This window comes from Lycium barbarum, chromosome 10 (assembly GCF_019175385.1).
Source record: "Lycium barbarum isolate Lr01 chromosome 10, ASM1917538v2, whole genome shotgun sequence".
Taxonomy (NCBI): Eukaryota; Viridiplantae; Streptophyta; class Magnoliopsida; order Solanales; family Solanaceae; genus Lycium; species Lycium barbarum.
The window spans coordinates 1,544,558-1,616,484 of record NC_083346.1 but is presented as its reverse complement, the minus strand read 5'-3'; the positions used below and the strand labels follow the sequence as shown (position 1 = coordinate 1,616,484).

Sequence of the window (71,927 nt, the reverse complement as noted above, 5' to 3'; positions counted from 1 at the left end):
TTCCCCTTATTCTGAAACGGGAATGGGCCGGACCCAGTCCATTTGTGGACTGGGTCAAATTTTGGACCGGGTATTAAAAGAATGGGCTAATGAATTAAAACCTGGACTGGTCTAAAAATTGGAATCAAAATATGGGCTAGTTAAAAACATTTATGAGTTGATTGGACTTTGATTCGGGGTCCGATAAATCAGAAATACGGACTGAGTGCACGAAATAACTTGTGTTAAAATATTGCTCAATATGAGATTATGCTCATTAATGCTCAGATAAAAAATGGCGTTGTAATAGCCGTGCAATAATATTTCGAAAATCCACAGGAAAATAAATACTATTATTTAATTATGCAAAGATAAATGCGATGTGTGTGCGTAAGCTGGTAAAATGTCAAAATGATAAAAAAAAATTGTGAATTATAGTACTAATAATAATAATAATAATAAATAATAATAATAATAATAATAATAATAATGATAGTAATCGTAATGGAATAATGAAGTGCCGGTATTGATAAGAGGCTAATAATTTAGTAAAACATAAATATATATATTTTTTAATTTTCTAAAAATATTAGAAGCGTAAATAGGTATTTTGGAGGAGAGGCGGGACAAAATTGGGTGTCAACAATGACGATGTTGACAATTTGGATCTGGTTCTTGATTGTCACTCACTTCACTTCATCCATCTGCGTGACTAATAATTTTAAGAGTAATGATTGAATTATAGGTAGTCATAATACTTCTTTCACCTAATTTTATTGTTTACCCGAAGGATTATTTAAAATTAATTTTAGACTTAAATCAGACATATATAATCTAAGTATTTCTTAAAAGTGAAAATGAGATGCTGAGAAGTTAACCAAAATTACTTTCATATTTAAATGACAGAATGGTATACTCTAAAACTACACTCTTTATGATTGCCTTTAAAAGACTTATCCAATGGAAAATGTACGTTGAAATTCACATATTACTTTCTCCCTGTGGTTGTAAAATTTATTTTATAACTTTATCATGGTTGTTCATTTTTCGCTACTAACTAAAACGATAGTAGTTCTAAGAACATTAATAAAATACAAATGCAGAAAATTAATAGTATGATGTCAAAATTACAACAAAAAAAAACATACAATTTGGCCCACTAATGTAACCAAATAAATTGTTTTCCAAAGGACCAAAAATTTACTACCAAACAAATAAAAACAAGATGTGTGTTTTTCCTAGATACATTTGTCACTTCTTAACCACGATTAATTGTATTCTCACTTCCTAACTTAAACTGCTTGGTCCTGTGCAACATTTTAATATTCGGGAAAGGGCCAAAAATATCCTGTACTATGAGAAAATGTTTAAATATACCCCTCGATATATTTTCGGTCCAAATATATCCTTGTTGTTATATTATTGGTTTAAATATATCCCTTCTCCGCTAAGGTCATCTAAGGTGGACATCCAATCCTATATGGCACTGACATTTGATGAGGTGGAGACCACGTGGCATGTCACCTCAGTGCTCCCAACCCATTTTACCCCTCCCCTCGATTTGTTCTTCTACCACTAATTTTTTTTCCCTCCATCATCATTACCACCATTACCGCCACCATGACCGCCTCTATTTATTTATCTAACTTAAAAGATGAAACTTTTAAGCCTAATAATATTTACTTGCTATTGCGTATAGCTTAGCTAAACATTGTGAACTATTTTTTAGAAATTTATCCGATTTAGGTTAAACACATACGTTTCTGAAATTTTATCAAGATATAGGAAAGGGTATATGGGGGGACAGCAGCTGGCCAATGAAGGCCCGCTGATTGTATTGGAGCAGGGGAAGTATGGACCAAAAGAAAAAGGAAAAAGGAAATGAAAACTGAAGTTCTGAGCATTCATGTTTTTTCTTTATCTGCTTACATTGAAGGAGGATGGATGCAGCCTTACTTATTGGATCCAATTAAATTTAATAAATTTTTTATACAATTAAATTCTAAACTCAAATTCTTAAAAGTTTGGATTAATTCAATGGTAATTAAAATTGAACTTGTTAAATATCTTGCAATTATGATTGCGGGTACGGGTTAAAGCCTGTTCATAGTGGGTATATTTTGGGTAGCACGAAATCCCCCTCAGTCTCAGTTGTACAAAGTCATCTTTTTTAGATATAGAGATAATCATAGTGGCGGTAATGATGGAGGCAAATTTAGTGGTGGAAGAACAAATGGAGGGGAGGGATAAAATAGGTTAGGGTGTTGAGGTGGCATGCCACATGACATCCACCTCATCAAATGTCAATGTCAAGTAGGATCACATGTCCATGTTGGACAACCTTAACGGAGGAGGAGTAGATTTGAACCAATAATATAACTGCAGGACTATACTTGGACCGAATGTATAACAAGGGGTATGTTTAAGTCTTTTCTCATAGTACTGGGGTATATTTGGCCCTTTTCCATTTAATTTTTCAAATTTCAAGAGGATAGCTTGACTTCACATGCGATGACAATATTAATAGTGAAGAGACAACTAATCCATAAGCATTCAACATATTACGATTATAAGAGAGTGTGAATGCAAGTCTTTTAAATTGATCATTTCAAGTTTTTGCACATTACGTCTTTTTCTAAATTTAATTTTGTTCTTGTAAGTCTTTTTTTTTTATTGAGTCCTTTTTAAAATTAATGTCAACTAATGTTAACATGTGATGACGATGTGTTAATAGTGAAAATTGACAGCTAATCATCATGTTATAAGAGATAAGATTAGGAAGATATGCAAGTCGTTTGAATTGATTATCTTAATTCAAGTCTCTTCACATTGGGTCTTCTTTATTTATTTTCATTCTATTAAGTCTTTTGAATTGGTTATCTAGATTGTCTTTTTAATTTGAGCATTCTTTTATTTATTTTCTTTATATAGGTTTTATTGATTAAAAAAATCATAAAATGATAACAACAAACTTGAAAGAAGAAGGCAATAAACTAGATTAAAAGTATCTTATTGTTACATGTCACACCCCATTTTAACCCGTGAGAGTTAAATTTAGAAGTACAACATATTGGAGATTCCTATTTTTTGTTTATGTTAAGGAGTCGCCACCTAATTATTTACGGTGAATTAGGACACCTAAAGTTAATTAAAATAATTATCTAAAGTTGATATTATTGTAAAGTCTACGAAACCGAAAAGATCTGAATAAGGTTCAACTAACCTAGAGGGAAGGTATTAGGCATCCTCTAAATTCCATTAATAATGGTTAACCGACCGGAATTACAATTAATTAGGCTAAGTGTAAATATAATATTTATAGAAAAAGGAAAGTAATTTTGTAAGTATGGCTAAAGTTATAGATAGACATGTAAAAATACTATTTAAAATAGAACTTATGAAAAATAATAATTTGTATAAAGGAGTACTTTTAATGCTATTTTGAAATACGACTTATAAATGTTGTCAAGATTTTAAACGAAAGTATAATAGTATTGTTTAAAATAATACTTGTAGACGAGATTCAACAAAACGTGAACTTTAAATAAAAAGTTATATTGTATGAGTATTGCAATGTAGAAAAATCTGTACTTAATTTTTTGTAAATAGGACGCAAAAGGAAGTAAGTTTTCTTTCTCTTTTATTAGCTTTATTTAATTAAAATATGCATTAATTCTTGAAAATGTATTCATGAAATATACTTGAATTTACATTTACATCTATCGGAAAATATATTGCATTACAACGTGAGTCTATAAAATTGTTTGTAATGTGAACTATAGAACAAGAACGAATATAGAACATACATTTTAATTTCTTTTGAAATATTATAAAGACATAATTTTGAAGATCTGCAAGAAAGCAAGTGAATCTTATGGGATTGATTGGTTTTCCTTAAATTAATTACCCATTATTAAACTAAGCCCCACCAGTTTGCTAAGTTCATTTAAGTTAGAAAAAATAAAATAAGGTAAGATGTTAGTCATACAAAGAAAAATAAAAATACACAAAAATAAAAGGATAAGGAAGAGAGTAAAAGAGTAAGTGGGTTTGGCCCATTCATTAGAGCCCAACTGCTGCGAACTGTTCATGTTATCGGGCTTAAGCCCAGTGAATTTCTTTATATTGCTGCTGCAGGCTGTACGCTACTGTGGGGGGGGGGGGGGGGGGGGGCTGACTCGATAGAGAAATTACGTTGGGCTTTTAGCCCAACACCGAATGTGGGAGATGACGAGTCCTCGGACTCGCATACGATGGTCATGCATAAAAAGAAAAAAAAAAAGAAAAAGATTAGTATCTACTCAACGAATAAGATTAAGCATGTGAAATATAAATTCAAAACGAATCAGTAGATTATGTATATATTGTATAAGTTCGAATATGTCTCATGTATACACATTCATAAAGAGGTATAGAGGGGAAATATGATTCTTGGTAACACAAAAAAAATGTTTATAGTGCTGGCACAGAGCAACATTATGACATCCATTCAAAGTAAATATTAATATCATCCTATAAGTATGATCTCCAAATAAAAGAAGGTATATTTCGTAATTCTTCTTAACAATTGAAAACTATTACAATGATTCCTAACTTATAAAACATGATTCTCATACTGCTATTTGAAATCAACATGGGGTACAAAGAAAGAATTATTTGTGATTCATGAAAAATTACACCCAAGTTGAGCAGGATATAATCATAAAGTAACCTTAAACCATTAAAACAAAAGCATTTCAAAGCTAAAGGGTACAAGCACACATCCTTAAACTGGCAGAAAACTCATACACTGTAATAATTACTTTGAAATAAAGCCATCTCAGCTGACACTCAAAAGTTTTCATAAGTAAAAGAAGAAAACGTAGGATAGGGGACCATGTTCATCTTGTCAAATTTCAACGTACATATTTAGGCTAAAGTATAACTTAGTTGAATCAGGCAGGTTCTTTTCAGGCATTGAAAACAAGTATTATTTTGTTCCTCTTAAGCACATATTCAAACACATGCTAACAGTCTAGAATCTTATATATTGATCACACATTTGTCATTTCACACTTGGAGAGGACGTAGCAGGATCCAAGTTGCTTTGAACATGTTTCATGTAGGTGATAACTCATGGTCTGTTCTGGGATACTCCTATAGGGAAGTGATACTTATAATCCTTTGTAGTCATAGCACAACGTAGTAATAGGAAAGTATACAAAGACCAAACGTAATGAGAAGAAGCCAAAATGCACAGAATCATCTGTTGACTCATGTTAATTCAACTGTAATGCTTTAAGCCAACCGAATGATTCCAGAAATATCCATGTTTTCACGTATAAATCTTCTTTGTCAAATATATAATAACCACAGTTTCCTCAAACAGTGAGACAGATTTAATCCTAGAACTATACTATACAAATTTGAATTCAATGTGTACATACTAAATGAGATTATTCTAAAATATGCAAAAGGCATTCCACAACATTCAGCAAGCAATCAACCAGATATGCCTACTGGATTCACGTTTAGCATGGCATATACAAATGCCTGGTAACAGAAGAACACAACAAGGGGAAAAAAAAAGGGAGGAGGTGCAACATGATGAAAGTAAAACAGCTACAATCATGAGCATTAGGCAGAACCAATTGAATATAGTTAATCAAGTATCTGACAGGTTCTTTAATATTTTTTGTTCAAACACGGAAGCATTCACACTAAATGATTTACTCTCGTATAGTCACAAGAGGAACTGAGCTGGCATGACTGCCTAAGGGTAGCAAATACCAAACACTTTTTAGGCTAAGTAAGTCTAAAGAATATGCGTTTAGCAAATTCATGTAACACTTTCAAGAGACAAACAGTATATGCAGAAGTGGGTAAAAACAAGGGCAAATTCAGCAGAGAATGAACTTCTTGACATGCAACCAATATTTCAGCATTAATCAGTCACTAATGCACCTTAAGACGCACATAGAATTCACTTGAGAGATGTTATATGTATGCAGAATACTGGACTTGAACTTACAGTCCCCTTTAAACTTGTTAAAACATTCGTCAACTATTTTTTAACTAAATAAGACCATATGAGTTTATGCTGAAGTCAACAGTCACATGACACCCCCTAATAAGCCAAATAGAATTTTAGTGGTGTCATGCTAAGCTGAGAATGAACAAACTAGTGGTGCATACATGGATACATGATTTCCTTCAAGTGAAAGATGCACAATTATAGTTAAGCCAGATGTAAACCTCGTGCATTACTAATCATTCAAGCATGCAAAGCAACCTTAAACAACCATAGACATGTGTTTATACAGAACCCTCCTAAGTTAGTTTAGGCTTTAACCAACCATAGATAAAGCTAAAATTTGTAAGCAAATTTCCCAAACATGTAACTAATCATTTACAGAAAGAAACTTACGACAGATCACCCTAGTTCAGATTGAAGATAGCAATGTACACAGCTAGGCTTGATTGGCAGACCGAACAATCGCACTAAACAAAAATGGTTAATTAAAGCTAAACGTGATTGGTGCATTACTGAACTGTAGACTAACCAAATATATGAGCTAAACATGAGTAAAGATCTAGCATAATCAGACAACAAGACAATCAGCCAAAGGGGAATTAAAAAATCGAAATTAAACTAGACCAAATTGAGACATAAACATATAGATACTGTTTAAACTACTAAACTAAAACTAAACCAAACTAAGACATGAACCAATAAATATTATTAACCACTAAACCGAAATTAAACTAATTAAAACAGGGACATACATAATGCTATTCAGTTGTTAAACTGAAATTAAGCCAACTAAAACCACTAACATGTTGAACACACAAATACTTATTAAACTACTAAGGACTGGAATTAAACTAACTAAAGAAGAGTTGTTTACCCTTTTTGTGTGCAGTGAACTGAGGTCGTCGGGGTCTCGAATCCACTCTCGAATAACGACGAATGATTTCAGAATTCGAATTACAACAACCAAAAGGTTCTCTTTTTTTCAGAAGTGTTCAAAAAGCAGACCCAAATGATTCATCGAATCTTGTGTTTTGTAGTGGAATTTGTAGATTCCAGACCTTGTTCAGTCTGTTTGAGGGGGATTTTTCGGGTCTGTCCCATCTCTTTTCGATCTGTTTCGATCTTGTTTTCTTTGTTTTTAATTGATTTCGTTTTCGCTCCCCAAAAAAAATCTGCTCCAGTTCTAAAGCAAAAATGTTTCCCCCCTGTTATGAAGCACAAACTCTTCCTTTTGAAGAGGAAAACGAAGATGGAGAAGAGAGAGGAGATATGGAGAGAAGGGAGCGTGTGTCGGCTGTGGGGTAGCGGCGGCGAGTGGAGAGGAGCGGGGGGAACAAGTGAGTGGAGAAAGAGGATGAGTGGGGAGGAGCGTGGTGTGGGGTAAGGAGGAGTGGGGAACGTGGGGTAGCGGTGTGCGGCGGTGAAGGAGAAAAAGAGAGGAGTGAGCGGCGGAGGATAGAGAGAGAGAGAGAGAGAGGCGGAGAAAGAAAAGAAAGAAGAAGAGTGAGGAGGGATTAGGGTAAAGGGGTAAAAAAAATAAATGGGCCGGGTCGGTAATTTTTGGGCTGGACTGAACTGGGTCAGGTAGTTGGTGTAGGATTTGGGCTGATATAATGTGGGTTGGGTATTAAAATGTGGGATGATTATTTGGGTAGGGGAATAACATTGTATTTGTATTTTAAACCATTAATTGGCTGAAAATTGTTGACCGTTCTTCCGCTAAAATATTTTGGGATTCTAATTTAATAACTGGTATAATATATATTATGTAAAGACAATTAATATGTAGAAGAATAAAGATTTTGAAAAAATGTGGTCTTGTAATAAATTTAACGAGTCCAAACCCGAAAAACGAAACGATGACTAACCATTTAAAATCTGTGATAGAATAATACTTATAATGTTGAAAAATAAAAGTAGCGATATTAATAGTAGTGAAAATAAAGTATTTAGCTCGTCAGCAAATTTAGAAGCCCGAATAAATAAAATTAAATAAAGGAGGGACAAAATTGGGTGTCAACATTACATTCACTAAAAACATCTAAACTATTTGACTCCACAAAGGTAAAATACCTCTTACGAATCCAAAAACAATGTTCAAAGGCAATTAAAGGTTCACCCAACAAAAGTAGATCACAAGTCATTCTAGCCTTCAACGTAATCAAGCGTAGAATGAAGACATAAAACTATTTATACAACCAATAAAGATTGTGATGGAGTGGTAAGTACACCTCATTCTTAATCAGAGGTCTCAGGTTCGAACCCACTTAAATATGATGTCATCTTTGTGAGAAAGAGCTTTATTCCCCAATTACGGACTTCCCGGTGCGAATCCGTCCCCAAAGAGAGTATTGAACCAAGTGAAAACCAAAAAAATAACCATCCATACGAGGTTTTGTTGAGTTTAAAGTCCACAAATGCATTAAGTGAGGAAGTTTAAAGGTGAAGTATGAATTGGGAAATGGAGGGAAACAAAAGTGGAGAGAAATGAAAGTTTGAAAAACAACCTTTTAAGTGAGCACTTCTCCCACATTGATGGTTGAAAGTGTTATTTGTGTGCTTATATTAAGCAACACGTTCTCTAGCTCATAAAGGGTTGAGAAGAAGACCACCCCTTGCGCCGTTGTCGTCGCTCGGCTCGGCTTTGGATAAATGATTGATTGATAATCTTTTTGGACCAAATTTATTTTATTTCCATTTTCGTTACTTAATATTTCCAATCCTGATATTAATTAATTCACGCGAAATTTAACTTAATTAATTAAATTCGCGGAATTATTTTTCCCAACGGAACTAATTTTTCTCAACGGTCATCTCCTTCACCGAACATGCACTTTCACACCTGTTCAGATCAAAATAGCAGGCTATAAATTTTCTGGCTTCTCCTCATTTTTTACACACTGAAAAATGAAAAACTGAAAACATTTTTGCTTTCTGAAAAACGCAATTTTCTTTCCCCTCATACTGCATTCTTTTCAAAACCAAAAATCAGTAAGTGTCGTGTGATTACTACCATTCGTTGAGTTCGCTGAAATTCTGTAATTTCCATTGCCGGTATTGCAGAATAGAATTTCGTTCTATCCTGGGAAGAATTAATCCAAACCTTTGGCAACTGTGAGGGGATTAAATTCTTTAAGGAAACACAGTTTTTCTGTAGGCTCGAAATAAACATATTGTCCTTTAGTTTATGTAAACAGATTACAATTTGATTAACAGGAATCACAAGGTTTCATGCTCCTAAGCAAAATACTAAAATACCTTCAAAAATAGGGCCTTCTTAACATGGCTTTGGACTCTGCCCTCCATCGTGTTCTATTGACTCCTAAATGTCAGCTTAGCAAATGTCCATTTTTAGGTCTTCATTTACATTATTTTTTTTCTCTTTTTCTAAAAGTTTTGCATATTAAATATAGGCATTAAAAAATTACCATTTCGGACAACGTTAAACTTGAAATTAATGTTTGCTCATATATATTCCTCAATCTTATAGACAAAACATTATCTAACTCTTGATGTACCTTACAAAATTTTAGACCGTGGTCTAACTTTCTCCTAAGTTGTTTAATTTGCTTAAAAAACTTTTTAGACCGTGCTCTAAAAGGTCAATAAATACAAACAAAAAGGGGATCATTTATTAGTTAAACGGTAGGTATCCCATAAAGGGGCAACGGATGAAAATATCTGCCTAACTGGTTTGAACTTCGATCTCTTTTATTTGAAAATCCGTTGTAGAAAAATAATTTTTTTATGCCATTTAATATGAACCCCACAAATAAAATAAAATTAAAGAAGACACAGAGGCGGATTCAGGATTTAAATTTTATAAGTTTAATCTTTCAGGCTTTTTAGTTGGACCCATTGCATTTTAAAAGTTATGAAATTTAGGCATTAATGGTGGTGTTCATTAATAGACAGAATAATATTTTTCTTAAATGACTGTGTCTTTTATTCGGAGTTGATCATTATTTCAAATACATAAATACATACAACAAAATATGTCACTGTTTCAAATACACCAGTACATAAAACATTCATATACAAAATTGAATATATGTGTATTCGATAAACAGTTAATCACTTGTTCAAATACACAAAAATATGCAAACATATGCATCACTGGTTCAAATACACAAATTACATACATATTAGTTAGGTAAGCTTACAGAAATAACTACCTTATTATAGGTTCTTACCATTAGTAGCTACCCTTTTCAATATTACTATATGTAGTTATCATTTCATTAGTTTATGTATTTGGACGCGTGTATTTGAAGGACTTCAAATACATAACTAATCTGTAAACAATAACCAGATCCCTTAAATTTAGGCATTAATAGTGGTGTTCATTAATAGACAGAATAATATCTTTTTTTAATATCTCTCTCTTCCCTTCTTTTGATAAGGTAAATTTTGTTCCATAATTTTAGCTTCCATTTCTTTCTCCTTCTCTCTTCCCTTCTTTTTGTAACTACATTCAAAATTCAAAAACATTAATAATAGAAGGAAACACAAAAACCGGTAATTCAAAAAATACATGATTTGTAACTTCGAAGCACTTAAAAATAATTGTATTTAAGTTTTTATTGAAAAATTCAAATACACATAAACGAATTTAAATGATTGTGTATTTGATTCGTAGTTCATCACTATTTTAAATGCATAAATACATACAAACAAAATACGTCACTCATTGGTTCAAATACACAAAAACATGCAAACATATGCATCACTGGTTCAAATGCACAAATACATAGAAACATTCATAAACGATTTTAAATGACTATGTCTTTTATTCGGAGTTGATCATTATTTCAAATACACAAATAAATACAACAAAATACGTCACTGTTTCAAATACACCAGTACATAAAACATTCATATACAAAATTGAATGTATGTGTATTCGATAAACAGTTAATCACTGCTTCAAATACACAAAAACATTCAAACATATGCATCACTGGTTCAAATACACATATTACATACATATTAATTAATGAAAACAAAAATAATTAAGGGTTTAGTGGAAAAGAAGAAGTTAACAATGATGGCCATTGTTGAGAAGAAGTTAGGGTTTAAGGTTTAGTGGGAGAAGGAAATGGAACATGGTTGAAGAAGGAATGGGAAAAGAGAAGGAGAATCATGGTTGAAGAAGGAAAGAGAAGCTAAAATTATGAAACCAATTTTAATAATAGTCAATGCCTATTATTAAGGAATTTGTTTAACCATGTATGTGTATAGTTACTGATATAGCTATGGATGGTAAATTAGAAAAGTAAATTAGTTACTAAATTTAAATATCTAAAACGGATAGTTATTATCAATAAATAGGTCTTATAAGAAGCTACGTCAAGTGTCAAGTAATTATTACTATTTAGTATTAGTAGTAGGGATCTAGTAGCTCAGTTGGTTAGCAACCTGAACTTTCACCTTGTCAGTGATTGTTCGAATCCCCACGTTGTAATCCCCTCCCCCATTTCACTTTCCCCCTCCCCTACCCCCTAAGTAATAAAAATATTTTTTTTTTTAAAGTAACATGAGTCTTCTTTAATTTGTTTTATTTGTGGGGTCCATGTCTACATGGCATACAAAATTTAGTAATTTTTTTTTACCAAAAAAAAATTGAAAAATTTGATTTGGGTGAAGTTTTTCAAGTTTTGAAAAATGTGTTTGGCCATAGTTTTTCAAAACATATTTCACTTTTTGTTTTGGAAAACATGAAACGTTACTTATACCGATAAGTTCTAGCAACTACCAAGAATACCCAACCATACAAAATATACATACTTGCTAATCTCAAATTATGTAGAATATGATATTTTAAATCTCAATTGCTAATAACACACTTATTAGCTATTATAATTCAAATTACAATATAAAGATCCATTCGTGCAAGGGAAAAAAAAACAACGGTAGTTAGCTATTCTTTAATACTCCCTCCGTTTCAATTTATATGAACTCATTTGACTGGGCACGACATTTAAGAAAGAGGGAAGACTTTTGAAACTTGTGGTTCAAAATAAGCCTTGAAAATTTGTGTAACTGTAAATCATTCATAAAGTGAATTTGTTTCCAAATTAGGAAAGAGGTAATTCATTTTGGCACGGACTAAAAAGGAAATAGGTTCAAACAAATTGAAACAGAAGGAGTATAATTTTCCCACATTGTGCGAATAATCTTCACTTTATAGAAGAGACTGCTTTAATCCTAAAACATGGTAGATACTGCTTTAAATAGATTTTTTTTTTTATATAAAATACAAAAGCTGGGGTAGTTTTTAAAAGTTTTGAAAAGACCAAAATATAGATCTTGGCCCAAAAATAGGTTTGAGCCAGAATTTGGGAATTTGAAGATCTGTTTTCAAAATCTATCAAAATTTCATGACCAAACAAAGATTTGAAAACAAACCTTCAAAATATGCTCCCAAAATTTATGGTCAAACGGGAGCTAAGAGAAAAGTCCTAAATTGAGTGATTTTATTGATACAAAACAAAAATATATTTCTCATAGTTGAGTGACCTATTGGGATATTTACTCATTTTCTCATGCATCATCACCAAAAAGAAAGACTCCTACTTATAGGAGGCAAATTCTTCAAAAAATAAATAAAAATTTAGTGAGGTACTTATAATAACGTGAGATCGTATTAGTTGCTTGTTGACTTATTAATGTAATATTAAGTAGGTAAATCATTGCGTAATTTATATAAGAAGTATTGGGGTAAGTGGTTTGAGAATCACAAAAGAATATATGATTACTTTCGCATCACTATAGCCATTAACATGAAAGATAATGCAATCTTTTAATTAGTAAAATGCATTTCTCCAACACGGACTTTAAATTATGGTAAGAAAATTTTGGTAATAAAGAGTCCAATTACGCTGTAAAAAGAAAGAAACAAAAATTAACCGAGTAAATACGGTAAACGGTAAATAATTACTCTCACCGGTGTTTACCCAATATTATATGCATTTATTACTGTGTAATAAGTGATATAATGAGGTAAGAATGCACGTGAATTAACAATGATTAAGTGTTATAAGTTTATGTAAAAATATATACTCCCTCTGTTTTAATTTATGTAAACCTATTTCTTTTTTAGTTCGTGTCAAAATGAATGACTTCTTTCCTAATTTGGAAACAAATTCACTTTATGAAGTGATTTAATGTCACACAAATATTCAAGACTTATTTTGAATCACAATTTTTAAAAGTCTTCACTCTTTTTTAAGTGTCGTGCCTAGTTAAATGGGTTCACATAAATTAAAACGGAAGGAGTATTATATTTTCATTAGTTTAGTGTAAAGTTCCGGTGATGGTAAGTTTTTAGAAGTAAACACAGACGTAAAGCATGCGAGCGTGTCCGATATTCCCGGGTCAACTTGTCGGCATTCCATAATTAACTCTTTTTTTTTTTTCTGCAACTAGATATTTCTTTTCTGTTAATGTCACGATCAGGGGCGGACCCACGTGGTTTCAAGTGGATTCAATTGAACCCACTTCGTCCGGAAATTTACTGTTCATAGAAGGAAAAATATTACTAAATTTTGTATATAAAAGCAATTGAATCCACTTAGTACAAGCTTTGGGTCTGGAGCAATGGTCAAGTGGGTTCATACCACAGTGACAATGGGGGATCGATTCTCTTTTCTAACATTGCACAGGCTGTTTTTTGTTGTTTTTGGGTCAGTACTCCTAGGCATGGCAATTGGCCAACCATTTTACGGAAAGAAAACAAAACAATTGACCATTAGACCAACTATATTCAATTAATGCTAGTCAATTGCTAGCTAGTGAAATTTATTACTTTTATGTTGTCTTTCTTTATTCTATTTCATCTTTTATATTTTGATTTCTTACTCAAATTCAATAATAATATTCTAAAATCTATTTTAGTTCAAACAAAAATTAAACTTTTTATAAATGGAATTTTGGTACTCTGTTTCATAGTTTTTTGCTACAACATGCAACTATATTTGTTGAAACTATATATAGTTTGTAGTTTATTTTAATTTAGTTAATTTTTATATTATTTTTGTTTTGTTTAAAACATTTTAATATTGTTTTTCGTTCATAAATAACACTGATAATTATAAATGATTTTGTTAATTACATAGAGCTATTAATTTTTAAATTCTTGGTGAAGTAAATTTTTTAAATTAGATAGATCTGTTTAATAATAAATGTAAATATTTTTTGTGATTATTTTCAAAAAATATTTCTCAATTTTGTTAAATAAAAAAGAGTGGAGTTTAAAATAACTTTATTTTTATGTTACATTACTAACAAAAAAGAACAAATAAAAGACCAGCTGATAAATCTAGCGTGTTATGCTTGATGTTGCTTACTTTATTAGTTATCACCATCGATCCTTATTCAGTAATTGAACCCGCTTGTATAAAATCCTGGGTCCGCCACTGGTCACGATCGGAAAATATTGAAGCTACATTATAAATGAGTGACATGCCTCAAATCGTTTGTCTACTCAAAGTACCATAACGAAGAATCAGTCTTGTTTGAGTGAGCTCCTTCCACTAGAAATTGAAGGTACATTCTTCTCTGACTTTCTTCATTCTTTTTTTTCCTTTACTTACGTAGTGTGATGTTCCTTAAACCCGATCTTGTTTTAGATTCATAGAAGAAGGGAATGAAAGCAGGAAAATTTTGAAGAAAAAGGAGCTACATAAAATATAATTTTTTAAAAAAAATTTCCTATAGCATTTTTTTCTATCTTGTATTGACTACAAAACTTTGTTAAGTTAGTTTTTGACACTTTCTTTATGGGCATTGCAAACTCGATCTTTTGCTACCTCTTTCATCGAGGGCATCTCATTCTGATTCTATATGGATATCGCCTTCCTTATAAGCACGGGCGGAGCTATCCTTGCCCGAGGAGTGTCAAGTGACACCCCTTCGCCGGAAAATTACATTATATAAATAGGTGAAATTTTGGTTTTATACGTATGTATAACAATGTTGATACTTCCTGACACAAACTGAAGTTTCAGCGTTGTGGTTAAGGGGTTGCAAAAACTCCCTAATATTGCATGTTCGATCCTAGGTTGCGACATATTTATAATTTTCACACTCATTAATATGAATCCTGGCTCTGCCACCTCTAATAAGAGGGAGAAGAATGCACGCTGTTGATGAATTTATAATCTTTGGTTTAGAACGTTTCTTAATTTGTCAGTTATATTGGAAATATTGTACATGCAGGGATGGGAAAAAGGAAAGCCACAGATAACGAAGATCTCAAGACATCTGGTCATAACTCATGTTGTGGGATATCGTCGATGCTTTATGGGATAAAGAAGAAGGTAAATACGAAGCGTAGCTTTTCTCCTAAAACACCGCCAGTTACCTCGGCAAAAAAGCCCGTAATCTCAAGCCCGAGCCCGAAACTTAAGCGGAACTTATCTCAAGTATATGAAGGAGATGACTCTTTATCAGAAACTGAAACTTTCGAAAGGGAAAAGAAGTCTAAGATCACTACTATTACGGAAAATGAAAAGTCCAAAAAGGAAAAGAAAAAGCCTACCCAAGACGATGATGATGATGATGCTAAGTTACAAAGTAAGAAGGAAAAAACAGATGTTAATAAGCCAAACCGCAAAAATAAGGAGATAGAGACTTGAAAATTTGGCACCAATTGTAACTTTTAGAAATAAATTAATCACTGAAGAATAGGGAAAATTAACTTCCAAGTAAACGGTTTATTAGTGGTGTGATCTTCTCCGGCTACCAGTTATTTAAGGTATTCAGCATGTTCAATTATTATTGACATTTTATGTAATCTATCAAGGAACCCCTCGTTCCTTTTTCGTTTTCTTTGTTCACTTGTTTTATTTTATGAAGTACGAAATAATGAGCCAACGTACCTTATGGTGTATCCTGTTGTATTACTCTATAATACTAGGTAATTTGTTTGTGCTTTTCATAAAAGGATATCATAATTTGGCTAAATAGTTGTTGTTGTAAATTTATAATTTAAAAAATCAGTCCTTACTAATCAAATAAGTGGCTTAAAGAAATACTATTTGTAAAACATGGTCTTGATTTTGGCTATTAATTCAACACAATATTCAAAGAGTTGTTATTGGAACGAAGAAGAAGATCAAGGAGAAGCTTTTGAGAAAATTTGGGTCTTTTTGGAAAATAATCATATTTATAGCTAAGGACTTTTAGAACTTTGGGGCTGGAGTTTTAACCATCCTTATTCAGTACTCCCTCGGACCAAAATAAGTACTTGTCACGTTGTGCTTCTCGAGAGTCAAACTAAACGAACTTTAACCAACATTTTAAGATGTATTTTATTATCATGTTGATATGAGACAAAAAATATTTCACTTATTGTATTTTTCGTCTAAGTTTTGAATATCTAAATTTTAATTTTACAAAACTAAATTAATCTAGTGCAATTTAGCTTAAACAAATTAGCCAAATTGACTTTCATAAAGAAAATGATCATGACAACAATTTTGGAACGGGGGAGTATTAGTTTTGATTAAGCCTAATTCTCCTTCCCTTCTGAGTTCTGACAAATAACTTGAGGGTTATTAATTACTTAATTGAAGATTGGGTGTGTTTGGTACGTAGAATTTTTTTTTTCACAGAAATGTTTTTTTTTCTAAAAATTAAGTGGTTTTCGGACTTGTTTTCTTGTGTTTGTAATGTAAGCAAAACATATTGTCCAAAAACATTTGTGCATAATTTAGACATATATTATGAGAGGTGGAGCTTGTCACAAATACGATCCCCTTATACACATATGAAAGAGAGTTCCTACATACATATATGGTTAGACTAATCCAGGGCTGTAGGAACCAAATACTTTTTATTTTGGAAAATGAGATGACAGAATCTAGAGGAGGAGTATACAATTATTGAGCAAAGGAACCCAACTTATGTTGGAGATAAAGTCTAAAATCATCCAGGATTTTTGGAGCAACTTACTGTAGGATTACATGCATCATCATCATCTTCTTCGATGGAAAAGGAAGAAGATGATTCAGAGTTTCAATGGAGGATTGAAAGAGAAAGAGATGATTGATGATTGAAGGAAGAAGGAAGAAGTCAACATCGAGGAAATGAGCCAAATCGGTTAAATAAAACAATGGGCCAAATGCTGAATAAAGAATGCTTTGGACCTGATGAATCTGGGCCTGTTGAATCTGGTCCAATACTGAAAGAGTATACACGGTTGTATACAATGAATACCAAGAATATCAAAGATGAATCCTAGCCATACAAAGTTGACAAAATGATAATAGCCATTAGATGAACATGTCATTATCATTCACATTGTAAAGGAATAAGTTAGTTACACTTGAGACAAAATGTACAGGGACAGCAGCCAATAGAATTGAGACAAAATGTATAGGAATAAGTTTTATTCTTTTATTTCATAAATAGTACACTTGTATATATAGGTGCTCTTCTTCTGAGAATGAATACACAGAAATTCTGAAAATATTCAGTGTTTTATTTCTCAAAGCATTACATGGTATCAGAGCAGATTTGAAGCTCGATCCAGATCCAAAATCAAAATCATCTTCATCTTCATCAAATCAATATGCCTGAAACAACAAATATGGAATCAGCCAGTGTTGAGAAGGCAATCACATATGAAAATAATCACCCTTATCACCTTAGCAATTCAGACTCACCTGGTATGTCTCTAGTCAACACTATATTTGATGGAAGGGGGTACCCAGGATGGAGGAGATCCATTCTCCTATCCTTATCAGCCAAAAGGAAACTTGGTTTCATCAATGGAGCCTGTAAAGCTCCAGATCCAAAGTCCACAGATTATGAACAATAGAGTTGTGTCAATGATATGGTCATATGCTGGATTACAAATGCACTTACAAAAAATATTGCTGACAATGTAATGAGTTCCAAAACAGCTAAGGAACTTTGGGACAGTCTAGAACAAAGGTTTAGTAAGTCCAATGGTGCCAAACTATACCACTTACAAAAGGAGCTAACAGGCGTAGTGCAAGGTAATAATGACACTGCAGGATACTTCACTAAACTCAAAAGACTCTGGGATGAACTAGATGCTATTAATGTCATTACCTGCTGCTCATGTGTATGTGAGTGTGAAGGAAAGGAAAGGTTAACAAAGTCACTAGAGGATCAGAGGTTAATCCAGTTTTTAATGGGTTTGAATGATGTTTATACACAAGCTAGAGGAAACATCATTATGATGAACCCACTACCTAGTATGGACACTGCGTATTCTCTTCTTCTACAAGATGAGAACCAAAGAGAGATATATGCAAATGCCCAGATTTCCTCAGATTCTGCATCCTTTATGGCTACTGGACAGAGTACCATACAAGGAAAGCAAACCAATGATCAACTAATGTCTGAATTCAGGGCTTTTATGTCAGCAGCACAGGGAAAGGGATCACAGAAATACAAAAATCAACCAGTCAAAACAGGAAATCCAGGACTTAAGTTTCACAATTCTTTTAAGAGGTTTGTTAAACCTCAGCAAAAGTTCAAAGGGAAGAAGAAATACAATCCCAATGTAAGTTGTACTCATTGTGGAAAGACATGACACACAATAGATGATTGTTATAGGTTACATGGATTCCCAGATGATTTTGAGTTCACTAAAGGAGAAGCTAAAGGAAATGCAGCAGTAATGTATGAAGAAGGGGAATACACAACTGCTGATAACTCTGAGATCAACAACAACCTTTTACAACAATTCAGCAAGGAACAAATCTCAGAGATGATGACCTTATAAAAACATGCAAAATCAGGAAAGACAAGCATTAATGCTAATGCTATAGCTGGTACTATTCTAAAATACTCTGATCAGGTTTTAGGTAAATTAGAAACTAGTACTTGGATTATTGATTCAGGGGCTACAGATCACATGTGCTTTAATCCTGATTCTTTTATATTTCTCATTCCACTCCCTGTGCCTCTAAACATAAGCTTACCTAACTCTTTCAAGGTAAATGTGACTCACACAGGGTGTGTACCTATTCTGCCAAACCTTATTTTGACTAATGTCCTCCATGTACCAAATTTTAAATATAACTTATTATCTGTGCATAAGTTATGTGTTCAACTCAACTGTGACCTTAAGTTTACATCTGATGGATGTCTAATGCAGGACCATTTAATGAAGAGTCCACAAGTTTTTGGTGAAGCTAGGAGAGGACTCTATCTATTGCAATCTACTATCACTAAGTCTAGGAGTTTAGTCAATGCATTTTCTATTCCAACAGCAAGAAATTCTAGTTCTGAGTTTGTTTCTATTCCTATTTCTGCACATGTTAAAGCTTTGTCTGATGTAAAACTTTGGCATGTAAGGTTGGGGCATCTCCCCTTTTCAGCAATGAAACATTTAAATTTCCTTCATTGTGACTCTATTCCTAATCTTGTTTGTGATGTTTGTCCTAAAGCAAAGCAGACTAAACTACCCTTTCCACTCAATACCATTAAGACTAAAAGGATGTTTGAACTCATACATATAGATACATGGGGTCCTTACAAGTCTAGCACATATAATGGTTACAGATACTTTTTAACAATAGTGGATGATTATACTAGAGGCACCTGGACTTTTCTATTAAGTACTAAATGTAATGCATTTCCAGTACTTAAAAGTTTTCTTGTCATGGTTGAGAGACAATTTAATGTAAAAGTCAAGCAGATAAGGTCTGATAATGCTTTAGAATTGGGGAAGGGAACACAAGAAGCAGCATTCCTTGATTCTCAGGGTATCATTCATCAGCTTTCTTGTGTTGGAACACCCCAACAAAATGGGATTGTTGAAAGAAAACATAGACATCTCTTGGAAATTGCAAGAGGTCTGATGTTTCATTCCAACATTCCCATTTCTTACTGGGGTGAGTGTATATTGACAGCAACTTATATCATAAACAGGATACCATCTAAGGTTCTCCAAGGAAAAACTCCTTATGAACTGCTTTTTCATAGAGAACCTGACTATAGACAATTGAAAAGTTTTGGTTGTTTGTGTTATGTTTCTACTATTTTACAAGGAAGAAGCAAATTTGATGAAAGGGCTAGGGCCTGTGTCTTGCTGGGATATCCTCTACATCAAAAGGGATACAAAGTCTTAGACTTGCAAACCAAGAAGATAGTGATATCTAGGGATGTGAGGTTCCATGAAACACATTTCCCTTTTGCTTCAAACCAGCATCAGATCCTAATTTTCTCAGAATATCCATTTTTCTCAGATGATCCTACCCAAATTCCACTCAATGAATCTCAACCCAGTACTCCTATTTCTACTCCCAACACCTTACCATCTCCCTCTATCAACTCTAGTGCCATATCTACTCCATCATCTCCTCTTACACACTTTCCACCTACTGATAATACATCCAGTACTGGCATTACATATTCATCCTCACCACCACTTCCTTCCTCACCCAACATTATAACACACCAAGAACCTACAAGGAAATCTGAAAGGGCTAATAAAGGAGTGCTTCCTGCACACCTCCATGATTACTTTTGTAGTAACATCTTCCTCAGTGATGTGACAGAATCCTGCTTTGCTAACCCAACCAATCCTACCACCCTTTCTTTCCATGCACTATCCAAGCCTAACTAAACCATTATTCATGCTACTTCAAACATCACAGAGCCTAGAGGGTTTTCTCAAGCTTGTAAGCATCCAGGTTGGATAAAAGCTATGGAGGATGAAATAGAGGCATTACAAGTGAATCACACTTGGGATGTGGTTCGTCTTCCAGAAGGAAGAAGTGCATTTCCTTGTAAATGGGTTTACAAGGTTAAGCAACATGCAGATGGAACCATTGAAAGACTAAAAGCAAGATTAGTCATTAGAGGAGATATTCAAAAGGAAGGGGTTGATTTCAATGAAACCTTTTCCCCAGTGGTGAAGATGACCACTATCAGGTGTTTGTTGACCATTGCAGTCAAGAAAGGGTGGGAAGTCTTACAGTTTGATGTTAACAATGCATTCTTGCAAGGTGATTTGCAAGAGGAAGTGTACATGAAATTCCCTACTGGTCTGATTCCTCCTAAGTCTAATTTAGTGTGCAAACTCAAGAAATCCCTATATGGATTAAAGCAGGTTTCTATGCAATGGTATGCCAAGCTTGCAGGGACATTGAGTTTTAAAGGATATTCAGCATCTTTAAATGATTATTCCTTATTCTTTAAGAATACAGGTTCACTGATCTCTATAGTGGCAGTCTATGTGGATGACATTCTTATTACAGGAAATGATCATACAAAAATTGGTACTCTCAAGGTCTTTCTTAACTCAGAGTTCAAAATTAAGGAACTTGGGGCAATTCATTATTTTCTAGGCATGGAAATTCTAAAAGAAGATCAAGGAATGATAATCAGTCCAAAGAAATATTGTTGACACCTAATTTTGTCCTTCTTTTATTTAATTTACTCGGGTTTCTAAATTTACTGACGAGCTAAATACTTTATTTTTCACAATATTTTATTGCTACTACTATTAACATTGCCACTTTTATTTTTCAACATTACGAGCATTACTTTATCACGAATTTTAAATGGTTCGTCATCATTTCATTTTCGGGCGGACTCATTAAATTAATTATACTTTATCAAGTCCTTTATTTTCTACATATAAATCATTAATTATCATAATATATTTTGCACTAGTTATTAAATTAGAAGCCCAAGAATAATTAAATAGAGGAGGAAAGATCAATAATTTTCAGCCAAATAAATAACCCACATTTTAATACCCAACCCACATTTTCAATCCACATTTTAGCCCAACTCAAATACTCAACAGACCAGCCCAATTCCATTTTTTACCCGACCCGGTCCGGCCCAATCCCTTATTCTTTACCCTAAATCCCTAACCTCTTTCTCTTTCTCTTTTCTCTTCACAGCCGCCGCTCACCCTCCTCCCATCTCCCTTTCTTTCTCCTCTTCTCTTCTCTCCTCCTTCTCTCTCCTCACGCTCCTCTCCACTCCCACGCTCTCTCCCACTCACCACTGTCCCCCACGCCTCTGTCTCCTCTGTCCCCCGCTCCTTTCTTTCATACGCTCCTCTCTCTCCTCACTCTATAAAAGTACAAGAATTATTCAGTGTTTAGGGGGGGATTTTCATATTTTTGGGAATTGATTCGGTATTTGGACAACAGAATTACTCACATTTTTAGACAAGTTTTGTTTAGCGTTCTTCGGGAAACGATTATTCAGCGTTTCCCAGAGCTTACCCTCACATTTCGTACACTTTTTGATCAATCATCATTTGTTCTTGAACATTTACTTGACATAAACTTTCGGGTCTGTTTCAATATGAGGTTCGAATCGTTTGTCGTGTTCGGGTCTATTCATAACGAGAGAGTAGATTCGACGACCTCGACGACCCCATTTCATTGTACGCGAAACAGGTCAGAAATCCTCCTTCTCACTCTGTTTTTTTTTTAAGTTTCGTTCTATGTAAATCTGTTATATCCCGCGTTTTATGCAATTGGACAATTCAAGACAATCGCGGGAAGACAACAAGCAAGGCCATAATTTTTATTTTGTTAAGCATACGAGTTGCTTATGAGAAATTTAGAAGTGGAAATAATGAGAAAGGTCAAGGGCAAAAGGGGAATTCGCGGTATGACTCGTGGAAAAATGGAGAAAGACGAAGGCAAGTTTGGAAATTGGAAAACAAAATTGTTTTCATGACTTACAAAAACTAGCCAAACATAATTGGCCTTGGGGAAAAACAAAAAAAAAAATGAAGAAAAAGGCCGAAGAGGGGCCGGCCAAGGGGGCCATGGGCCAAGGCCCATGTAAAGGCTAATTTGTGTAGTTAAATAGATGATCCATCAATTGGTCATCTTATTCAAGAACATTCAAGAAACAAAGAAATAGAGGGCAAGAGAGAAGGCCTCACGGCCAAAGAAAGAAGAAGGAGAAAAAAATTGAAGTCATCCATCTTGGTCCAAAAAAATTATGTTCTTCTAGTATTTATACTAATTCAAGAGTCCTCTCTAAGATGGTATAATTATCGAGACAAGAAAGCCGTTTATTCTTGCAAGATCACAATTTTAGTCAAGTGGGAAAAATTGAAGAAACAAGGAAAGAGGTAAGGTTTAATCCCTTCTTTATATGTTTTTGATGTTTGTATATGATACAGTATGTGAAAGTGGATGAAATTCAAGGAAAATATTGATGTTGTGTTGTAGCCGTGTGGTGTATATTGTATGTATAGTCGTGTATAGGTGTTGAAACATGAAGAAATGGTGAGCAAGTGCTAGTTAGTATTTGTTGTGTATTGATAATGGTGGCTGAATATGGTGATGTTGTGTAGGACAATCGGATCGATTTTTATGTAGTGTTTTGATTGTTGTCGTTATGCATTCCATAATGAAAACGAAGTTGTAATCGTTGTGGAAGCGTCGAAGAAGTTAATTTGACATTAGCTTAAATTCTTATAATTGCATGAATGACGTTGTGAATGTGTAGAATGATAGTGAAGTTCATAAATGTGGAAGAAAGTAATGTGTGGTTGTCTTTGATGGTATTGTGAAATTCGGGCGGAAGTGTGTATAAAGTGGGTTGTTTGAACATTGTGTAAATTGAAAATAATGTTCTTGTATGGAAGACATGTAATGACATTGCTATGATGTTGTTGGAACACATGTATTATAAGGTTGTTGTTGTTCTATTGGAGTTTGGAAAGTCTTGAAGGAAGTAGAATGCTAATTGAGGTGTCGGAATGTACCTTGAATTGAATGTGTGAATTGCTAGTGTGATTGTTGAATTTATATTGATGGTTTGGCCGGGTTTGAATTCCCGGGTTGTTGTTGATTGAAAACTTGCTAGGTAAATGTTGAGGATGGTGTATTTACAGAGGAAATGCTGCCGAAATTTCGGTAGCCAAGTGTTTCCTTAAGATTCTAACTCTAAGTGTCCTAATGAGAGTTTTGGTAAAAATGACCAATTTGCAGATTTTGACGGGATTGCAACGTGAATTTGGAGTAGCAAAAGGAGCGGAAAGAGGTATGTAAGGCTTCACCCTTCTTTCTATGGCATGTCTTAGTTGTAATAAGTTGGGTATGAGCCTCGGGGACAACTCGGTTCCCCGGAATCCGCACCTAAAGTTTTTCACTTTTTGTTCAATAGAATTGAACTAGAAAGTGTGCCAATTGTTGGAAAAACCTCCTACACCCTTAGAACTTGTATAAATGGGACCCGATTACCCTAAGACCCTCACAAGTAACGCTATGACACGTAACATACGTAAATCGTATACGCTACCTCATCCGGCCCGAGGTGGGCCCGTTACTCTCGGATTTTCCTATAGTCGTGGCTGACTTACTTGAAGTAAATCCAAAGGGGACTTTTGATCCCAATCTCGTTACCGAATGATAAGTACTATGACTACTCTAACGAGAATGTTTCTATGAGGATAATGATAATTACAATGTTAGACAAGAGAATGTACCTTTGATAAGTACGACCGGAACGACTCTATGACTAAGATGACTAAGCTAAGTATCTTATGTAAACATGAAAGTGATCCACTAATTTTTGAATCGTATTTATATTTCCTAGCTATATCTTTATTTTCTCTGACTCCAAAGCCTATGACGGTCATCTATGATGCCCACGATTTCATTCTACGGTTACTGTAATACTATTCTCCGTTGATAGTCTCGCCTTAAAATACTTGTTCCTTCAAGGTGAGACAAAGCTATAACTAGCATTCCATAACGTAATCGGAGGTCATCGACCTTACGTCACTCCGATGGATACATGATTTTCCTTGGCTCTTGTGTGCTTATATGATATATGTATATAAAATAGGTATATGTGTATGGATATGTATATATAAATAAGATAAGTAATTGTATATGAGGCGTGTATATGTATAAAAGATAAGCAAATGTATATGTATATGTGTATGGGGAAAGGGGAAGGGTCACTGTTATATCACCACCTGATTCAGCTGGATTCCATCCTGGACGCGGGATATGGGAGAGCCATACGTGGCGTCTGTATATATATATAATGCATGCTACCTATATATGATGTAATGTGTTGGGACACCGTTGGGGAGGGGGCTTGGGAGAGCCGATGTATTCGGCGTCTGTAAATGTGAATCAAAGATACTGTTCACTGAATTGTACTGTTTTCTGTATACGAGAATAAGGGACACCGTGGGGGTGGAACCGGTTGTATTCGGCGTCTGTAAATGTGAGCAAAAGGTACCGTCACTGAAATGTACTGTTTTCTGTACACGAGAATAAGTAATATATAAATGTTAATTCTTATGCTTATGAAAAGAAACGTTTCAAAGACGAAAGGACAAGCCTACATGACAGCCGGCCTGAAAAGGGGCCTTCCTATGCACAGGTTACTTTCTCGCCTCGTTATATGCCCTGTGACTCCATGATATTATTAATCGTACTCTATGTTACTGCTTGTATTATTTTCTATGCCTTACATACTCGGTACACTATTCGTACTGACGTCCCTTCTTGTGGACGCTGCGTTCCATGCCGCGCAGGTCAGCAGACAGGTGGACTTGATCCTTAGGAGCTCTGCCAGCAGTACTCTACAGCGCTCCAGTCGTTCCGGAGCCTTATTTCAGTGGTACTATTTTGTGTATATATAATCTCGGGCACGATAGTACTCGACCCTTTCTATGTATAAGTGTACTATGTCTAGAGGCTCGTAGGCAGATATGTACAGTCAGTCAAGTATAGTTAGATATATGGTGTTTTGGCATGTTAATGTTGTTGTATAAAGTGCTAACGAAGTTTATTAGCCTATGTTCAGAATGACGCTGCTAATGCTAATGTTCAAAAAAAAATATGGCTCTGTTTACTCGGCTTGCTAAGAGGTAAAGGTAATATGATAGATAAGGAGTGCTCGGTATAAGTATCGGGTACTCGTCACGGCCCCTAGTCGGGTCGTGACAAAATCGATGTATTTAGATTCGCTTAATTTAGTATGTTTGTTATTCGACGTGATGATTAGCTATTTTGCGAAGTGGTTTCAGTAGTCCTTTAAGTGTTTGGTACTGTTTATGTAAACGTTGTCCTAGCATTTATATTCATCATTTCTTTGGTTCGTGTGTGTTGAGTGCGTTGGCTGTAGTTGCGATCCAAGTTTGGTTCGGGTGTTTAGCTTACCGTTATAATTTAGCTCAGTCGTTATAGTTGTTGTTTCGGATTAGTGTTCAAATTAAGTATCTAGTCCTTCACCTTTCTACCTCTGTTTTTGCCAACAATCAGTTTGTATGTGCCATCATTTGCTGATATCTGATTCAGACTGTTCTATTTTTCAAAAGAAAGCAATCTGTGATTTGAGTACTCGCTTGGAAGACCTAAAAATGGCATGAACCTTCTTTTTGCAAATTGAACATAGCATATCTGTTTAAATGAAGATTCAATCCTGTATTTAGCACAATTTGTTGCGTATTCGTTAGCATGACTACAAACCTTGAGTTAACTTAGGAAGCTCTTGCGCATTGACAATCGTTATCTTCTTCTTGCCTCACCATCGTAATTCGTCGCTTTATCCTTCATTCATAGAGTTAGATGCTCCTGTTGTAATATTCACTAGTGTTAAATGTGGTTTGTGAAAGGAACAATATAAAATTTGTACCATGTGTGATTTCTAGTTGTAACATCCATTTGTACAATCCGCCCACTTTGTAGTGTTCTTTATTAAGTTTGGATTATGCTAGTTGGTGATGTCCAAAGTTATAAACCATGAGACATACTGATTCTTCCTCCCAAAAGATTTATCATTTTCTTCGCGATGATTTGTGCTTAACATCCTGTTTGGATAAATTAATAGGGAGGAACAGTTGGAAGAATGCCATTTATTCTTGTGTGCGTGAATATTCCTTGATTTACCTGCTAAATGAAAATGTGCTCTTCCCTATAAGATGATAAGTCTAAATTCCAACATTTAAAATGTACAGTCTAGTAATTGGTGGTCGATGTCATTCGATAAAATATGACTTAATATGATGCTTTGTTTCTTTTAGTCTTTATGGTTTTCATGGTTACTTGTTACTTTCCCTTCAACATTGTTAGGCCTGGTAATTGGCTCATTTAGGTGTACTTTAGCCATTTTGCTATTGCATTTTGGAGTTGAAACTACTGCTGCATTTTAGCCATTCCGCTGCTCTATGTTGGGCCATGAACTACTGCATTTTTAGCTGAATTACTGCCTGCATTTTGGCCAACTGATTCCTGCATTTTGAGGCTGAAAATGCTACATTCTTAAGACACAATTACAACCAAGCAGTTACTGCAATTTATACCTAATGTTGTTGCACTTTGGGGACTGATTTAAGCCAAACAGTAGCTACATTTACTGCTGCGTTTTTAGGCCATTTCTACTACGTTTTAGGCCATTTTTCACCCCATCTTGGGACTGATTTTGCTGCTGCAATTGAGGCCAACGCTGCTGCATTTTTTTGGCCATTTGCACCTCATTTTTAGGGGTTGATTTGCTGCTGCATTTTGGCCATTTGCTGCCTCATTTTTGACCATTTTGCTGATGCAATTTGTGCCATGAATTGCTGCATCTTCGGTTGCTTACCGTTGCTGAGTTCTCGGGCCATCATAATTTTCTGGGTCAACTTGAAATAAAATATGTTAGCGCCTTGGAAGCTCCATTTGTTTAAAATATGACTACAAGATTCCAGGTCGGGATGAACAGTGGTTACTCTAAATCATTGGCTGCATATCCAGTTGAATTATCATTTTTGTTTCTTAGTTTGGTTCGTATAAATGTCCTCCACAATTAGTTGGATGTTAAGCCCAAGTTATGACGTCCTTGTACCTCATTATAGATGCTGCGTTGTTTTTTTTTTCTTTTTTTTTTTTGCCGCTTATTTGTCTCGTTATATGGACCTAATCCTTTTCTTTTCTTCCTTTTGCATGAACACACATGGGAGAATATTAGAGTTATGGCAACTCTAAGTTCAGCCCGGAATTAGGAGTAAACAGTAGCTGCGGTTTTGTTCGAGCTGAGCCCAGTTCAATCATTTTACTCTCCTAATTTTTTATTTGTGCATTTAATTTGTAATCACATGACTAACACTTTATTTGTCTTATTTTCTTAGATTAGGCGAGCCTTAGCGGAATTACCGGTTCTGATTTTAACAGAATGGGCAGGAAGAAACAATAATATCCTTAGTTTCGTTTTTCTTCTTCCATATTAATTTATTTATAGTATCTATAATATTTATCTATATTAAAGCCATTGATTCTCAAGGATGAAGCCATAAGCACATATTTTGAATTAAGATCATGTTTTCATTCTTACTGTATTAGAAATTTCAAAAAACATCACTAATACGCAAATATAAATTCAGGTATATTTTATGAATGCATTTTCCAATCATGCATGTTTTAGCCCAAATAACTCTAAATAAGAGTGATATAAAAAAAATATAAAGAAATTCATGGCCTTTCGTCATATTTAAGAATATAAGTCTAGGCATTCCTACACCATCATATTCATATAATATCATTTTTTTTATCTAAAGATCACATTTGACAAATCATCTTTTAAAAGGCATTAATCATAAGCAAATTACCCTATTTTTTTACGAATCTTACTTTCTTTTGAATAATATTGCTATATTTTCATTTTAGGCTTTATCAATATCTTTAAATCTCATTTAACATTTAGAATCTTCTATTATACAATTATTATGTTTTCTACAAGTACTATTTTTAAACAACATTATTATACTTTCGTTTAAAGCCTTAACAGCATTTATGAGTCATATCTTCAAAATAGCATTAGAAGTACTCTTTTATACAAATTATCATTTTTTATAAGTCCTATTTTAAATAGCATCCTTACATGTCTATTTATAACTTTAGCAATATTTACAAAGCTACTTTCTTTTCTATGACACTATATTTACACTTAGCCTAACTAATCGTAAGTCCGGTCGGTTAACCATTGTTAATGGGTCTTAAAGGGTGCCTAATACCTTCCCTTTAGACTAATTGAACCCTTACCTAGAATCTTTTGGTTTCGTAGACTTTACAATAATATCAACTTTAGAGAACTACTTTAATAAACTTTAGGTGCCCTAATTCACCGTAAATAATTAGGTGGCGACTCCTTAAACAAACAAAAAACAGAAATCTCCAATATGTCGTACTTCTGATTTAACCCGGTTAAAATGGGGTATGACAAATATACCTTGGAACTTCTAGAAGAGTTTGATGTCTCTCATTTGGGATCAGTTTCTTCACCAATGGATCCATCAATCAAATTATCTGCAGATTCAGGGGAACCATTATCAGATCCTACAATCTATAGACATCTGGTCGGAAAATTAAACTATTTGACCAACACTAGGCCTGATTTGTCATTTGCTGTATTAAATTTGAGTCAATTTATGCAGCAGCCTAGTGTGGATCATTTCAATGCTGGTTTAAGAGTTATAAGGTACCTGAAAAAGTTTCCTTCACAAGGTATCTTCCTCAATGCTTCTCCGACCTTTTCCTTGTCTGCATTTTGTGATGCGGATTGGGCTACTTGTCGAGACACGCGGCGCTCTGTAAGTGGATTCTTTGTCAGCTTGGGTGGATCTCCCATCTCTTGGAAGTCCAAGAAACAAGATTCAGTCTCACTTTCCTCCGCCGAAGCGGAATACCGGTCGATGAGGAGATTGGTTGCAGAACTCACTTGGTTAACCCGGCTACTCTCAGATCTGTCGATTCCCCCACCTATTCCGATTCCAGTTCACTCGGATAGCAAAGCAGCCACCGACATTGCACGAAACCCCGTCTTTCATGAACGGATCAAGCATGTTGAGCTTGATTGCCATTTTGTCAGGCAACAATACTTGGCTGGATTGATCTCCCTTTCTTTTGTTCCGTCCAAAGATCAATTAGCCGACATTTTCACAAAATCGTTGTCCGGTCCCTCTCACCATCACCTTCTTTGCAAATTGGGGGTCACCTCTATCCCCTCCAATTTGAAGGGGGGTGTAGGATTACATGCATCATCATCTTCTTCTTCTTCGATGGAAAAGGAAGAAGATGATTCAGAGTTTCAATGGAGGATTGAAAGAGAAAGAGATGATTGATGATTGAAGGAAGAAGAAAGAAGTCAACATCGAAGAAATGAGCCAAATCGGTTAAATAAAACAATGGGCCAAATGCTGAATAAAGAATGCTTTGGGCCTGATGAATCTGGGCCTGTTGAATCTGGTCCAATACTGAAAGAGTATACGCGGTTGTATACAATGAATACCAAGAATATCAAAGATGAATCCTAGCCATACAAAGTTGACAAAATGATAATAGCCATTAGATGAACATGTCATTATCATTCACATTGTAAAGGAATAAGTTAGTTACACTTGAGACAAAATGTATAGGAATAAGTTTTATTCTTTTATTTCATAAATAGTACACTTGTATATATAGGTGCTCTTCTTCTGAGAATGAATACACAGAAATTCTGAAAATATTCAGTGTCTTATTTCTCAAAACATTACACTTACAGATGCAGCTTTTGCCCCTGCAGAACCCATTATTACAAGAGCTACAGACTAATAAATTAGTTACACAGTTTTTACCAGGTTACCAATTAAGCTCATAAGTAATAAAAATTTACCTGTCATAACTTTAAAGTGACCTGATTGTGTAAATACCTTTACACCACAGTGCATATGACTTAAGTATCTCTCGCCTGATGAAATTGCTTTTGCAATATGCGAATACCACTAGTCGAAGATATATTAGACATTCCTGTAGTGCTGAACACTAGTATTATCCAACTGAAAGATGAGCTTAACAAAGCATTTCATAATCAATCAAACTTAACATTTCTGAACGGAAATCCAATGTGCTAATCCTATGACCAGTCCCAAATCGTACTGTTTGTATTAGGAATTTGTACGGAGTTAACTAGTTATAGACAGTAATGGTGTACTCCTCTGTCCCAATTTATATAGTCAAGAATATTTTTACATGTGTGAGTTGTTAGTACGATATAATTGAGACGTTTCTTAAATAGCCGAAGTCATAATTCTCTATGATATGAATATGTAAGTTGAAGTCGATCAAACTATGATTAGTGATTTACCGTAGTACCGCAAAATACCAAAATCGAATTTAAACTGAACCATATCGAATTAGTTTGATATTTATGGTAATGGTATAGTATTTTTAGAACCCGAAAATTGAAATTACCGTACTGAAGCTTTAAATACCGTATGCTGCCCACCCCTAGTTGTAAATTTCGATTTTCTATAGCTAGTTTCAAAAGGATGTTCAAAGGATATTCATCCTTGCAATATTCTCAATTAGTAAGTATGCAATAATATAGGCTCGTTTTTTGAGTTACTATCAATCTTCATATTTCTATTGATGACTTAAACTTTTATCCTTGCCAGAAATTTAGATTATTCGTGATTCAACGGGCAAATACCTTCAATCTATAACGTAGGTGCCAAAAAGGAATGAGAATTAGAAGCCCAAAAAAGAACATAACCTTCGATGCCATAAACAAAATAAAACCATGCATATTGTGGTCCTAATTGTATGACTTTGGTACAATGTCCTTCGAACGTGAATTCACATAGAACATCGCGCCACCATACGAAGATGATATATATATAGGATAAACCTGGATCATTCACAAAGTTTAAAGGTAAATCATTTTGTTTCTCTCCTAACTATAAGATTTCCTACAAATTGACATAGTAATTAATTTCAAATTTGGTTTGGATAAATCAAGTAATGTATGTAGAAAATAATTTAAAATCATAATTAAGTGAGGATATATTAAAGAAAAAAATAATTCACATGTTTAATTAATTAAATTAAATTGATGTACTCTAACATGTATTTGTCCTCTTTGAAAGATTATTCACAATATTAGTGACATCTTAATTATCATTCTTTGGATTTAAATAAATTGTTTAGGGTGTAGTGTTTAAATGAATTTGTCGTTGAACTTTGCAAATGATCCATATTGGTCCTTGAACTTTATGGAATGGCCAAAATATCCCTTTATGTATGATGTTGCGTTAGCCCATAAGGGCAAAATTGAGTCATCTAGATAACAGCAACGGTAAAAACGAGATACTTTTTAACATAAATAGTCGGCGGGGGGGGGGGGGGGGGGGGGGGGGATTTTTGACCTTTGTCCTATAAAGAATGATGGATAATTTAAAAAATTCAGGTTTCCAATATTAGGTCTAAATGTCGGTAATTACTGATTAATAATATGACATTTAAAACAATTGTCATAATGTATTCGACATTTATATCAAGTGTCATTGTTTAACGACATTTTGCTACAAATGTCATAATACTATTCGACATTTGTATCAAATGTCATTGTTTTAATGACATTTTAGCTAAATGTCATTAAAAATAACGACATTTTGTAACAAATGTCGTTAGTTTAGCGACACTTGGTACTAAATGTCTTCATTTTGCCCCAGATGTCGTTCTTCTTATGACATTTGGCATCAAATGTCTCTTTTTACGACATTTGTTCATAAATGTCAAGAAATTCCTTATTTCCCGACATTTATTTGAAATGTCACCAAATAAATGTAGTCGTATCTCTACTTTCTCGTAGTGCTATATATATAGAAGGCTCTTCACATGGCTTCTTTTTATAATAACTCAGGTAGTGTACTTAATAATGGTAGTGATCCAGCTCGTTTGGAGAAGCATATTAAAATACTTGACTATCTCCTGAATTTTATACGATTTATTTAGTATGCGATTAAAATTTTCAGACAACTAAAACTAGGGGTGTCAAATATGACCCATGCAGAATTCATGGGTTGGGCAAAAGATAATTTATCATGAGCTGATTTTTAACCCGCGGACGTAACTTGTTTTAAAAGGATTGCCCAACTTAGCCTAGTATTAAGCCCAATTCAACCCGTGAATTACTTGACTTTCGCCCAGCTCCTTCGCACTTTTTTGCCCAAATCGAATTTGCAATTCTTTAGACTCATTTGCGACTCCAGGTCCACAACATTTTTGTCATAGATACATTGAAACCAAATGACATAAGTTTAGAAACATATTCCTTCATTTATCCCTTATTGTACGAGGTGGGAGTTGTGATGATTATAGAATTGATTTGTGATATCTTCTTTGTATGATAATGGGCAATTAGATAAATTCTCCAAATTAATAATTCCTTGTTGCACGAGGTGGGGTTTGTGATGATTTAGAAAACAGAAAATAGGAGGGTGGAGATCATTTTCAGGTGCAAAAGATTGTCAATCAGGAGTAAATAAATTTGTCAATCTTGATGGATGTGCTCGGTAGAGGAAACATTTTTCAGAAAATGTGTTCCAACTTTCACCTATTCGGTTGGTAAAAAAAATTTAGAAAATATTTTCTCTAGCAAAACAAATTTCTTAAAATTGAGAAAAATGACTACGTGTGGAAGTAGGAAAAACAAGTTTCACAAGTGACATTCTACATTGATTGTGTCCTCCTCACTCTTCAACACACCTCATCTTCACCACCCCCGTAGCCCCCATCCCCACCACTTCACGCCCCTATCCCCCACCCCCACCTCCCATAGTATTAGTCTAGATTATATACAAATTAGGTTTTTAAAATAATATTTTTTGCTTACGTACCGAACACAAGAAAATAATAAGAAACTCACTTATTTTTCTGAAAAACATTTTCCTTCATCCCGAACACACCCGATGTTTGTTTTGCTTATACCGTCTATAATGATGAATAAACTGATTCATAAGAATATGGATAAACTTCTTTATTCTCAACATGAAAAATAGAGTAATTTCTTTCTGATTAATTTAGTGTTTGATTTTCCCGAGAAGCATTTTCTGGAACCTTGACCAAGCATGTTATCGCTCCAAGCACAAATTATTACTTTCTAAAGATACACTTTCGAAAAGCACTTCTTACAAAAACACTTTTTTCAAATATAGTAAATTTTGAAAACTTAACCACACAAGCTATAAAACTAGCTGGGAGAGATTGGGAAAAGAGGATTCATGCATGAACAAGAATGCAAAAAGTATAACTCATGCAGTAAGGCCAATGCCGCAATAACACGAAAAAAGTAGGTTAATCTTCAACATTCAGATAACAACTTTAACACCAAAAACGAAAAAACAGAATTGGATTTGCTCTCGATCTTCCTCTAGCGACTGAAACATATATTTCTGAAAGTAACAAGAAGTAAAGGTAAGTTCTCAATCCTCTCTGGATCATTTCAGGAGAAATGGAAAAAGAAAAAAAAAGGGGGAGAAAAGGATAAAAAAGAAGCATGAAAATGTAGCGGCTGATACATACACCTATTATTAATTAGCTTCAGTACTTGGTAAACTTATGTTTGTTTCTTCCAGTGGCTGCAGCGCGCTGATATGCTTCTCGTGCTACTTTGGCAGACCTTTTATTTGCCTTTCTGGATTGTACAGTTTCCCCCTGCATTTGGGCATCTTCCTCCTCCTGCTCCTCCTCCACTTGACTTTCTTCTTCAAATTTGTCCTTTTGAATTGCTTCTAGTGGGAGATTAACTTTCAGTATTTTCGTGTACTTTGGCTTTTCTACAGCATCTTTCTTTTGTGGCGCTGCTTGCACGTTTGGTTGAGGGAGCTGGTTTATAATACTCCTACTGATTGGTTGCTCGTATTCTTGGCCTCTTACAATCATTTGTTCGTCAATTTGACGAGCATGACCTCGACTAATTTGGTAATTATTAGCTGTTCCCCTACTTAAAGGAGCATGATTACCACCAGTTGAGTTTTGTGATTGTGATTGCCATAGCAGTGGATTGTTAATGTTTTTGTTTTGTGATGGTGGCTGGGACGTGACAAGTTCTTTTGACAGGTATGATGAATTTTTGGTACTGTTCCTTTGGCTGACTGACATACGAGAGTGCACATACGTCTTTGCATCATATGCAATTCTGTCCAAAGAAAGCTCTGAAGGGACATTGGTTTCTACTTCAACAGCAAATTTAGCAGCAGCAATCCCCACTGCTACACTTGGCATGACATCTAAACCTGCACACAAGGAAGCTATTGTCGTACCAACCAAGCAATCTCCAGCTCCTTTATCCCTCACTACTGTTGCAGAAAGTGCAGGGCAATGGACAGCAAGGAAATCTGAGAACAAGTTGTACTTCGAAGCACCTATGGACCATTTTGCATCAACAGCTTCAGACAACTGTTTACTGCAAGGAGGAGGTTGGTCACCCCTAAAATCCAGTCGCCCAAGATCGGACTTGGCTTTGGAACATAAGAATACCCCATCTGATCTGACGTTAACAACAATGACCTTAACCTCTTTCTGTAGCAAAACCTGAATTGCTGGTTTAAGCAATTCAAATAAAGATTCCACGGTAGTGCTATGATCTCTCCGAACTGGAGGAAATTTGTCTACACCGTATAAGGCATTAGCCATGGCAATAAGTTCATCTTCATTGGCCGATACAAAACGCACATAGTCGACCACAGAAGTAATTCTTCCAGATTTGGCCACTGATGCAAGGTCAAACCAGACAGGGGTACGGGAATGATCGGCCATTTGACAAGTTGCCTCTAGAGAATGATAACTCAAGTTTGCATCAACCATCAATATCGGAGCAGAGCTTATTTCTCCTTTGAACCTCCCAATCCAATCGGGCGTGAGAAATGGTTCAATTGATTCAACACTAGCCAGAGCAGCAGCCAGTTCGCCTTTCCCATCAAAGGTATTGCAACTGACAGCAGTATCAGAATCTTTGTGTCTCAGAATAGCTTCCACGGATAATCCTGTCGCATTCCATTCTTCCCATAGGAAATTTCCTGCCAAGTCATGTCCAACAGCGCTTATCATTAATGATTTTGCTTTAAGCTTAGACATGCAATCGGCAACATTCCTTGCCACACCACCCGATATAAAGGCAACTTTTCCAGGAAAGGATGATAACCTTGTATATCGATTAGAGCCTGCCGCAGAACTAGGAGTGGCATTTATATCCAACAGCATTACACCGATAGGTAAGCTCTATTTGGCCCGGAGCATTGATTTCCCATAACGAATAGGCTAGCTCTATCTCTCAATTACCTATCCTGTGCTCGAGAAGGTCCCTCAGTTCCTCGGCAGCACCTCGAGGTGCATTTAGTTATCTCCCATGAGACAAGGGCTATTCCCCACTCCATGGCATGACACCTTTCGCTCATCCATTCCGCCCGTCTAGACGCACCGCCCTTTATCTAGACAGAATTTCTCAATATGAGAGAGCCATTCCAAATAGTGTCAAACCGGCTCTGTTGCAATTCGCTGAGATGGTAGTGGATCTGTTGCAATATGCTGAGGTTGTGGATTCACAACTTTATGCTGAGGTTGTGGATTCACAACTTTATTCTATGGTTTAGTTGATTTAGTATTTGCGCCACCCCTCTCTGAACGGTTTGTGTTAGCCAGCTGAACTTTCCACTTGGATACACTAAGCTTTCCCATTGTTAGTCAAATCCAGTCACGTAAACTTCCAATCTACAATATTCGAAGTCATAAAAATCTATGAATCATCACTCTCTTTCATTTTATGCCAATTAGGTGCATAGTTTAAGAACTAAACTACTCCATTCATCCGTCTCAATTTATGTGGCACAGAGTTTAAGAAAAAAAAAATTAAAATTTGTGATCCAAAACAAGCCTTATATATTTGAGTGACTTTAAATCATCTCATAAAGTCAAATTGTTTATAAATATAGAAATGTAACATTCTTTTTGGAACAGACTAAAAAAGAAAGCGTGTCACATAAATTGGGACGGAGAGTGCAATAATCCGGTGGGTTAATAGCACTTATGATCCCTCAAATATTGACAATTTCTTACTGCGGTCTTGAGATATTTGATTAAGCACATTTGACCTTCCCTTAAATAAAACATGCACTCATCTCAATCCTTTTATGGTAAATATTCACACATTTACCATGATAATTAATTGTTCTACATCTTAGTTACTCATGTGTTATGTTAAATCATGTGTTATCTTAAATTTGTACTATGACTCTATATGTAACAGTAATATTATTCTAAAAATAGTAATATATATTTCAACTAATTATGCTTTGTCGAATATCACAAGGACTAAAATCAAATTTATCAATAATTCATGGACTAAAAGTGCTAATATCGCCAATCTGTTTGGTTAAGCTTCCAGGAAGCCAAAACACTTTTTTTTTCCTTCTAAATAAAAAGTAATTATTTTTTTTATTTGAGGTGTTTGACTAGAAATCGAATTACTTCTTCTTTGAAAAAGGAGAAACTTATTTTTTACGACAAAATTATCGTAAAAATTATATTTATCAGACAATCTTTCATTAATTTAACACATGTATCCCCCACCAAAAAAAAATGATTCAACCTTTTTAGAACTCGTTCTTTCTTTTTTCTTGTCTGAAATTTAATTTCCTAAACAAGCAAAGAGGAAATTAAATTATGATAGTTCCTGTTGCCTTCAATTTCTTTGTTCTCATTCTACTACTTATTTATTAAAAAAATACTCCATATCCTAACATATAGCTTAAGGAACAACATATAAAGGATAAACAGAAAAGAACGGAGAAAGCTAGAGAAGGAACCATACCTTGTATAATTAGATGATGCCCCCCAGCACACGTCCTTCTTTAAGAGCCTGGTTGGATGGGCTTATGCCTATAGGCTGCAAACAGCTTATAAGCTAAAAAAAATAAGTTGGGTAGTCTAACTTTTTTTTTTTTTGGCTTATAAGCTGCTTTAGATAAGCTAAGTCAAATGGGCCCAATTATTTTTTTGAGCTTATTTTAAGCACAAAATGACTTTAAGCTGGCCAGCCAAATATTCAAAAAAACTAAAAACAGCTTATAAGCAACTTATAAGCCAATCCAAACGGGCTCTAAGTTTTCATTTAAGTTGGAGTAGATTTGAGCCTGTTTAGATGGGCTTATGCCTATAAGCTGAAAACAGCTTATAAGCCAAAAAAAAAAATTGGGGTAGTCTAACTTATTTTTTTAGCTTATAAGCTGTTTTCAGCTTATAAGCTGCTTTAGATAAGCTAAGTCAAATGGGCCCAATTATTTTTTTGAGCTTATTTTAAGCACAAAATGACTTTAAGCTGGTCAGCCAAACACTAAAAAAAACTGAAAACAACTTATAAGCAACTTATAAGTCAATCCAAACGGACTCAAATTACCCAGAAAGGTAGTATTTCTGACTTGTCATTTTTAGCGTTGACGTTCAGTCATCTCTCATCTTAGTCAACTGATTTTAATAAATAGTTGTACTACTATTTTAGTTGTAGTTAATATAGGAGTATATTTTTTTCAAAGATATCCTTTCAAGTTTCGTTTCGCAACACTAAAACATTTCTTGTGGTTTATGATATTACGCTTATCTCTATTAATTTGCATATTTTTGTTGTAATAATTCTTTGAACATATTTATAATCAGGGATAATTTCAGAGACTTCCCCTCACGTATGACTTAATAACACTAACCTCTCTCTTAGCTTACGATATGATGGTTACCTCTCTTATTTTGATTTTTTTTCGTTACGATTCTTTTGAATTAATTATTATTAATATAAAAATTATGTTTGGACTAAATTGCCAATCAAGAGATCAACGACGGAGATCAATCCACGAAAGCTTTGGCTAGGATTCTCGATACTGTTTTGCAAGACAAATTGTGGTTCTTTAACCATTTTTTTTTTTTTTTGGTCCTGACTCATGATTTACATGTACTATATGTTAGAGAAATAGGTTTCAGAAGTGGGGAAGGACTAATCCGACTTTGATAGAATATTCTCTGTCCTTAAGGAATTTAAGTCTTCCACTTCGTTGGTGCAGGGATGGTAGCAGAATTCCTCCAAGATTTTACAAAGCCTCCAAAATTCGAATACCAGCAATTAATTTGAATTTTCCACAAGAACAAAATGTTGTGATTTGTAATGAAAGTGAAAGAGAAAGAAAAATCTGATTCATATTTGAGAATAATCAGATATTTATAATACCTAAGTGTCTATTCAAACCAACAGATACATCTCTTAGGAATAGGTACCTTTGGTAAATAGGTACCTATTCACCAAAATCTCTTCTCAATACTTCCCCATCAATCACACTAACTAACACTAACAATCCCCCACTCACTTAGTGATTGATGTTGTTTATGAGATTTATGTATATAGTAGGTGTCTACCATTTGAATCTCTATTTATTTTGTTTCTCGCTAGATTGTGCGATCTGCAGGCTCGCTTTGGTAGTTCCCTCTTTTGTTTACCCTGGAAGAAACTTTGTCCTGGAAATATGAAACTAATGTGTCATGTATAATTAGATAAATACACATATGCTGGAAACTTTTATTATTTCTGAAAAATATCTCTTAGAAAAGGAAAGGATGAATAAAAATTTGAATGATTGTTTTAGTTATGGAAGATAAATATATTTCCAAAAAAATAGGAAGACTTTCATTTGGGATTGATCCGAGTTCAGCTTAATTCTAGGGATTGTTTTTGGAAGGTCTTAATTTTTTACTTGCTATGAAATGAAAACTAACTAATGCTGCTACGATTTTGAAATTATTTTTTAACTATTGCCTAGTTATGTTTTTTTCCTAACAAAAAATTGCGTGGATTGTCCTTCATTCTTATTGGTCTTTAATTTTTGACCCTCAATTAGCTGGTCTTTAATTTTTGGCCAAACTTGCCATTTAATGAAAACAATTGGGCTAAAGTACCCCTTTCGCACCAGAGATTCTGGGTTTGATCCCCAACAGAGTCGAAAATAATAATAATTTCGCAATTACATAAAACCTAGGTCTTGTCCGGCAAATGTTCGTAGAAATGAAGTTCCGCGTAGCGAATCGACATAGTTTCATAAGAACTTACGCCTTTAATTTTTTTTTTTTTTTTTGCTGATTAAGCAAGAGTTTGAACTCAGAACCTCAGAATATTTTCAGCCATCTTTTTAAGTGAAGGACAAAAATTAAAGACCAGCAATTTGAGGGACAAAATTAAAGGCCAGTGCCTTTGAAGGATAATCGTGCAAAGTACCCCACACAAAACAAAACTCACAACCCACAGGCGGAGCCCAATTGTCATTCAGGAGAAGCCCAAAACAAAATGCCCGCAAGAAAAAGAGATTTTTACCTATCACATTAATTAGCAAGAATTATATACAATAATAACATATCTTTTAAAAGTAATAAATATAGCCTATTTTATAACAAATATGATATTTTAAAAAGAATAAAAATAAATACAATAATAAAAGCATCTAAATGTTAGTAGGCTTCTCCATTAATTATGAATTCATATTTTCATAAATAGAATTCATAAAATTACCTTGAAGACTTTAAACGAGAAAAAAGAGATCGAGCAGAGTGATTGTGTGTTGTAGCATGTTTAGTGTTACCATGAATCCTATTTCGGTATAGTAAGAAACCATAGGACAAGCTAGGTACATGAGTAAAATAAGTTCCGTTTGTAATTCAGGCAAAACATGTGCTACCGATACAGAAGCTGGTAAAGCAAAGGTTAATACATAGCCTCTTAAACTTGCAAGTAAATTTATATATATATTCGAACTACAACTTGTTTCAATCGTGACATACTTGAAATTAAATACTACATTTTGTTACTCAATTTTCCCGTCTTGATTATTTATTTTCTGGACTCGAAATTTGTTGTTTACAGTAGGGGTATAAATGACCAAAAAATATAATGGGGGATAAAGTTCAACAATAAAACAAAGTAGAAGGGTATATTTGACCCTTTTGCGTTTGTTTTTTGAGTACTAATACGGATACTAATATATTAAACGTTAGAAATATTACAAGCCATAATAGAAGCCCTCATGGGCTGGCAGATTTGTCTTAGTAGAACTAGTAGGCGCATCACAAACAGTAGACGATGCGTTTGTTTGAGCAACAAAAGAGTCAACAGGACTTATGTCACGCAGGATATTTAAGTTTCTAACACTAGCAAGCATATTAGTAGTAAGTATATTAATATTTATATGCATGGTATCAAATTCTTACATCTGAAATATACTATGTATTTTTATGGTATAAATAATATGAAAAATTCATGTTATTGCTATACTAGTATTCTTACCCGCGCGATGCGCGGTCGATATTAAATGGACTAATAGTATAAAATTTTATATATAAAATATCAACTATGTAAAACTATCACTATTGAATCTTCAAACTCAACTATTTACCTGTTTGGAGGTCTAGATTCTCCATTTATGTTTGAGAACATCAATATATGGCTGTAAATATCTTCTATAGATTTAAATATCTTAGACCAATTTTACTTATCCAACGTAATCCTGATACTAAAGAACAACAAAACTTAAATTAAAAAGCAAACGAATCACGTGCACAATGAGTAATATTTGAATGATCCAAAAATATCATAAGAATACAATTTGTACTCATCCCTGCTAGGGGTACATGGACCGGGTTGGTTCGGACTTTTCAAATACCAAATCGAATCAATTGCGTCGAGTTTTTAAATTTATAAACCAAATCAAACTAATAAAATTTGGCCTTTTCAACTTCGGGTTTTCTCGGGTTATTCGATTTTTTGGGGTTTTTTTCCGAAAAAGTCTTCATACAAAACATATGATTTTTACTTCATATATTTATTTAGTCCTAGTAAGATACAACTATATAACTAAGGTGTTTCTTAAGAAAATAACACAAAATGTGAGATGGGTGATGATATCGTATTAAAATATTCAACAAAAAAAATAATAAAATCGATTAAAACAAGTATTACTAATTAATAAGCCATAAAGAAATACTTATTTTAATCTAAATACTAAGTTATGCTAAAATAAGTACGGCTGATAAATATTAATTCCATGACCAAAAAGAAAAAATTAAGCTATGTATTTTTACGCTCTAAACCAATTATGCAAAACTAAAAAATAGATATCCAACATTACTATCATTCCTAGTGTTAGAATTGAATTTTTTTTGTTGAGTTGGTTTTGATTTGGACTTTGGACTTTATTTGAGTTACTAACATCAATGGGATATAAAATTTATTGGCATTCAAAATTCTAAATTCAAGCTTAAAATAATATTATAAAAGACAAAAAACTATGAAAAAATTTAAGAAATATTTACAAATTACATTACAAAAAATATTTTTAGGTATAAAATATTTTAAAAATCGAATACACGTAATATCGGGTCGGTTTGGTTCGGTTTGACTTTTTTTAGCTAAAACCAAACCAAACCAAATCAATTATGGTCAGTTTTTTTTTTTTTCAACACCAAACCACTAATCGGGTTTTTTTCTCGGTTTATCGGTTTGATGCGGTTTGTCGGTTTGCTTTGTACACCCCTAATCCCTGCATTGGAGTCTGATTATATCCGAATTTCGCGTCGCGTAGGGCTGTTTTGGGGAGAAGCGCTTTCTACCAAGGATTTTTTCATACCTTGAACTCAAACGTAAGACCTCTTATTAAGAGAAGAGCAGCTCATCCGCTGCACCATATCATTTTGGTGTTATATAGAATTGCATACGGTCTACATCCACTATAAATAGGAGTTGAAAATGAACTTCTTATACAATATAAAAGAAATATTTGGGTAAGCGCTCCTGGGAATCTTTAGTCTTATCTAAAGTTCAATGGTAATAAGCTATCTTTAATTAATCTTATTTTACATTGCATGTGAGCATCTAACTGCAAAAAAATGTGAATTATTGGACTATATATATGTAATAGAAGCACAAAACATGTGCATCCACTTCAAAATAAAAGTTTTTTTTTTTTTGAAGAAAGAATAATAAAAGAAAATGAAATATATTACTCCTGTCATTTGAAGCTTTTCCAAAAAGGACTTTTCAGATGTTGCTGATTTATTATCTCTCACATCAATGCATATACAAGTCTGGCAATTAAACATTATCATGAGAAACTATCGTATATATAGATCATCAAGAGGTAAGTAATTAATTAATAATTAATTGACACTAAAAAATTATGTTTATAAATGCGTTTTCATTAACTAATCACTTCGATGTTCAATCTATGATTAATCCTAAGGTATCTATCACTATAGTCTATAGCTAGCAATTTAAGTTATCAATTATTCAATTGTTAAACTAAATAAGAAACTTGCAAGCAAAAAAAGCGTGACTTCAATATAGAGGTTTGATTTAAAATGTGAGCATCTAGTAGATCATCTTCTAAAATATATATAGTTTAAATTCTATATGCTGATGATATAAAAAAAGTTATGAGTAAAGCTTTATCGATTGGTAACCTTAATTTAAAAATGATATTTAAGCTATGTGCTGTTACATGTTAAACTATATATATTAATAATGTATAACTTAAATGTTTACACCATCGCCATTTCTTGTCAGACTAAGCATAGAATCTAATCACTAGAATTATTAACTACTCCTTCTGTCTCAATTTATGTGGCATCATCTAACTTGACACGGAGTTTAAGAAAGAAAGAAAGACTTTTGAAATCTGTAGTCTAAAACAAGTCTCTATATTTGTGTGGCTATACATCATTTCATAAAGTTAAATTGTTTCTAACTATATAAATGTAGCCTTTTTTTGGGACAAAGGGACTAATAAGGATTGGTGAGTATCGACAAAAAGTTCTAAATCTATCAGTCTATAAATTAAATCGTAAACCTAACCGAACCAAATCATTAACCATTCAACTACTTCGATTGTTAGGATCAAGATGAATATGTTTTTGTAATAATTAAAAACAAGAAAAGAAAAATTATTATTATCTGAAATTGAAATTCATCAATTGTGTGACACAACCATTATTTTGCAGATGCAACTACATATACTTTTAGGACAGGTTGTAAATTTACTCTTGTTTTGGTGGTGCACCATGACCCATACCAAGGCTATGTCCTGGCTTATTATGTCCCGATGAATTGGGCGAATAATCGACCTCTAGCCCTTCTTTTGGTGCACCACGACCATATTCAGAACCATCCCCCGACCTTTTAGGTTTGTAATCTTTGACCTCTTCCTTTTGTTTTAGTCCAGCATGATCAATTGCAAGATCATCCTCGGGACTTACAGGCGGATAATCGTTTATAACTGCTTGTTGTTCCGGTGCACGAGATCCATGCTTTCCTCCAAGAGGAGGGCAAACATAAAATTGACCATTACTAAGACAATGGCTTGCTCTTGGGGGACCATAATCTTCAATGTGGATTAAAGATCTAGAGTGGCCATTTTTGTGAGGGACAATTATCAAAACCAATGTAAGAAATGTTGTGAAAGAGATTGAACAAGGGGTCATTTTTTGGTCTTAGCCTAATTTGCTATGTTTTTATTAGTTGCTAGTGCAAAACTATCAAGCTATTTCTACAATATATAGTTGAAGTAGTGACGGGTCTGATTATTATGAAATATATAGTCCAAGAATCATTTCAACTGTATTTTGGTGTAGGGGCATATAACAAAACTTCATTAACTATATAGTCCAAGAACCATTTCATCTATATTTTGGTGTAGGGACATATAACAAAACTTCATTAGAACCATTTCATCTGCATTTTGGTGTAGGGACATATAACAAAACTTCATTAATTATATTGTCTAAGAACCATTTCAACTGCATTTTGGTGTAGGGGTACTTGTAGTTTTGGTCCCTTAGTTATTGTTAAATTCTGAGTTTGGTCCTAGTGATATCTAGCTAAGCATTTTGAACCTTCAATTAATTCAAGTGATGCACTTTTAATCCCTTTGTCTGTGACTCTTCACAAATTTATCGTAATATCAATCATGACAAATTTGTTTCAGCCTAATTTGCCTATATTTTTAGTAGTGATTGCAAAACAATCAAGCTATTTCTACATTATATAGTTGAAGAAGTGATGAGTCTAATTATTATGAAATATATAAGAAAAACCTTCATTACTCTTCCTTACTTGAGAAATATATGGGAAAACTTCATTAATTATCGTCCAAGAACCATTTCAATTGCATTTTGTTCTAGGGGTAATTGTAGTTTTCGGTCCTTCTGTTATTGTTAAATTTTGATTTTAGTCCTTGTGATATCTAGCTAAGCACTTTGAAACTTCAATTAATTAGAGTGATGCACTTTTAATCCTTCTTTCTCTGACTCTTCACAAAATTATCGCATTATCAATCATGAAACTACTGAATTACCCATATGTAATGTTCAATAAGTATTGTTACTCATGTCTGAGTGTAATATGGTTCTATAAATAGTCTAAGTATAACACATTTCCTACATAAAGGGAACAAAAAGGACACATCTTTGTTAATTAAAGATTATATGTCTAAGTCATAAATCACAAGGATTAAAATTAGATTTCAGCGACTACGGAACTAAAAATGCTATTAGCCCTTTGGTTTTCTCGTGGATGAGTTCTTTTACTAAAATAGTAGTCATCAAAAATTAAGTTACTGGATTTGAACCAGTAACAATATTACTAGACATTGAACATAAATTTTATGAATCGTGTGCATTAAAAGGCACATGTACGGTTCTTAAGAGATAAAATTTATACCGACTAGTTCAAATTCTTGTCACATAGGTTCATTATGAGTAAGTGTACCCCACCTGGGATTTTGTTTTGGTTATATTTCAATGAAAACAAATAGCTCTAACCAATAATTAACCCTCCAAAAGAGAAGTCAACTAAAACCAGTTGAATCATCTTCGCTTAAGTTAAGGTTCATTCGGCTTTCCTCCATGCCAAGAAAATACAATCTTGAAACCTAAGGTTGTTTGGTTTTGTTTTTTCGATTTAACCATTTAGTAATCAGAGCTGATGGTCCGATTAATTTAAATTCGCATTGCATAGTTTCATTAAGATGCGGAATTTTTTTTAGTTTTATTTCAATAGAAACAAATAGCTCTAACCAACAACTACCACTCCAAAAGTGGAGTCAACTAAAACCAATTGAATCAGTTTTCTTAGTTAAGGATCATTTGTCTTTCCTCCATGCCAAGAAATTAGATACTATATTGAAGTCCAAGGTTGTTTGGTTTTATTTAATTTTAATAGAAACAAATAGATGTAACCAACACAACCTATTTCTTTAGTTGCCTAGCAGGTCCAAAATTCATTGAAATCTCCGGTAAACTAAAAATAAAAATAAAAAAGGGTCCCACTTCAAATCTTGAGTTTTCTTAATACACAATAAGTTATATTTCCATTGAAGAACCAAAAAGCAAGAAGAAGAATTAATCCCAAAATCATTAATGGCTGTAAGTAATGTTTCTTCTTCAAATTCTTGTTTTTGCACCTCAGTTATGTTATTTTATCTTGAATATTGCTTTCTCAGAGTTATTAGTTAGGGAAAAGAACACAAAAGTTAGTTAATATATATATATATATATATATATATATATATATATATATATATATAACTACACATTTGGGAAAACCATGAAAGGTTCTAACTAGTTCATAGTTGCATTTACAATCAAGTAGTTCTATCAATTCGTTGCAACTTTGAAGCAAGGGTGGAGCTAGGGGGTGCGGGGCGTTTCAGATCGCTAGAAAATTGCACTGTATAGTGCAGTGTATATATAAAGTCAATTGTTTTTACGTTGTACTAGTTGTTAATCCCATCGGCTTCTCCTTGTGTCTACTTAATTCTTTAAAATCTTTTAGTGAAAGTCCTGACTCCATCTTACTTCGAAGGTGCAATAGAAAATTTCTAGAGCGACATGGGCGGTAGAAAGTATAGAGAACTTATACTACTATTTTATAGGATTGGATGAGTTTAAATAGTACAATATGATCAGTGAGGATTCATATAGCCAACTCTAGCTTGCTTGAGATTGACGCGTAGTTGTCGGTAGTTGTTGTATATACTCTTGAAATACCTTTGTTGCAGCAAGGATCGCATGTTTCTCAAGACCTGAAGTAGTCTAGGGTAAAGTTTTAGTCATGTTAGTATGTTTTACATAGGTCTCATTATTCTATGAGTTTTCTTAGTCATGTCAGAAGGATTTAGACATTCAAGTACTTTCTAATTAATTTGTTTTATATAATTTGGACTGAGATTCATATGGTCGACCTCAACTTGCTTAAGATTGAGGCGTTGTTATTCTCTACTCTTGAAATAATTTTGTTGCAGCAGGGATCACATGTTCCAAAATTTGGGAACTGGGATGGTGAAAATGTGCCATACACAGCCTATTTTGAGAATGCGCGCAAAGTTAATAAAGGCGGTAAAATGATAAATCCAAATGATCCAGAGGAGAATCCAGAGGCCTTTGCATATGGTAGATATGACGATGCTAGCGTTAACGTTTCTCCTGCGAAAGTTCCTTCATTCGAAACACCTCAGTACAATTATGGTCACCGCAGAAATCCTTCTGGCTCAGGCCAAAACAAGAGTATTGGCTCGACAAATTCAAATTCAGAGTCATTTGGGGTAACGCAACGTCACAGAAAATCTGATGTCAAGAAGAATAAGAACGATCGTGGCAATGGTTTTGTTCCACCTAGTCCAAATAGACTGATCAAAAGTAGCAGAAATCCATCTGATGATCTTGTAAGTTGTTATTCTTTCATTGTTCAAATTTCAAGCTGATTGCCTCTTAAAGAATGCACTGAATGATATTACTCTGCTTTGAACGTGCAACAATTTTTATGTAGTGACAATTATAATTTTTCCACCATGGAGAAAGCCTCTTTAAATAGTACTATTTGGTTAGAGCTTTAGAATCATATAGGGCCTTAAGAGTGAGATTCATATGTCTTTGAATTATAACTTTATCGGGAGTTAGTGAGTGAAAATTTCAGTACTATATGAACGAACATGTAAGAAATATTAGCAAGAAAGTTGATGATGTGATTAATATGTCATAGTGATAGATTTGTCTATAAATGGATGGTTAAAATTATGAGCTGGTGATTCCCATGACGGAGGGCAAGCCTACAAGGGCGGGTCAAAGAGAAGGATTGATAAACTTCAAAGCTGACAAGCTTCTGAAGAAGAATTGCACGTGATAACAAACACAAATCTCACATCAAAATGAGAGAAAAAAGTAAAGAGTTTTATAGGGTGTAACATGAGTTCACCTTATTTTGGACTTAATGATGTTCAGCCTCACGACAAAGCTGCGAGGTCTATTGCTCCAAAGCGGGATTTTACATCTCATGGGCTTGGGTCGTAACACCAGATGCACGTACATCTTCTTCAAAGCGCAAGTTTATAGTATTTCATGAGTGGCTGCAAAAATAAAGTTATTTTAACAGTAAAAACTTACTCGCATTCTGTGTATACAACAAATAGCCATGGAAGGGGATGCCACTATTTAAAATTGGAGTTAGCTCATGACTTACTTGAAAAATTACAACTTGAACGAAAATAGCTTTTAGTGGGTATGCCCTTTATGAAGAGAAAATAAAGTAAATTTTAAAATTAAAGTTTAGAAGCTTTATTTTATTCATCATAAATTATTCTCGATTCAGTGGGGAAGCATAATTAAGATGAATTAAATATCCCTTAATAAATTTTAAAATTAAAGTTTTGAAGCTTTGTTTTATTCATCATAAATTATTCTCGATTCAGTGGGGAAGCATAATTAAGATGAATTAAATATCGCTTAATCTTTAGCATAACAACTAAATATGTGCTATGTCTAAATGTAAATTGTTATATGAACTTCCACAATTGACAACTATGTCAAATTTATTGCTGATGTTTTTTATCAATGTGTTAGAGGTTTAAATTTGCATTAATTGATCTATAAATATAGTAATAGCTCTACTGCTTGTCCCAAAAAAAAAAAAGAGTATTGAATGAATAATTGGATAATATTTTTGGATAATTGTTTTGTAGAATTAATTAAAACTATGGGAAATATTGCAGTGTAAAGACACCTTCCCGGAGCCAACAAGTTTCAACTAAAGGCAGTATTTGGGCCCACAATTCATTGCCCTTAATCCGTCTCTTATTTGCTTAAAGTGCCATTTTAACAAATAAATCGCACTGGCAGATTGCATTTTATCATTTGGTTCAATAAGACCAGTTCTTTCCCTTTTTGTATCTAATCATAGCTTTACACCTTTGATTGTATTTCATCAAACAAATGATGATACAATAAAAGTATGAAAACCTGCATCATCTTTCCTATTTATGAGCAGGGGCAGAGTTAGAATGTTGTAAAAGTTTAGGATGTCGTAAAAGTTCAGCCGAACCATCGTCATAAAAAATTGCACTATATATATAAAGTCAATTTTTCACATGTATAAGTCATCTCGAAGAAAAATTACACTATTTATATAAGGTAATATTTTTAAAAAAATTTAATGTACATATATAGATTTTAAATCCCCTAAACCTGATTTAGGGGGTCGAAAATTCACTTTGAGATTTCAATTCCAAATCACGGACGCTGCATTTTTATTTTTCAAACCCCCGTAGTGAAAAAAATCTTAGATCCACCACTGCCCCTAAGTGATTTTTTTTGGCTCCATCACTATTTATGAGTACATATCAAGTTTAATTTCCTAGTCATATTGTGAAATTACTGAGTGTTAATTTCCTAAGTGAAATTTTCTGGCTCCATCTCTAATTTAAACTGCTTCATGTATATGTCAGTCTTGTTCATCAGCAGCATCAGTACCAAAATTTGGGGCATGGGATGAGAAAGATCCAAAATCTGGAGAAGGATTTACAGTAATTTTCAACAAAGTTAAAGAGGAAAAGCATATTGCAGCTTCTAAGTTCCCTATGGTGCAGCCACATTCAAGCATGCCTTCATCACATAATCAAAAAAGAAATGCTAAGTCAAAGGTATATCTCCTTCTTTCAGAATATTGCTAAAATACATAACAAATGGAAAAGAAAAAGTTATAAATGTGAAGTTGTGAACTGGCGAAGATCCAGAATTTGAAGTTTATATGTTTTTATAGTGACCTCAACAATCAAATATTTATAGATAGATTTTTGTGAATTTCTTAATATATAAATATGATTGGGATAAAAGTTACTGAATTCATGTGAACCAGTAGCTAACAATCTAAATCCCCCCTTGACTCTGCACACTCATGACTAGATGATGTATATGAAAAGTTTTATTTAACTTTCTTCAGCTCGAGCAAGAGATAGTGGTGGATGCAATGGAATTCATGTTGAAGTGCGTGACCATCTCGTTTAACACTTCAAAATGGTATCAAACCAAACAGAGTTTGGGTTGAAGCCTCATCGGCTCCTATTTTTGTTTCCCGCGTGCTTGGCTCATGAAAAGGAATAAAATCGTACATGGCGAGGCATGTTGGAAACATAATTAAATAAATAAAAATGATAATAAAATTGTAAGCTTTTAGATCATATGATTACACACTTCACCACAAATAGCTTCACGAATGATGGACAATACAGTGATTCTCACATGTGTCCCATTGGTGAAACCGGAATATGGAATTAAATAAATTTAGTAACTTTACTTGTATTCAAAATTTAGTAATAAATTCCTTTTATTTTAATTTTTTATTTTGCAGGTATTTTGCTGCCTTTTTTGAAGATTCACAAGCTCAAGTCAATTTTTTTGTTTTGCCTTCTTTCCTCTTCACTCAATAGTGTAAGCAAAAATTGAAAGATGATGGAAGAACTTGTATTAACGTTTATTATGGAAGAACAATTGATTACATTTTGCTCAAATTTTGGTCATTGTATGTTTTATTGATCAGAAGATGGTATGTGTTCTGCTGACAATTTGAAATATACACCCAAAGTCGTGGTGGGATGGGGAAGATCTCTTCCCCTTAATTAGTTGTGTCGGGTTTAAACTCTAGAATGAATAAAATCCTAACAAGGAATGCTTTCTCATTTAACAGTCTTACGCAACGGGAATTCGGATTGGTCAAGTAAAAAGTAATTGCACGTTAACACTTTATTAATACTTATGCGAACCCGATGTTTACACAAAATCATACTAGTTTGTCATAGTGAAGTAATGTGTATAAATTAACTATGGTTTAGTGAAAGAGTATATGAGAAGACATTTATCGTATATTTCTCGAATTAGTATAACATTAGGTGCGGATAATTTTTTTAATACACTTTAGTAATACTATAGTAGTAATACTTATAATTATAATAATAATAATAATAATTTGAATAGGCAGTCCTCCAATGTCACACTCATTGCTGTCTCTTCTTTCGGCTGTTTCAATTTGAATTTCAAATTTAAAGATTACTGGATAAGTAAGAATTTTTTCAAAGATTCTTTTCAAGTCAATTCATTCTAATCCAAAATTTTGAATACAACAACGACAATATTATCCTAGACTGTGTAGAGATTTTCTTTTTTCCGAAAGGAAATTAGAATATACAAAGGAACATATAATGAAATTTACAAATATTATAAAATAAATTTATAAGAGATAAAAAAAAAAATACTCCTATAAGTTAACAATTTTATTTATATTCTCAGAGATGAAACGACCTAAATGTCTATTTGATCATTTCTTATCCGTTCTAGTTTACACGACACTATAATTATCTTATTCCAAAAAGAAAAACTGATCTATTTATATATTTTGAAATAATTTAATTTCAAATTTATCGTTTTACACTTAATGAAGAGTTTGATAGCAACACAAATAATATTAAGAGAAAGGCAAATGTCATAATATATCTACAAATTTCAAAAATCTTTATTTTTTTCTTAAATCCCGTATCGAATCAAAATATGTCAATAATTTCGAAAGGAAGGACTATATAGTCAAACCAGTTTACACCAATGTGATTCTCTGTATATTTTTGAGCTGCTACAACGAACTATTGTTATAGAGAATTTGTTTGGTGTGCGGGATGAGATAAACAAGTATATTCCATGAGTTGGGATATTTCATGGACTTATTTTATCTCACCTTCTATATGGGATAGTAACTTTACCATTTTAGTACAAATGATGGAATAAAATAATCTTGGGACTAATTACTATTCATAATCGAACGCGGAATAACAATAGTCCCGCATCTTATCCCAAAAATATTATCCTTATCCTGCCAACCAAATGACCCTGAGTTTTATAACAACACGCATATTAGTATATGTCTAAGACAATAAATTTCAAAAGTCATATAGTCACGTAAATATTATGACATGTTCACAAATTTCTTATAGTCACGTAAATGTTATGACATGTTCACAGATTACAAGTGTCAAAACATTTTTTTTTTGTTTAAACCTGTCGAATCAAAATACGTCACATAAATTCATACAGAGTATATAAGAATGACTGAATGCACATTTGAATTTAGAGCCCGCACATTTGAACTTAGAGCCTGTTCTGATTGACTTATTTTAAGTATTTTTAAGTCAAAATAGCTTTTAAGTACTTTAGCAATGTTTGGATAAATAAAAAGTGCTTATAAACATTTGTTTTTAAGCCAAAATCAATAAGCTAGAATTCTAACTTATGTAAATGTATTTTTTTTTTTTTTTAAAAAAAAAAAAAAACCCCTCAATCCCATAACGACATCGTAAAGCTTCCTCAAATAGCGCTCCTATCCGTTATAAAGAAAATGCCGTAACTATATTCCCTCTTTCAGTTCTTTTCAAATTTCAAATTACTGAAACCATACAGAGAAAAAAAAAATGGAGATTGTATCAGTTCCAATTTCTTCATGTTCTAAAGAGGATCAAAAAATATACCAAAACTGGTTCAATTTCATCGATTCAGGTACATTTTTTCTACATTTTTCATCTGTTCTGTTACTAACAACTATTTGTTTTTACATTTTGGATGAAACCTTATCGATTTATTGCTTTGTTTTTGGATTGTATACGCAGATGGCGATGGTCGTATTACAGGAAATGATGCTACTAAGTTGTTTTCCTTGTCGAATTTATCGAGACCTGAACTTAAACAGGTAATATATATATATATGTGTGTGCGCGCGCGCGTGTGCATTTTTGTTCGTATTTATTTGTTATTTATGCATCCATTAGTAATAAATAGAAATACTGGCATAGTTGTTTTGATATTTGTAAGTTGTTTTCGTTGTAGGATATAGTGAGGCCTTATTGATTTATATATCTGATTTATAGATATACGTATATATACGCAAGCGCATACATAGAGACATATATGTATATGTTGATATTTGGACTTTAGTTTTGTGTTTCGTTCATATTATTTGTTATTTATGCGTTGATTAGTAATCTATGTGCAATTGTTTATGGATTATTTGAATATTCAAATTTATTTAAGGCCTGAATTCAAGGCCTGATTTTTGTTTTATTTTTGGTAAAAAATGAGACTTATGATTGTTTTTTTTTTTTTAATACGCGATCTCTTTACCTTTCCAAGCCTTATTGATTTATACATCTGTTGTTGAAGTTTAATGTATAGAGTAGTGAAAGCTTAATTCAAATTTTATCTAAGTTTCATTTACTGTGCCATCCTATGGTTAACAATGTATACCAATACCATTTTTCCCGATGAAAATGCCAACCAATGAAAAAAGACTGCAATAAGTTTAGGGAATGTTGAGGTTCTTTATTGTTTTAAAGCAACATTTGGACTGTGTTAGCAGCTTTTGCTTGTTAGTTGACTTCCTAGATATATGCCTTATGGGATAGTGTTAAATGACATAAGGTAGGGGAAAGGTCTGCGTACACACTATCCTCCCTAGACACCCCCCACCCCCCGCCTTGTGCGATTATACTGGGTATGTAGTTGTTGTGATAGTTTTAAATGACTAATTTTCAATTTTTGTGCATGAAGGTCTGGGCAATCGCAGATTCTAAGCGACAAGGTTTTTTGGGTTTCAATGAGTTCGTCACTGCAATGCAGGTTATATTTGGCACTAACCAAGTCTTTTTCTTCTATAAATTCTGTCTAAATTGATCAGATGGAACTTAAATTCATTTTTTCTTCGATTGTAGTTGATCTCCTTGGCACAAGAAGGATCTGAACTCAGCTCTGATCTCCTTAGGAGCAATGGTAATGCTTCTTGATCATTATTTATAATCCATTTGAAGCATTTATGGTCGTAGAGCCACAAGGTTAATTCAAGCTCAAATATGTGAGCCGTATTTTACTGTCGATGTGTTAAATAGAGGATGGATTATGATCCAGATATTTCGTAAATGACTATCTTATTTTGAATGTTCACATTCATTATATACACTTGAAAGGATTTACTGACTATCTGCTTAATGACCTACTCAATTTTCAAAAAGTAAATTTATAGTGAAACATACTTACTATAGCATCAGTTATCCAATAAAAATTATGCACATCTCACAGTCATTAGTGTGAAAGTGACAGATTAACACATTTCAATGGTTGTTACAAGTTTTAGATGTATTTTGTTTAACGCAGTAGTCAATTGGCTGTCATGGTTATGAAAACATATGAGAGTCTCATAATATACTTAATTCTTGTTTCCTTTTCTCTTGTTTATTTTTGTAGCTAATATGGAGTTTTTGAGTCCTCCATCGATGGAAGGTTTGGATGCTTTATTGTCCGTAAGTGCTTCGACAATTCCATCTTATTCTTCTATTGGGAACTATAAGCCCTTGGTAATGTATGGTTTCTTTTTTGCCTCACAGAAGACCGATGCTTCGTTGAGGAAAAACATGATTGAAACAAATGGTCAGTATAAAGTGTTATTTCACATCTATGATGCTTTTACTCAAACAGGGGGAAAAAATTGTAAGCTGTCTTGGCTAAATTATCTAACTTGAAAAAGGATACAGGAAACATACAAGTGCAGCCACCGCCACTAATCAGCTTGTTTTCCAGAAAATCTAGAAAAAAGGTGAGTTTTGATTCCTTTGGGAAGTTAATGTGAAATCTTAGTTTACATACTCCAGATTGGCTCTAGATTGTGCTTTGTGTTATTTTTTATTTTTTTTCTAAATTTGTCTTATAATTATATCTCTGTTGTTAGTAACTCAACTAACTTGGAGAACCAAAAGTCCCGCAAAGCCTTGTCCCTCAACGTAGTATTAGTGTCTTTACTACAAATTGGCTATTTAGGTATTTTTCTCAATTTTACTGTTGACCTTTTTCTTCTCGATTTTGCTTCAGATCCAGCCTTCTCTTACTGCTGTTACATCAGTAACTGATGGTTTGAAGAGACTATACAATGAAAAGTTGAAGCCACTGGAACTCATTTACCGCTTTAATGATTTTGCATCTCCTATTTTGGTAAGTAGATGAAGAAGCATACTAATTTTGTCTTGCTAGTAGTACTTTTCAACAACCTTATAGATGTCAAACTTGTACGTGTATGTGCTTATTTTTATCTGTTATCATAGACGGAGAGTGATTTTGATGCCAAGCCTATGGTCATGCTTTTGGGACAATACTCGACTGGAAAAACCACTTTCATCAAACACTTGCTAAAGTGCAATTATCCAGGTTTGTAACATCATGTCCAACTTCTCTATTTATATTCTAATACTGGCCATTTTTTACCTAATGGTTATCCTTCTATTTGTTCTTTTCTTATGTCTCTTTTGGTTGAAATAGGTGCTCACATCGGACCAGAGCCAACAACCGACAGATTTATTGTGGTTACGGTAAATAGGGAATTGTAATAATAGTAGTAGTAGTAGTAGTAACACTAATAGTCCTTTACAGACTTTCCTTTCTATACTTTGTTTAAGGTACTATTTTCTCATTAGCCTTGTGGTGATTCTTTTGGTCAGTCTGGTCCAGATGAACGGAGCATTCCTGGCAACACTATTGCTGTTCACGCGGACATGCCATTCACTGATTTGACAAAGTTTGGTGGAGCATTTTTGTCAAAATTTGAGTGTTCCCAGTTGCCACATTCTGTGAGTCAATATCTAGCAATTTATTTTACTTTATCCTATTGGTCACTACCCAGTGTAATCCCACAATAGTGGGGTCTGGGGAGGGTAAGATGTACGCAGCCTTACCCCTACCTGGGTAGGGAGGCTGTTTCCGATTGACCCTCGGCAACCCTCCTCCTTTATCCGGGCTTGGGACCGGCAATGTGAGCGAGCTCACACAGGCGGAGTTATTTTACTTTATCCTATTACGAAGCGTAATTTAGTAATTCGTCTAATTATGTTTATTCCTTCATAGCTCCTTGACCATATTTCATTCGTGGACACTCCCGGAGTTTTATCGGGAGAGAAGCAAAGGACAGAAAGGAGTTATGATTTTACCGGTGTCATCTCATGGTTTGCTGCAAAATGTGATATGATACTCCTCTTGTTTGACCCACATAAACTTGATATTAGTGATGAATTCAAACGAGTTATATCATCTTTGAAAGGCCATGAGGACAAAATACGTGTTGTATTAAACAAGGCGGATCAAGTTGATACTCAACAAGTAAGATATGAGGATTATCAATACATAATTATCTTTTCTTCGCTTTTTTATACTTCACAAGATCATTTTGCTTGATGCTGAAAGCTTCTTTGCCAATTGCTTGTTATGGCAGCTAATGAGAGTTTATGGTGCATTGATGTGGTCTCTTGGGAAAGTTCTGAACACACCCGAAGTTGTGCGTGTCTATGTAGGGTAAGAGAAAGGTCTTTATTTCCATAGTTATCTATATTTTGAATAAATTGCTGGATTACTTAGAGATTTGCTTACAAATAATCAATAGGCTAACACCTTTTTGTGCATGATTTAACATTTTTCATCATATCATTTTTCACATCGTGTCTAATAAGTTCTCACGTCTTTTTATTTTGTAGCTCTTTCAACGACAAAGCTGTCAATGAAGAAGCTGTTGGTCCTATGGGAAAGGATCTTTTTGAGAAAGAGCAAGACGACCTTCTTGATGACTTGATAGATATTCCAAAGAAGGCTTGTGACCGTCGAGTAAGATCACCTCTTCTTACCCATTGGCATTTCTATTTGTTTACCATTGTGTACCAGATGGTTAAGGAGTCTTAATACAAGTTTTGTACTATTTCAGATCAATGAATTTGTTAAACGTGCCAGAGCTGCTAAGATCCATTCCTACATTATTAGCCATCTTAAGAAGGAGATGCCTGCATTGATGGGCAAGTCCAAAACACAACAAAAGCTTATTCAGAATCTTGATACCGTATTCGAAAAGGTCTTTTTCTGAACACACTTACGCTTGAAAGGGATCTCTTTATATTTCTGAAATATGCTTATATTGAACTTACATTTGTTACACAGGTCCAGAAAGAATTTCGTTTACCAGCTGGTGATTTCCCGAGTGTGGATCATTTTAGGGAAGTTTTAAGTCATTACAGCATCAATGATTTTGAGAAATTGAAGCCTAAAATGATTCAAGCTGTGGATGACATGCTCAGTCATGACATCCCAGAGCTTCTCAAGAACTTCAGAAATCCTTATGAGTAAACTCCCAAAATGTTGCTGTGCACCACTTCAAGATGGGTTGAGGTTGAATATTTTTTAGATGAATGATGATTCCGAATGTTACTTTTTATCTTGATGTATATTTACTTAAATTTCGTGCTTTCTTTTGCACTGTGAATTCAAACTTCATTCATTTCAAAGTTAAGATAATCTGGCAGTTACATTCTTTCGACGAAAATCTGTTATCTTGAGCACTCATTTTTGTTCTATTTTGCAATAGTACAGGAGCAATTTTTGGCCCTTTTACGTTTATTTTATTTGCTTCTGTCAGATTATTCTTCATTTAGTTGACACTCTACCTCCCTATTCTGGCACTTGAATGTTAAGACCTGTGTTATTATAAGGAGTCTACGATATTGTAATGGAGCAGATAAGTTGCACATACACAAAAAATAGAAGTTGGAGAGCAAATTACTTTGGGAACACTTATGCAATCAGTGAGGAGGATAATTCGGATTCAATTCTTTTTGTTATATCGGGAGAGGGTGAAAATATTATAATTTTGATTAAATGGGCGCTTTATCAATGATTTCATGGGATCTGAATACCCAGAAAGATCAAAGTATGTGATGACGTTTAATCAGTTATATTATAAGAATCAATTCCCTTGGCTATGTTATTTTCTGTATTATTGTGCTGGATTAAATTATGAGTAACACAAAAATAATATGAAAAGAAATTTGTCTGCTAAACAACTTAGCATTTCTAGACAAGAAGCAGAGTATGAAAGAAATTTGAGGACTTAGTTTTTATGCTACTTCTCTTTTTCTTTATGTTAGCTAGTTGTTGCACATACACATTGTCGGTAGCAAATAATGTAAAAAGAAAATCATTAAAACTGAAGCCCTTTTTTTTTCTTCAAAAATCCAACTATGATGAAAGATAAATACTTAAATTTCTACCATAATGAAAATCCCAACTAAAATGAAAGATGGCTAACAAAAGTAGAAAATTAAAATACCAACTAAATGAAAGATGATGCTAACAAAAGTAGAAAATTAAAATCCCAAAATATCTTTTACTTCTCCCTAAATTTTCTCCCTTTTTAGTTTTTAAATTTATATTTCCCAACTATGAAATGTTTTGTAGTAACATTTTCTTAATTCATTGAACTTATCAACCATTTAATACAGACAAAAACAGGAGTGGCCGTGTGGTGGTTTTTTACAATACTAGTAATGATTTGCCCCTACTGAACACGAGCCTAATATATGATATGATTTTTAATATTATTATTTCTATTTGTAATCTTAAAACATGTCAAAATATTTATGTAACTAAAAATTTCTTGTTAAGTATAAAATGACGAATTATTTTCAAATTTAAATCATTATCGTTCTTCTTAGAACAAGCTTAAGAAAAAACTACCGCCATATAAATTAGAAAGGACCGGAGGGAGTATTATTTATTTCGTATAAGCAGTTTCCTATCATTTTTATTTGAAAGCTCATACCACAAAATGCAATTTGTAAATGAAGTGGTCTCATATGTTAGATAATAAAGACACCTACAAAGTTAACTGTATTTAAAGTTATTGAAATGTTAAGGAGGGAAAACGTTGAAGTTCAACATTAGAATGGTAATATTTTAGTTTTTGTTGGAGTAGTTTTAATTGTAACCTTACTATTAAGTTCACAATTGTTTGGAAAAGTAAAAAAATTTAAATCACTTCTGCTGTCCAAAGTGTCGATTTGTGAGACAATGCATTAAAAAGTCCCTTTTTTTTTGTTTTTTTTTTTGTTTGGTTAGATTTGGATTCCAAGAAGAAAATCACAAGCCGGCTTTTTTATTCAATAAAAAAGAAAGTAAAAGAATTTTAAATCCAAAAATAAACTGACATGCCACTTGTTATTAGATTGGGACTCAAGCAGTTTAAAAGTTCTTGAACTTCGTTATATTTATAAACAAAAAAAAGTAAAGGGATAAATTAAATACAATAAGATCTTTTTGCCACACTATTTTGACTATAATGAATCAAATGGAATAAATTTATATGACTATTTAGGTCAAATTTAATAATTTATGTTTACTGTCATTTATATCTTTTCTTCTCAAAGTTTATCATAATGTAAAATTGTACAATAAAGGTTATGATGGATGTGACTAAATTTGAATTAAATTGGTGTGACAATTTAGCAGCTCTAAATAGGATAAACTAAAGTTTGAGCAAAGAAGAAGGATATTTAGTAAGATGCCATTGTACCGCTTTTATATGTTTAGAGATTATAGGAACCCTTTTATAGTAAGATACCAACGTCAGGTAAATGCCAAAAGTGTCAATAAGGTCGGCAAGGAGGACAAGGGGAATCAGTTGGAACTGCTTCTTATATAATAGTAAGTAAATAGTACCTTTTTCGTTTTAATTTATGCGATATAATTTGACTGAATATTAAATCTAAAAAATAAATTAAGATTTTTAAATCTCGTAATTTATATATATAAGGTAAAGATATTTGTGTGATTATAGATCTTGTGGTTAAAGGTAAAAGTTAAAATTTAAAATTAAATTATTATCAAATAAAAAATATTTTAAAAAAAATGTATCAAATGATGGGCGCATGGGAAGTAGTATTAAACTCATTCCCATGGTGTGAACACACAAAATTTCGTTATCAACATCGTTAAGCATCCCAATCCAAACACAAAAACTTCACATTCCCAAGATATCAGAAGAATTAAACTATCGCACTTCAATATAAAAAAAAAAAAAAAAAAATCAGCACTTTTTCTTTTTTTGTTTCTCTTAAAAAAAAAAAAAAAAACTGAAGTGTTTGAGATTATTAGTTAGCAATGGAGAAATTTGGTAAAAGATTTAAAGGAAAAGTAGCAATTGTAACAGCTTCAACACAAGGTATTGGATTTAGCATAGCTGAAAGACTAGGTTTAGAAGGTGCTTCTGTTGTTATTTCCTCTAGAAAACAGGTAAAAAAGGGGGAAAATTTGATATTTTTGTGAAAATTATTTGTTGATATTTCATAATATCTTGTCAAGTTTTTGTGAATTCTTTATATGGGTGTCTATAATTTTGGCAAAGTTTGATTCTTTTTCTGTGTTTGATGTTTTTTTGAAAAATAAAATAAAATAAATTGTTGATTTATTTTATCTTTGTGATAATTCTTTGTTCAAGTTTTGGTGAATTCTTCATATGGGTGTCTATAATTTTGGCCAAAGTTTGATGCTTTTTCTGTGTTTGATGTTTTTTAAAACATTTTAAATTGTTGATTTATTTTATCTTCTTGTGATAATTCTTTGTTGATATTTCATAAATTCTTTTCAAGTTTTTGTGTATTCTTCATTTGTGTCTCACTACTTTTGGCCAAAGTTTGATGCTTTTACTGTGTTTGATGTTATTATTATTATTATTATTATTATTATTATTATTATTATTATAAATTGTTGATTTTTTTTTATCTTTTTGTGATCATTCTTTGTTGGTATTTCATAATTTCTTGTCAATTTTTTGTGAATTCTTCATATGGGTCTTTCTAGTTTGGCCAAAGTTTGATGCTTTTCTGTGTTTGATTGCATATTCTAACATTGGTGTTTCATCATTTCAATATTTACTGTAAATGTTCTATGAATTTTTTTCATATGGGTGTTTCTAATTTGATCAAAGTTTGATCCTTTCTGTGTGTTATTGCATAATGTGAAATAGATATTTTGTCAGTTCAGATCTTTGTTGATATCTCATCATCTCTTGTCGTGTGTTGATCCTTTTCTGTGCTTGATTGCCTATTCTAAAATGGATGTATTGGAAAATTTGAATCTTTGTAGAATTTGAGATGTGCATATTAGTGCAACATACTAATATGACATAATACATAAATAGGCCCTTAAACTTGGCTTCAGCTGGCAAGTATGCCCTTCAACTTTGACAAGTAGGCACCTCAACTTGTATAAAGTTGAACAAATAAACACAAATGCTAATGTGGCATTGACGTGGCCCTCCAATATTTATGTGCCACATCAGCATTTATGTTTACTTGTTCAAATTTATACAAGTTGAGGTGCCTGCTTGTGCACACTCAAAGTTGGAGGGCATACTTGCCAGCTGAGGCCAAGTTTAAAGGCCTATTTATGTATTAGGTCTGCTGAAAAGTGGATTTTATTTGCTTCTTGTATGTTTTGAACATATATAGATTTTTTTATTTTTTTTGAAATTGTGTATTATATTGGTTGCTTGTTTGTGCATCTGGTGTTTTGACTTGAGGTGTTCTTTTAATCTGTTTACAGAAAAATGTGGATGAAGCAGTACAGAAACTCAGCGATAGAGGAATCGAAGTTTTTGGAGTAGTATGTCATGTGGCCGTTGCACAACAAAGGAAGAATTTGGTCGACAAGACCATTCAGGTATCCCACTAGTGTACTTAATACATGTTCAATTAATCAAATTCAGAAGTTTGAGTTCATATGTATGGTATATATCTACAAGATACTAATGAACTCTCTCTATGGTCGATTTGGTATAAGCCTGGAAGTTATTAAAACCGAGATATGTATAGATATTACTCTGATTAGTGCTTGAATCCTTCATTGGCTAAATTTGCTGGTGAAAGAAACTAGACCGAGGTATACACGGAAATTAATTCGATTGGTGCTTGAATTCTTGACTGGCTAAATTTGCTGGTGAAAGAAACTAGTTAGCTTGTATTTTTTTTTCCTAGTGTGAGCATAACTATTTTATAAAGGTAGTGTTGGGCCAACTTATGCACCACCGAGTACTCGCTACCTTCCGCACCAACACAGGCACTAGGTAACTCTGCACATCAAAGCTTGGGCAAACAACAATAACAACATACCCAATGTAATTCCACAAGTGAGGTCTAGGGTAGGTAGAGTGTACGCAGACCTTACCCCTACCTCGTGGAGGTAGAGGCTGTTTCCGAAAGACTCTTGGCTCAAGTGTATCAATCAAAGTAGTTATGAAAAAGGAAATACGAAAATGAAGAAAACATGACAACTAATAGGAAAGCAGTACAAAGCATCTGGAAAAAGAACAACAATAGTGAAATATTGGGATATCCGAAACACAATGAACAACAGATGGTAATAGTTATCAAAATTAAGAAATACATGAATAAGGCTAATAATATGACAAACACGGTGCTCCAGACTACCATCAAGCCTGATCCCGCCGAAAAGCAACTAGTTACAAACCTTCTACCCTAATCTGCGACCTCCACACCTTCCTATCTAAGGTCATGTCCTCGGTAAGCTGAAGCTGTGACATGTCCTGTCTAATCACCTCTCCCAGATACTTCTTCGGCCTACCTCTTCCTCTCCTCGCATCCACTATATCCAGCCTCACACCTCCTCACTCTTGCTCACTGGGCATCTCCTCTTCACATGCCCAAACCATCTCAGCCCTGCTTTCCTTATCTTGTCCACCACAGAGGCGACTCCCACCTTGACCACACCCTTGGATGTTAATGTGAGCATAATATTCTTCAGGAATTATGATTAGGTTGTGACTTGTGAGGTTATTAATAGTTGAATGTAGATTATTTTCTACTGAGCAATTGCCTCTCATCATAGATAAGCGAACCAATTAGTTAGACTAGCAGACTCTTTTTGTGTAAAGTGAGTACCTGGAGATTCTTTCTCCTTAATTGCTCTTCGCTCATGAGTTTGATGGGTGTCTAACCGTTTCTTCATATTGGAGTGGTTGTTGGTTACTCTTTTCAAAATGGCTGCTCTCCTTGTTTGCTAGAGATGGAGCCATTTTGAGGAATCATATTGATAAAAAGTTTATGGAATATCTTGGACATCTCTTTTAGACTTGTGAAGATGTTAAATTTGAGTCCAGTGCCAGTGACTTATTAGTTATTTTCAGACCCTATAAATTCTAAAATAAATTCTTTATTTCCCACAAATTTTCTTATTCATGAGTGAGGATACTTTAATCTCTTGGAGCTCAAAATTGTTTCTTTGGAGAGTTCTTTTTTTCTTTAACCATTTCATCCTTTGTGGTTATAACTTCGTCTACTTACAAAGTGTGAAAGATGACTAGGGAATTCTGTGCTTAATCCAATTTCACTAAATTGGAACTTGTCATTATCCAGAAATACGGGAAATTAGATGTCATTGTATCAAATGCTGCTGTAAATCCTACGGTGGATGCAATATTGGAAATTAAAGAACCAGCCCTTGACAAGTTGTGGGACATCAACGTGAAAGCCGCTATATTATTACTTCAAGTAAGTCATTTGGTACGAGTAAATTCAAGAGAAAGATGTTTGATATTCGTGTATACCTCTAGAAAAGACATTATAGGATGCTAATATTTTCTTTTTATCACCTCAATTTTAATTGTTCTTGGCATTGTGCATAATATTTTACTCTTTTAACCACTTATAGGATGCAGCTCCATACCTTCAGAAGGGTTCCTCAGTTGTTATAATTTCCTCTATTGCTGGTTATCAACCACCAGCCGCCATGGGAATGTATGGCGTAACAAAAACAGCCCTTCTTGGGCTGACCAAGGTACTTATCATGGCATTATTGGCATATCAAGTCACAACATCCTATGGGGCTTTTACACAAATGGCTTTTATCGCGACACTTTTTATATTCTGTCTCCGTTAGCCTATAAAGAAAAATTCATCCAACTACTTTTAAAGGCAAAATTTAGTCTGCTGGGCTAACCATAGGCGGATGTAGCCCTTCCGTACCAAATACTAGGTTCATCTGAACCCAATACTTTTGGCACGGTGCATAAATTTATGTGGAAAAAATTACAAAAATTGCAACAAATAGTAGATATGCATAATTTAAAGATATAATGGGTTCAACAGTAAAAACCTTAAATGTTGAACTGATAAAACTTAAATCCTGGATCTGGGGCTAACGGGGACAAAATTTAAAGAGTGAAAAAGCCATACGCTGAAGATTCCCGAATTCTTATTAGTTTCCTTCTAACCTTGTGGGCTTTCAGGCTTTAGCGGCTGAAATGGCTCCAAATACTCGTGTGAACTGTGTAGCACCAGGTTTTGTACCCACACATTTTGCTGAGTTCATCACGGGGAATGCTGATTTGGTAAGTTCACGTTACTTTTAGATCTCTTATCTCTCTTTGGTTAAAAAAAAGGGTCAAATTCACAGTTTATTAACTGGACACTTATTGTCTTTAGAGGAGAGAACTTGAGGCTAAGACATTGCTGAATAGGCTCGGAACAACACAAGACATGGCCGCAGCTACTGCCTATCTCGCTTCAGACGATGCTGCTTATGTCACCGGAGAAACTCTTGTAGTTGCTGGTGGAATGCATTCAAGACTGTAGCATTTATGTTTTAGTTCCTTTCCCTGGCTTTTATAGTCTCTTATCTGTTCTCCATAAGAGGACATACTATGATGTTAAGAATCTTTTTTTAATGGTAGTGTTTAAAATTACACCTAAAATACAAGGGGTACTATGTTCTCCCCTTTTGATGTTTCTTTTCCTTGCATTTAAGAAGTATTACTCCTATATTGGAGCGATTAATGATGCATTTTCATTGATGCTGGCTTCTTTCCACAGATATGTTTCTATCAGAGTTGCTTGAACACTTCAATAATGTCTACAGGTACATATTGGAAGGGATGGCAAAATCAACCCATAAAAACACGATCCCCACAACCTGTTCAAGAATGACCTGCCCATTTACGAGCTCAGCCCATCTAAAATTGGGTTGATATGTAGCCAAAATTGATCTATGAGAAATGTTGTCAAAATGTTTTCAGAAAGATATTTTTGTAATTTGATATGTTATATAGTTATAATAAAGAAAAGAAAAAATTATTAAATACTTCAAAAATTATAAAAGAACAAACAAAGAAATTAAAATTTAGTAAGAATTAGACAGGTTGAATTATGACCTGCTTTTTAAACCCATTTCAGCCAAGTAACTTTTGGGCGGGTTACTTATTAACTCAGCCCATTTTGACCCGCTCAAATACAGCCCAACTCGTGCATTTGACACATCCTGTATCTGATCCTCTGAAAGTGGCGCATTTTTGGAAAATTCGACATGGGTGTGGAGCAGCATCTTTGGAGAGATTTAGCATCATAGTGTCAGAATTTAGAATGAGATTTACTTGAACATACTGAATTACCTGTGTGTATTAAAGTGACTTTCTATAGGAAACAAGTAGCAGGAAGAATACTAAACATCCATCAAAACAAGAATAGCAACAAGTATGATGTACAGTAACTTCCTGTGCAACAGCACCACCAGAGAATGACCTACAGCAACAGCAATCATCACTGGGAACCGGCACTTATCGTCGGATGGATCCTCGTCAGTCACCACTGCCAGTTCATCAAAATCACAGTCCCAACTGTTCTGATTCTTGAGTTGATAGTACATGTTAAAAGCATATGAGGCATTCCCGTCCGTGCTAAGATGGTTGCATGAAGAGCCATATCCCAAAGCCGTGCAATCCGAGAGACTGCACGCGTAATCAACGTTTTTGGGTAAGTCTTCTGCATTATCTACGACGTTCAGTGGTTTTAATACACACCACTTTTTTTGCATATAGTTTACACCTTCTACTGCAACCAACCCTTTATCTTTCTGCATCATCCCGGATAAATCCAGCTCGTATTTTGGCTTTCCGTCGAATTCAAACATTCCCCAATGCCTCTCAAAGTTACCTGGAGCAATACTTTTAGCATTCTCATCAATGAGGCTGAATAAATAAACCTCTATTTTCTTGCCTTTTCTAGCAGGGGTTCCTTGTCCACTCAAACAATGTTTGATTAACCCTTGGTTAAATCTCATAGCGTTTTCGATGTTTGCATTTTTATCTCCATCTGTTGGCCAGCCTACTTCTCCAACTACGATTTTCATGTCAGGGAAACCAGCTTTCTTCAACGACCATACAAGAGTATCAAAATTTGCATCAAACACATTCGTGTAAACATTACCTCCGTCCCTGACAGGCTTGACTTTTGAGCCGTCAAAAAAGGCAAAGTCTAATGGAAAGTAGATGTTTCCGTAGAGACTGAGGAAAGGATAGATGTTAACGACGAAAGGGGCATTATTGGAATACAGATATTGGACAATTTGGAGGGTTAAATCGCGTGCTTCTGGCCTGAAATCACCAGCAGAGGGAACTTGATTCGACTCGGGGGAGTAGTAAATGTCTGCATTGAAAGGGATAGTTGCTTTCACCTCTGCACCTAATCCAGCTTTGTTGATGGATTCTTGAACATTTTTTAGTGCTGGTAATATGTACTGTAGGTAAGTTCCGTTGTACGTTTCTAGAAATGGCTCGTTTCCCACTGCCACATACCTACATTCATTTGAGAGTTTGAAATTGAGAACTACTATTTAGAAATTTAAAGAGAAACTCTCAAGAAATCCTCCTAATATTTATTTTCCTGTAGTGGACAACACTGCAGAACATGCTACTTTCAAACTAAAATAAACTAACAAATTTCTGCAGTTCATTAAATCATTATCAGAAGTTGAAATTCTTGGGAGTAAATTGCACAAAGCCACAAACCTTGTATTTAACCAGTGCATATATTTTGATAAAGCAAATGAAATTACTTCAACAATCAAGAAAGCAGTGAAAGTTCCAACCACAGGAGATGTGGATTCAATTCTTATTGTCTTGATCTCGTTACGTACAATGGTTACGTCTCGGTCCTAAATAAGTTGGGGTCTCTAAATAATTGTTTTTCTATTTAGGCGGTGTTTTGGTCATTTTTAAAAAATATTCTCTTGGAAAACAAGTTCGATGGAAGTTAAAAGGCTTTTCGCACTGAGTGTCTCCTCCGCACCTTTGAACACACCCCACCCCCACAGCTCTCATCTCCACCATCCACCACCCCTACCCCCACCCATATCCTCATAGTGTTTGCCTAGATTATATACAAATGCGAACAATATTTGCTGCTATACTTACCAAACACAAGAAAACACATAAGAAAATCACTTATTTTCATCGAACAAATACAGAAAGAATCACATTTAAAGACGCTCCTAATCCAACCCCTTCCTGCATAGAGCCCATGTATTGTAATTGATCTGAACCCGTCCCAGAATGAACCTCCTGAGGCGTTTTTTTTTTGGGTAGAAGATAGTTCCCTTCATACCAAACACACCCTTAGCTCAACTAAACAAAAAATATTAAAGAAACTAGGAGGACTATCAAGAAATGATGAAAACTGAACCTGATTTTGACTCCATTTGTATAAGCATAAGCAGTGACATTAGCATCAACCCAAGAAGCAGCAATTAAAGGATCAGAACTCAAATCTTTCAACATATAATTAGGAATTGCAAGCATAACTTCAATATCACTACCAACTAAAGCATTCAAAATCACTTCATCTGCTTCAAATAATTTCACTTTATCAAAACCATTTTCTTTTAACATCTTCACAACACTATTTGGTGGTAATTGGTGAGTTGCCATTGTTCCCCAGTTCACTCCAACACTACCTAAACAACTTGATAACATACCCAAAAATGCTAATCCAAAAATACACAGAATCAAGAAATCATTGTTTTTTTGATTACCCATTATAGTTTTTCCACTTATCTACAACCCCTTTGATGAATCTTGAAAAATTTGTATGAAATAAAGTTGAAAATGGGAGTTTTTTTTTTTTGGTTTTGTGTGAAGAAATGTGAAGGAGACAGGGAAAAGTTCACAAGGGAAGTGAAGGGAATCTTGATTCAGTTATTCAGTTAAGCAGCCAGGGCCCACTTTAACACAGCTTCTAATAAAGTGTTTCTTATTCTGATTAATTTATTCATTATATCAGTCTAAGGGTGTGTCTGATACGAAAAAAAAATGATTTTTATGGAAAATGTTTTCTTGAAAAATATTACAGATTGTTTGGATGATTGTACATATTATTTTATAATATATCGTATTGTACTGTATTGTTTTGATGAATATAATGTTTGAATGATTGAGTCATTTTTTGTGGTCTCAATGTCATAATGTTATGTACCAACAATGTGAAGGATAAGCATACAATATTACCAAAAAATGAGGTAGGGTATCGCATAGAGTTATTATAAAGAAAAAAGGTAGTGCAAAGGGTAAAATAAGATGATTAAATACTAATTATGGGCAAGATGGGGAAAAATAAGATAATGACTCGATCACACTAAATCGATTGTTACACGAAATGACATTTTTCATCATTACATAACAAATTTGACAACACAGAACGATAAATTTAAGTAACAATTAAAACAAATATTATATTTAAATAACAATAAGTACATGTAAGTAACGGCCATCCAAGCGAGAAATGGTATTCTTACATATTTTCTTATATGGTGGTACACAGAAAATATTATTTTAACAATATTTGGATATAATTAGGCAAATACTGTAAAGGATAGGGTAGATGTAGGGGTGTGAGGGGTGGTGGGGATGGTACCATCGGGTGAGGTGTTAAAGGATGGGAGAAGACAATCAGTGTGAAATGATATTTATGAAAAAAAAATTCCTACTTTCACTAGAGAAATCATTTTCTTTATTTTTAAGAATTTTTTTTCTAAAAAAAATCATTAAAAATTTTAATTCACCAAACATAAAAAATATTCTTTTATACCTTAAGTGTAGCACAGACAGTGTTTTCAGAAGCGTTTTCAGGGCGGAGTGTACCAAAAAAGCTTCGGGCGCAAATGAAAGGCGTAGATCCATAGGGCGTACGACCTAGAATTTGGGGCGTAAGTCCTGGGCCCAAAAGCGTAAGCCCCGGGCGTTAATTTAATTTTTTTGTTTTTTGGTTTTAAAAGTCCTTTTGCTATAGGTTATGATTTTTATTATTATTGTAATAATATTTATACTTTATATTATTATATTATCATGTTTTCATGTTGTAGTGATTTTTCTTAAAATATATAAATAAATAAATAAAGCAACTCTCATAGACAACTCTCGTAGAAAATTACACTGCCATAAATAGTTTTTTTAGATGATTATGTATGAAATTAATATGATAGAGATTTCATAGCACTATGTTCCTGAAGAAACTTCATCCATTTTTTTGTCATTGCTCTTACCCTTCTTCTTCTTTGAATATATAAATAAAAGTCAGTGCAAATATTTGTTGAGGGTGAGAAGAACTAATAGATTTGGATATTGATGATGAAATGAATGAAGATTTCATTTTAATGATTATCTAGGCTATTATCATTTTTTTGTGTTGTGATCTTTGTCAAATAATAATTATAATAATTCTTTTTATATTATTGGTGATTTATTTGAATTTATTTGCAGAATTTTAATGAAAATTTTACATTCGCTTATTTTTTAATAATAAAATTATAAAATTGAAGATACATGAGACATACGCCATGTAGATTCATGGGATTTACGCCCGTGTCTCGGGGCTTATGCCTAGCCTCGTGCCCCCGCCTTTTAAAACACTAAGCACAGAGTTGAGGAAAATAAAAGAAAAAAGTTTGATATTATCATTTGCCGAAATTTAAAGGAATTTAACAAATTTCATAGCAAATTGGAGACGTAGACTACTTAAGGGCTAAGGCTATCCAAATTAAAGTAAATATTAAACTCTTTTTTCCACATTAAATTAATTGAAATGTACCTACTATAAGATTAAAGTCAACAAACTTCAACTAAAGTTATCGGTGATGGAGTTTTTCATCATTATAGTGGGTAAACTTTTGGGATTACTAAAATCATGTTAAAGGAAATTTTATCGTTAATAGTGGATGATGTTAAGTAAATATTGGTTAAAACTGAACAAGATACAATTACTTTAACGCGACAATTTTGTAACATCACTTTTATATCTGGTAAAATTTAACGAATTTATTATTATAGCGAATAAAGTTCAATTATTTTGATGTGACAAAACATAATTTAATTGGTTTACTTTTATAATGGATATAGTTTAAAATTTAGTGTTAAAAACTAGCCAGCTTGTCAACTTTTCTTCTTTTTCTCCTTTTAATCAAATAAATTGTTAGTTGTATATATATTTTTATACCTTAAATTGTATTTTCTGTTTCAAATCTCATTCCTTCTGGTAGCACGGAAAAGATGTTTCACCCTTAATCAAAGGTTTAGGTCCCAAGCCGGGGGATAAAAATCTAATAGAACGTACTTCCTCCTCTAACAAAAAATCTAATAGAAAGAACTTCCTCCTTTAACAAGCCTTATGCGACTCGGATTTTAGATTAGTCGGACTTCCTCCGCAAGGTTCGTCCATGAAGAGCTAGTCAAGGCCTAAGATCAAGCCGAAAGGCATAGTCGATATGCAACATGTGAGTATTCTCGTACTACCCCTTGTTGGCCCCGAGGGACGGAGGAAGCTAGGTTAGCCTAAAGATGCTTATCTGTTCATGAACGTAAACCAGATAAAAAAAGCGAAATGAAACGATAAAGCAAGCTATGAACATATATATAAACATAACAGTTAATATACATAATGCAGCTAAAAACAAACTAGATATGCAATCTTACACCATACTACAAGCTTAGCTGCTCAAGGGAGGAAGGCCCTTTTTTCTTCTCTTCCCTTTAGGAACTGTACTATAATAACATCGAAATACATAGGACAACCAATTTCAGAGACATCAAGAAAACAGTTTTGCCTGTTTCTATTCTGCTATGCAATCTTACATACACTTGAATATTTGCATAGGAACCAAACAAGGCGCAACTTCGCTAGCCTCGTCATTGCCATCGGTTGCACTTTTTTGCCATATCTCGTGGAAGTAGTCACAATTGGTAGTATACCTATACAGGAATTACATCGGCATTCTGAGTATCGTCACAGGTCAAGATGAGACCTTCTACGTACGTTGGAAGAAGACAACAGGTCCATTGACAGCCTGTTGAAATAGGCTCAGCTGGTGGAACAATCATTAGCAAGTTGTCTTGGCGCCTTACAACGCCCATGACACTTACGGTGCTCCCTTCTTTGATATAACTGTAATTTTCATGCGATCAGCAAGAACCTTATAGCTTGTTTGACCAAATTGTTAAAATCAACTTATTTTGAAAAATGCTTTTCTACAAGTCCTTTTCAAAAATGTACTTTGCGTGAAGAAGCAGTTCGTCAATTAGTGTTTGGCCAAGTTTTTAATAAGTGATTCTATGTGTATTTTCTCAAAAGTACTTTTCAAAACCGTACTTTTGGGGAGAAACCATTTATTTCAAGCAGCTTTTGCTTCTACTCAAACACTTTTTCTTCTCCTAAAAGTTTAGCCAAACACCTCAACTTTGAAAAAGAAAACACACTTTTGGCCTCGAAGAAGCTTGGCCAAACAGTCTATTAGTCTCGGGAAGCTTTCACAAGTTGGATAACAGAAGCACATAATCCGTAAGAAATAAATACAAGTTTTTCACGGAATAAATTCAACTTACCCTTCTTTCAGCCGCATTACACGTTCATCACTGGAGAGGCTCCGATCAGCAAGCCACCTTAGGAAGTTGGGAGACAACTCCCTGTTACTCCCTGTTATATCAACAACTGTTGTCGGTTTTACAAATGGGGCCACCTTTGCTCCATAGCCTGCCTTAACCAGCGCTCTTAATCCAGACTGGAAGTCTGATATATAGAAATCACCAACATATTTCTGTTACCAAGAGACATACAGAAATCAGCAACATATATAAG

At 33.8% G+C, this 71,927-nt stretch overlaps 7 protein-coding genes across 8 annotated transcripts in view; 4 read left to right on the top strand and 3 right to left on the bottom strand.

Annotated features, from left to right (window-relative positions):
• Positions 1-14,492: 14,492 nt before the first annotated feature.
• LOC132615691 (nucleolar protein 58-like) lies at positions 14,493-15,944 on the top strand. The gene is made up of 2 exons (XM_060330301.1): positions 14,493-14,539; positions 15,212-15,944. The coding sequence occupies exon 2, from the start codon at positions 15,214-15,216 to the stop codon at positions 15,628-15,630; it is 417 nt and encodes a 138-aa protein (XP_060186284.1). The 5' UTR covers positions 14,493-14,539; positions 15,212-15,213; the 3' UTR covers positions 15,631-15,944.
• Positions 15,945-34,141: 18,197 nt separating this feature from the next.
• On the bottom strand, positions 34,142-36,057 carry LOC132615489 (pseudouridine kinase-like). Its single transcript, XM_060330092.1, has one exon. It carries the CDS (start codon positions 35,977-35,979, stop codon positions 34,318-34,320), a length of 1,662 nt encoding a protein of 553 aa, XP_060186075.1. The 5' UTR covers positions 35,980-36,057; the 3' UTR covers positions 34,142-34,317.
• Positions 36,058-46,534: 10,477 nt separating this feature from the next.
• On the top strand, positions 46,535-50,622 carry LOC132615573 (RPM1-interacting protein 4-like). The gene is made up of 3 exons (XM_060330182.1): positions 46,535-47,516; positions 49,572-49,766; positions 50,474-50,622. The coding sequence occupies exons 1-3, from the start codon at positions 47,028-47,030 to the stop codon at positions 50,492-50,494; spliced, it is 705 nt and encodes a 234-aa protein (XP_060186165.1). The 5' UTR covers positions 46,535-47,027; the 3' UTR covers positions 50,495-50,622.
• Positions 50,623-52,503: 1,881 nt separating this feature from the next.
• Positions 52,504-57,505, top strand: LOC132615799 (EH domain-containing protein 1-like). Of its 2 annotated transcripts, none has more exons than XM_060330392.1 (16): positions 52,504-52,662; positions 52,773-52,852; positions 53,710-53,778; positions 53,871-53,928; positions 54,400-54,455; positions 54,543-54,582; positions 54,687-54,748; positions 55,021-55,140; positions 55,251-55,353; positions 55,465-55,514; positions 55,644-55,772; positions 56,047-56,298; positions 56,411-56,490; positions 56,670-56,796; positions 56,894-57,037; positions 57,124-57,505. In XM_060330392.1, the coding sequence occupies exons 1-16, from the start codon at positions 52,578-52,580 to the stop codon at positions 57,307-57,309; spliced, it is 1,641 nt and encodes a 546-aa protein (XP_060186375.1). In that variant the 5' UTR covers positions 52,504-52,577; the 3' UTR covers positions 57,310-57,505. The 2 variants fall into 2 exon arrangements, with proteins under 2 accessions (XP_060186375.1, XP_060186374.1); XM_060330391.1 differs by having other exon boundaries at positions 54,540-54,582.
• A 2,427-nt stretch (positions 57,506-59,932) lies between these two features.
• LOC132615572 (tropinone reductase-like 3) lies at positions 59,933-64,825 on the top strand. Its single transcript, XM_060330180.1, has 6 exons — positions 59,933-60,249; positions 61,561-61,677; positions 63,390-63,524; positions 63,685-63,810; positions 64,262-64,363; positions 64,458-64,825. The coding sequence occupies exons 1-6, from the start codon at positions 60,118-60,120 to the stop codon at positions 64,605-64,607; spliced, it is 762 nt and encodes a 253-aa protein (XP_060186163.1). The 5' UTR covers positions 59,933-60,117; the 3' UTR covers positions 64,608-64,825.
• A 420-nt stretch (positions 64,826-65,245) lies between these two features.
• On the bottom strand, positions 65,246-68,010 carry LOC132614422 (glucan endo-1,3-beta-glucosidase 8-like). Its single transcript, XM_060328876.1, has 2 exons — positions 67,488-68,010; positions 65,246-66,601 (listed from the first exon to the last, which is right to left on the bottom strand). The coding sequence occupies exons 1-2, from the start codon at positions 67,838-67,840 to the stop codon at positions 65,470-65,472; spliced, it is 1,485 nt and encodes a 494-aa protein (XP_060184859.1). The 5' UTR covers positions 67,841-68,010; the 3' UTR covers positions 65,246-65,469.
• Positions 68,011-70,677: 2,667 nt separating this feature from the next.
• LOC132614782 (uncharacterized membrane protein At1g16860-like) overlaps positions 70,678-71,927 on the bottom strand; it is a 6,592-nt gene continuing 5,342 nt past the window's right edge. Inside the window, exons 3-4 of the mRNA XM_060329313.1 lie at positions 71,675-71,886; positions 70,678-71,237 (exon numbers count right to left, since the gene is read on the bottom strand). Of these exons, the coding sequence (XP_060185296.1) occupies positions 71,045-71,237; positions 71,675-71,886 (405 nt within the window). The 3' untranslated portion in view covers positions 70,678-71,044. The remainder of the gene's footprint in view (positions 71,238-71,674; positions 71,887-71,927) is intronic.

Coding starts and splice junctions, on each gene's coding strand:
- LOC132615691 (XM_060330301.1), top strand. CDS start 15,214: ATGGGAAAAAGGAAAGCCACAGATAACGAAGATCTCAAGACATCTGGT.
- LOC132615489 (XM_060330092.1), bottom strand. CDS start 35,979: ATGCTGTTGGATATAAATGCCACTCCTAGTTCTGCGGCAGGCTCTAAT.
- LOC132615573 (XM_060330182.1), top strand. CDS start 47,028: ATGGTCGACCTCAACTTGCTTAAGATTGAGGCGTTGTTATTCTCTACT. Junction 47,517..49,571: donor GAAATCCATCTGATGATCTT/GTAAGTTGTTAT, acceptor TGTATATGTCAG/TCTTGTTCATCAGCAGCATC. Junction 49,767..50,473: donor AAAGAAATGCTAAGTCAAAG/GTATATCTCCTT, acceptor TTTATTTTGCAG/GTATTTTGCTGCCTTTTTTG.
- LOC132615799 (XM_060330391.1), top strand. CDS start 52,578: ATGGAGATTGTATCAGTTCCAATTTCTTCATGTTCTAAAGAGGATCAA. Junction 55,141..55,250: donor ATTTTGCATCTCCTATTTTG/GTAAGTAGATGA, acceptor CTGTTATCATAG/ACGGAGAGTGATTTTGATGC. Junction 56,299..56,410: donor ATCAAGTTGATACTCAACAA/GTAAGATATGAG, acceptor TTGTTATGGCAG/CTAATGAGAGTTTATGGTGC.
- LOC132615572 (XM_060330180.1), top strand. CDS start 60,118: ATGGAGAAATTTGGTAAAAGATTTAAAGGAAAAGTAGCAATTGTAACA. Junction 61,678..63,389: donor TGGTCGACAAGACCATTCAG/GTATCCCACTAG, acceptor GTCATTATCCAG/AAATACGGGAAATTAGATGT. Junction 63,525..63,684: donor CCGCTATATTATTACTTCAA/GTAAGTCATTTG, acceptor AACCACTTATAG/GATGCAGCTCCATACCTTCA.
- LOC132614422 (XM_060328876.1), bottom strand. CDS start 67,840: ATGGGTAATCAAAAAAACAATGATTTCTTGATTCTGTGTATTTTTGGA. Junction 66,602..67,487: donor ACAAATGGAGTCAAAATCAG/GTTCAGTTTTCA, acceptor AAATGAATGTAG/GTATGTGGCAGTGGGAAACG.